The 70167-nt window shown below is 40.7% G+C and overlaps 14 protein-coding genes across 14 annotated transcripts in view; 5 read left to right on the plus strand and 9 right to left on the minus strand.

The window, feature by feature from the left end:
• CMQ_5481 (peptidyl-prolyl cis-trans isomerase-like protein) overlaps positions 1–217 on the plus strand; it is a gene marked incomplete at both ends in the record, with an annotated part of 438 nt that extends 221 nt beyond the window's left edge. Inside the window, one exon of the mRNA XM_014313678.1 lies at positions 1–217. This exon is cut by the window's left edge and continues 221 nt beyond it. Within this exon, the coding sequence (XP_014169153.1) occupies positions 1–217 (217 nt within the window).
• A 25002-nt stretch (positions 218–25219) lies between these two features.
• CMQ_5476 (saga complex component) lies at positions 25220–26497 on the plus strand (the record flags this gene model as incomplete). The annotated part of the gene is made up of 2 exons (XM_014313673.1): positions 25220–25589; positions 25836–26497. The coding sequence occupies 2 exons, from the start codon at positions 25220–25222 to the stop codon at positions 26495–26497; spliced, it is 1032 nt and encodes a 343-aa protein (XP_014169148.1).
• Positions 26498–27143: 646 nt separating this feature from the next.
• On the plus strand, positions 27144–27715 carry CMQ_5470 (37S ribosomal protein s24; the record flags this gene model as incomplete). Its single annotated transcript, XM_014313667.1, has 3 exons — positions 27144–27226; positions 27321–27568; positions 27636–27715. 3 exons carry the CDS (start codon positions 27144–27146, stop codon positions 27713–27715), a joined length of 411 nt encoding a protein of 136 aa, XP_014169142.1.
• Positions 27716–28961: 1246 nt separating this feature from the next.
• On the minus strand, positions 28962–31417 carry CMQ_5473 (uncharacterized protein; the record flags this gene model as incomplete). The annotated part of the gene is made up of 3 exons (XM_014313670.1): positions 28962–29000; positions 29070–31071; positions 31155–31417. The coding sequence occupies 3 exons, from the start codon at positions 31415–31417 to the stop codon at positions 28962–28964; spliced, it is 2304 nt and encodes a 767-aa protein (XP_014169145.1).
• Positions 31418–31698: 281 nt separating this feature from the next.
• Positions 31699–32499, minus strand: CMQ_5475 (GTP cyclohydrolase; the record flags this gene model as incomplete). Its single annotated transcript, XM_014313672.1, has 2 exons — positions 31699–31746; positions 31804–32499. The coding sequence occupies 2 exons, from the start codon at positions 32497–32499 to the stop codon at positions 31699–31701; spliced, it is 744 nt and encodes a 247-aa protein (XP_014169147.1).
• A 955-nt stretch (positions 32500–33454) lies between these two features.
• On the minus strand, positions 33455–34411 carry CMQ_5482 (mannose-6-phosphate isomerase class 1; the record flags this gene model as incomplete). Its single annotated transcript, XM_014313679.1, has 1 exon — positions 33455–34411. The coding sequence occupies one exon, from the start codon at positions 34409–34411 to the stop codon at positions 33455–33457; it is 957 nt and encodes a 318-aa protein (XP_014169154.1).
• Positions 34412–35742: 1331 nt separating this feature from the next.
• Positions 35743–36446, plus strand: CMQ_5478 (ADP-ribosylation factor; the record flags this gene model as incomplete). Its single annotated transcript, XM_014313675.1, has 3 exons — positions 35743–35992; positions 36063–36209; positions 36283–36446. The coding sequence occupies 3 exons, from the start codon at positions 35743–35745 to the stop codon at positions 36444–36446; spliced, it is 561 nt and encodes a 186-aa protein (XP_014169150.1).
• Positions 36447–36866: 420 nt separating this feature from the next.
• On the minus strand, positions 36867–38135 carry CMQ_5480 (cyclin-dependent protein; the record flags this gene model as incomplete). The annotated part of the gene is made up of 1 exon (XM_014313677.1): positions 36867–38135. The coding sequence occupies one exon, from the start codon at positions 38133–38135 to the stop codon at positions 36867–36869; it is 1269 nt and encodes a 422-aa protein (XP_014169152.1).
• Positions 38136–38840: 705 nt separating this feature from the next.
• Positions 38841–40178, minus strand: CMQ_5474 (arp2 3 complex subunit; the record flags this gene model as incomplete). Its single annotated transcript, XM_014313671.1, has 3 exons — positions 38841–39571; positions 39644–40063; positions 40157–40178. The coding sequence occupies 3 exons, from the start codon at positions 40176–40178 to the stop codon at positions 38841–38843; spliced, it is 1173 nt and encodes a 390-aa protein (XP_014169146.1).
• Positions 40179–41447: 1269 nt separating this feature from the next.
• On the minus strand, positions 41448–45506 carry CMQ_5471 (major facilitator superfamily transporter glucose; the record flags this gene model as incomplete). The annotated part of the gene is made up of 6 exons (XM_014313668.1): positions 41448–42899; positions 44138–44217; positions 44288–44530; positions 44601–45164; positions 45231–45291; positions 45372–45506. 6 exons carry the CDS (start codon positions 45504–45506, stop codon positions 41448–41450), a joined length of 2535 nt encoding a protein of 844 aa, XP_014169143.1.
• A 791-nt stretch (positions 45507–46297) lies between these two features.
• On the plus strand, positions 46298–47482 carry CMQ_5469 (RNA polymerase 1 subunit; the record flags this gene model as incomplete). Its single annotated transcript, XM_014313666.1, has 1 exon — positions 46298–47482. One exon carries the CDS (start codon positions 46298–46300, stop codon positions 47480–47482), a length of 1185 nt encoding a protein of 394 aa, XP_014169141.1.
• Positions 47483–49509: 2027 nt separating this feature from the next.
• On the minus strand, positions 49510–51231 carry CMQ_5479 (uncharacterized protein; the record flags this gene model as incomplete). The annotated part of the gene is made up of 1 exon (XM_014313676.1): positions 49510–51231. The coding sequence occupies one exon, from the start codon at positions 51229–51231 to the stop codon at positions 49510–49512; it is 1722 nt and encodes a 573-aa protein (XP_014169151.1).
• Positions 51232–53439: 2208 nt separating this feature from the next.
• Positions 53440–54189, minus strand: CMQ_5468 (uncharacterized protein; the record flags this gene model as incomplete). Its single annotated transcript, XM_014313665.1, has 1 exon — positions 53440–54189. The coding sequence occupies one exon, from the start codon at positions 54187–54189 to the stop codon at positions 53440–53442; it is 750 nt and encodes a 249-aa protein (XP_014169140.1).
• A 1489-nt stretch (positions 54190–55678) lies between these two features.
• On the minus strand, positions 55679–57229 carry CMQ_5472 (uncharacterized protein; the record flags this gene model as incomplete). Its single annotated transcript, XM_014313669.1, has 1 exon — positions 55679–57229. The coding sequence occupies one exon, from the start codon at positions 57227–57229 to the stop codon at positions 55679–55681; it is 1551 nt and encodes a 516-aa protein (XP_014169144.1).
• Positions 57230–70167: the final 12938 nt, after the last annotated feature.

Below are 70167 nucleotides of genomic sequence, written 5' to 3' on the forward strand. Positions count from 1 at the left end.
AACCAAGCCTAGCTACAGGAAAGAGGATGACAGGCGCTGGCGAGGCGACGATGCCAAGGGCGAGAGACGAGATGGCGATAAGAATAGCTCTAGGGCTGTAAGGCGATATGGGGAACGCAGTCGGAGCCCGAAGCGAGACGAGCTGCGTGACTACAGGCGGTACAGGGACGGTAGCAGGCAAGATGCCAAGCACCGAGATCGGCACCGTTCCAGCTGAACCTGTTTGATACCTGCTAAATAAACGCAATTAAATCTTGAGCAGCGTATTTGTTCAACTTGCTTGCAACTGTCATCTGTCACCATCATAAACATCAACAACCTTGTATGTGACAATTGATTTAGTATATGCCCTTATAGCTAATCCAGGCAGACAGAGCACTTTCGGCCCATAAAACTAACGCACGGGAGCAACTAATTTAATGGTTGTGCCTCTCTCAACATATTTTCAAAGGCAAGGCCTGGTGATATAAGTCCATCGTCATATCTGCCGCTCTCGGATGAAGCTTCGCTGAAAAATGAATTCTGTATCTTACGCGCAGCCCGTATCTGACAGGCGGCAAATTTGACGGAGTAATACTCCGTATCACAGACTCTCGTTTGTATCCGATCCTTTAGCGATGTCCTTAGCTGCCGCGGTGTACTCTGTCTTACACGAGAATGTAAGGACAATATGTAGCTAAGTAGCGGTCAAATTTAATATCGTCAATGTTGTACTAACTATCTTTTACACTCTCTTAATATAGAAGTGCATATTTCAATGCATCCTCGCTAGCTTAATAAATAACATAACTGACTCGCCTTTACCCGTCTATAATTAGGTGTTACTAGTCGATACAATCTATCCGTTAAATATTTATATAAAGATACAAAAAAGACTACCTATAGTTCCTATCCAAAAAAAAATTAGCTTTTTTTCTTTATTCGCTCTTAATACGTTCTTAAAGCTATATCTTGTTTTCAGCTAGACAAAATCGGCTAGCCTTTTAAGTAATGTTATTATTATCTTTATATAGTAAATAAGTTATAGGCAAGCAATACAATAAAACTATAGTCTATCAAAGGTATAAGATATAATAACCTAGTTGTATAAAACCAACACACTATACCGCTTATACATTTTGACCTTTTAAAGTGCTTTAGTATATTAGTTGTATACATAGTTTTAGTAAGTTATTAATTAAAACGCGCTTAATTAGCACGATAGAAATTATTAATCCGTTTTTATAATAAACAAGTAAGGTTATAGACTATAAAGTACTAATAAAAACTAGCTATTATTTTAAAGCTTGAATCAAGTAGCTAGGCTTTATAGTCTTTGTTAAGTAAGTATTTATTATTAATCACTTGTTATTTAAATTAACTTTTGGTTTAAGTAATAAATTAATATTATAATTAAGTTATTACTTTTAAACTATTACTAGATGTTAGTCCCTTAAGTGCTAAAACAAGTATTTATTTTATTCATAGTAAGTTATTTAAACCTAATAAATATAATTACTAAGCTAGTAATATAAACTTTAACGACTATATTACTATATTAACCTATATACTAGAAATAATAGTAGTATACTATATTATAGTGTTAGACTAGATTTTTAATAAGCGCACTTAGTTCCGCTTTTTTAATTATTAGCACTATTTTTGCCGTTTATTCTCTAGTTGTTTGGACGTTAGGTAGACAGCTAGAATATTTATTGTTAATACTTACTTTTGTATAAATACTACTCTAGCCATCTAACAACTAAGGCGCGTCCATTCCGGTGTCTAGTACTTTTAATCTAAATATTAATTACGTGAATTAGCCTACTAATTTCAGGTTAAGAAGTGTTAAGCGTTGTACTACGCTTAATAGCCTACTAAGTTCTTAGCATTTCTTGCTAAATCAACAGCAACGCAAAAAACAGCTACACTACGGAGTAGAATTTTCAAACTTACCGTGCGCTAGCTACGGAATAAGCTACACCTAGTAGACCACTAACAGATTATGCTTGTTTGCAAGCTAGGTCCTTAAGACATTCCAGAAACTTTATTCGTAAAAGTTGGAAATTATAACAAATAAGCTCGATGAATCAATATACTATAAAATAAGGAAAACGCCCGCATGTGCAACTATACCTCTTTACGAATAAAACTTCAGCCTAAGTGCAAACAGAAACTTGAAATCTCTAAGACCGAAATCTGTCCGGTAAACGCTCACATGCATGTCGGCATCGTAGCACAAATGGCTTGTAATAATAATAATATTAGAGCCCGCATCTGTTTGTCATTCTTAGGTGTGTTTTTAACTCTTAGTATTGAAGACCGGCTATATCTTACTTCCTTCCTCAACGTCCCTCCTCTGTTATCGCCCTATCGATTCTATTAACTTCAACGTACACAAAAGCGATCATACCGATTTCAACCTCATCCTCAAATTTCATCATAACGACCCCTAAGTTATTGAAAGTGTATGCACCACGCAAATGGCAGAACACACACTATAAAGAGATACTAGTAACGGAACGAATAACTTCAGAAGTGCATTCAATGCAATAACAGCCATAAAACACGCCAATCCATCAATACAACGGCATTATATCGTGTGGATCTGTTGCCTCTGCTGTGGGTTGTCTTTCGCCTCTTGTGCTTTCAAGTTGATTAGATTACAATTAACATATTTCGTCAGACTTTTACGAAGAGCAATGGTGTCTCAGACAAGCTGCAATGGGCAGAACAGCGACAATCGGCGGCCTAATCGTTTCTTTTCACCCTACTTATCTGCAATAGGCCACCAAGACCGTCGTTTCCACGCATTACCTCGCGAAAATCGCCCTGTCGCACTGACAGAACATCAAGCTGAAGTTTCGGATACTCCAGCTAGAAAAAGGATTGCTGTTGCCGTATGTCATAGTCTCGTCTTTACGCCTCTAGTAACCCCCTCCCAGAGGCATTTCCTCCGGTCATATCTTTAGGTAACTGCCAACTGATGGTTTGGATATTTTCTCATCTCTTGATGTTTTTAGTGCGGGCGTTGTCGCCAGAGGAAAATCCGTTGCAGTGGCGATTTGGGTCAGAACATGCCCTGTTCGAATTGCCAAAATGCTGGAATCACCCAATGCCTCTTTCTTAGAGTAAGATAACATTTCAAGACTGTCACAGCCTTTGTTTGCGTTATTGCCTTGATTTCTTATAATCTTCAGGTGTCATCTCGAGAAACACCTATAAAGGGAGAGGCGCACAACAGTGGGAACAACAACGAGTTCGACTACAATACCATGGCGGCTAGAGCTTTGGCGCAGCGGTCTGCCGTTGCGTCCGGGACGAGTTATGTAGGATCGCATGGCTTCAACACAGGCTTTTACAGGGCAGGAGATTTGCTCCCTCATGAAAGCAAGTCTTGCTACGACGGCCCTTCAGCATGGAGCAACAGCTTCAATAGCGACTATAGCAATTACGTGCCAGAAAATTGCGGTAATGGGTTTTATTCAGTCACGAACGAAGAAGAAATATCATTCTCATGGGAGGGCCGAGCCAAGATGCCGCAATCAGGGCCCTTAAAATATGTTACTGTCTATTCGCAAGAAGGCGAGTACTCACAGGAAGGTTCGGTCCCACTGGCAGTTCGTTCGGAAATTGCCGACGACACGGAAGTAGCGGCAACTTCATCTTTTCACCCGAATGCCACCACCACAGAGACGGACCAAATCGAACACTTACAGAAATTTACTACTAAGAGAGCGCTCAGCTCTGTGCACCAGTCGACTACTAGAAACAATGTCCTATTCTTCAAATCGACATGTAGCAGTCCTTCTTTCTTCACAGGCCCTGTTTCTATCTCGGAACCAGAAAACTCGTTAGTCACATACGGCAGTAACCTTGATTCTGCGGACTCGGGAAATTTATCTGCTTCGGTATATACTACCGATAGTGTCACAGGTCGAGACCAAGACGGCAGCCATGAAGCCCGAGTTCCCGAGTCCAGAACATACGATACCGACGGCCTGAATGAATCCATATTCAGTGAGCAAGAGAGAAGAGTAGGATCGCAAGGACCAGCCGTTAGTCTTAGCAGCTATACATATAACTCGACAGCCGGGCGGCCGCTGCGCTCCTCGTCCTATTACAGTTCTAGCAGGTCGGCTCTTGGCCGTCTAGTTCACGAGCCAGGATATACTCCTACTGACGGTCCGGCTCCTAAAGTCCATGAACCCCCGAAACGTGAACCAACATCTCAACTTTTGTCAGAAGGAGAAGCTGAGCGGCAGCATGGGGCAAACAGCCGTAAATAGGCGGGTCTCTGAGTAGATTAATTAGCTCTGTTTAATCCGACCCATTTTTTGCCAAATTGTGGATTTCCCGAGGTCACCTGACCTCGGCCGCCGAAATCACTAGATAAGACGAAGCCCTGACTGAACGCACATCGCGCACAGTCTAGAGCTTTAGTCAACCACCCAACGAAATATCATCACTAGATCTTCTGAAGGCCTTAGAGCTTACTACGATACGTGCAACTGGTCCGGACGAATATTCTATAAGGATTAACGTACGGGTCTTACACTGGTGCTTGCGTAGAACCTGCGCGGCAGACTAGTAGTACACAGAGTAAAAGCCACAAAAATTGATTTTTTATACTAGTATCTACTAGATATAGGATTTACTGCTTTAATTAGCAAGAGACGAATTTGCTGCTTTTTTTCTAGCAAATCCGACATTTATACGATTTTTTCTAAATTTATACAAATTTTCTGCATCCTTATAATTTATTTACCCCCCTTCTCTCTACCGTTATACCGCCTAAGAAAGCTGCTGCCGCCGCTAAGCCTAAGACTCTTAGACCTAGCAACGAAGGCGATAGCGACGTTATAATCGGAGTTATTAGGTTCTTTAGTTCTTAGCTCTTAGGCTAGCTTTCAGAGCACCTTAGCCGACTATTAGATTAGAAGGCTTGTCTTTAGTCCTTAAAAGATAAAATATAGGCATAAAACGCTGCTGCTAACGATTGTTTTATGCATTCAAATACTACTATATAATAGCTTCTAGCCTTAGCAATAGTATAGGCTATACTGGCGCTGCTAGCACTAGCGCTACTAGCACTACCGCTACTTACTTAAGACCTGCTTTTACTAGTACTGCCTTTAGCCTTAGTAATAGTTTAAATAGTATTACTAAGCCTAGCGCTACTACCCTTTACTTAGACATTTTTAATTATACCTTCTTTACTGCCTATAATAAGACTATTTAAAAACTTTGCTATAAGCTGCCTTAAGCATCCTTAGTAATATTACTAGATTTTATATAGTAAGAGGAATAGTAGTATAGGTAGTATAGATAACAACGTTAATAGTAAAGAACCTTACTTTTAAATATTAATACTTTTAAGAGCACTAGTACTAGCCTAGCTATAAACGCGCGCTTAGTAAGTAACTAGTATATACTATCTTCTCTTTACATTAGCACATCTTTTAAGGCAAGCCTTAAGTTACTCTACTAATAATAAATTGAAAAAGCTTACCCTACTCTTCTTTAATTAAATTAACAACTTAAAGTTATACATAAAGCTAAAAAAGATTTAAAGCAAGTTACTTTAATAGCAAATTGCTATTATAAAGTAGTATATATATATAGGCGTTAGCTATATAAGACCTTTTTCTTATTTATATAACTAGCTTTAAAGCGCTAAATAGCATTACTTTAATTACTTTAACTTTACAGTAATATTAAAAAGCAGCCTTAAATAATACGTTTAAGAGTAAAATTATACAATAAACTTAACGCTAGATAAAAAAGGCTTAATTAAATATATTAGCAAATAGTATAATTAGCTTGCTTTTACGCATTTAGTGCTTAAGCTACTATTAGTTTGCCTAGCTAATATAAAAACTGCGTTATTTTAAGAAGATTAAAATACTTTAAAGTACGTACTCTTTTTATAAACTAACCTTTATAGCAAACTAATATACAGCCTTTAAATAAAAAAGTATAAGGGTATTCTACACACGCGTCCCTACGCACCAGTTTAGCAACCCGTCGCTTACTAAGCGGCGGACTGAACAAACTATCTTAACACGTTCCACAGGACCGGCACAGCCACTTAGCTATGCTACGCCTTACTAAGGTTGCGCTACACCGCATCTTCTAGTTACGTATAAATTAGCTAGCAGGCTATTGCCTACTAGTCTACTATAGTTTGTTAAGTTAAAGTCTTAATATATAAGTACAAACACGTTTAAAGCCTTTAAAATTATATATTATATACTAACCCTTATATTCTTTAACTTCTTTTCTATAAGGAGTAATATCCGATTATAAGGCGGCTACTCTGCGATTTGTACGCAAACTGTTAAAAGTAAAAGACGTGTTAATTCTACCCTTTACGCTAATGCACGGTAGCTGTACTTTGCGTATAACGTTTATAAGCACTTTAATGTTATTTATCAAATTAAATATAAGACTAGTATACGTACTACTTAACAATACCTTGCTAGCTAATAAGCAGCTATAAAGCAATAAATATACTTGTATTATGCAAACGCTAAAGGCACTAATTAATGTTATAGCTATAAGGGCTATAAGGCTACTGCTTAGTAATTGCTACTATAATAATAAGCTACTATAATATAGTATTAGAAAGCTAAAAATTAGTGTTACTACTACTAAGATAAAAGAGTAGTTAGTAATAATAAAGAATGCTTATAATACTAACGTATATAATAATGCGTTAAAAGATATAAAGATTATTTAAGTAAGTAGTTAGCTAACTACTAAGCTAGTAGCTAACTAGTAAAAGTACTATAACTACCTTTATACTAGTAAGCCCTTAGTTATATATACTTTATTATATTTATTTGTTAGAAATACTTAAACTTTAAATTTTAAATGCATTATATTAATAAAGAAAGTTAAACGCTTTAGTAAAGTAGTAAGTTATTAATAGTATACTAGTAAAAGTAAGATTACTTATAATAAAAGATTAGTAATGCTTTTAACTAAGTAGGTAAGATTGCTTAAAGGTATTAGTAAGAGCTAGATAACTACTTAGCAAAGTAATACTAAAATAAGACTATTAGCAAATCTTTTAGTATAGTAATAAAGATTATAAATGCTTATAAAGAGTATTAGTCTTAAGGCTAAAAGTAAAAAAAAAGATAAGACAACTAAAAGGAAGCAATAATAGTTAATACTATACTAGCTAGTAAGCTAATAAAGAAATAACTTTATAATAATAATAAGATAGAAAACTATAGTTTTATAAAGGATAATTAAATCTTATAACTAGTTACTAGCTAAAGTTAGTTTACTTCTTAACCTACTAACCTTAGTAGTTTAAATAATATTAATATTATATTAACATACTAGAATTATAGTAAAAGTAAGCATACCTTTTAAGAGTACTTAAAGCTTAAAACTTATATATAGATTAAAAAGCTTTAAGCAAAACTAAAAGATAGTCTTTAAAAGCTTAATAACTAGAAGGCAACCTACTTTAACTAAGAAAACTAGCAAAGTTAATAAAGAAGCTTTAGCTTTTATTAATTCTACTAACGTAGCTAACTAAGAATGTATTTTTTTACTATTATACCCTAGCTAAAGCATAAACGCCTAGTATTTACTAGGCTACTATTATTATAAACCTAGATTTTTATACTAACCTAAATATAGTTAACTTAAAGGTTATTTAATAGCTTAGTTTAAAGCTACTTTAGCAGCACTTAAACTTAAACCTAGTCTTTATTAATAAAAAAGAATTATAGGCTTATAGCTTATATAAGCTAACTAATATACTAATAAAGGATAAAGTCTCTTACGCGTTAATATAAGTCTTTATAGCTATTTACTAAATAAGCGCTAACTATAAAGACATTATCCTAAGTTATAAGAGGCTAAGGTTTTTAAGCGTTATTATTAATACTATTTAATAAGCTTAGTTATTTACTATTATAGTTTTTAAAACCTTTAAGTAAATAAGCTAACGTTTATATAATAGTAAGAAGTTGTTTGCTATCTACTTAACGTAGTTAGATTTAAGCCTTTATAAACTAGACATTCTTACTATAAATAATATTCTAGCTCTACTAAACCTTAGCTAGCAACCGTTATTTTATATATAACTATTTGCTAAAGTGTTTAATACTAATATAGCAAAACAATTGCCTTTATTAGCAGACGCAAAGTACTTAATTAAGCTAGAAGACGGTATAAAAGTACTATATAGCCTGCTATACTTACTATCTCTTTCTTACCTAGTAAGAAAAGCTTTGCTCCTTTATTAATAAGTTATTAGTAAATAAGTAAATTACTTATAGTAATAGTCTAGCTAAAGCCTTAGTAATTTTTATCTTAAAGAAGGATAGTACTTTATGTATATACATTAACTACTAAGGTTTAAATTAAGTAACTAAGAAGGACTACTACTCTCTTCTATTAATTAGTAAGCTATTAAATTACTTAGATAGTATAAAGGTATTCTTTAAAGTAAATATAAAGAAAGCATACTATAGAATCTAAATGAAGGCCTTTAATTAGTAAAAAACTACTTTTAAAACAAAATATAAGCTTTTTAAGTTTTATATTATACTCTTTAGATTAACTAACGCGCTAGCTACGTTTTAAATATATATCTACCACGCATTAGCAAGGCTAGTAGGTATAGTCTATAAAGTATACTTAAATAATATCTTAATCTACTCTTAAACTAAGAAAGAGTATAAAAAGCACCTCTAATTAGTTTTTAAGCGGCTAAAGGCTACGCAGCTATATATAAACCTTAAGAAGTGCAAATTCTTTAAAAAGAAAGTTAATTTCTTAAGGTTTGTTAATACTATAAAAAGGCTAGCTATAAACCTTAAGTAGGTTAAAGCTATTACTAAATAAAAAGCCCTTAAGTGTGTATAGAACGTTTAATCCTTTCTAGGATTTATAAACTTCTATAAACGCTTTATTTCTTACTACTATTATATTATATAAGCTTTAATAAAGTTAACAATGATAAGCCTTAACTTGCTGCGTAAGTATAAAGCTATTACTACGCAACTGTTTGTATTAACTAAAGAGGTAAGGTTGCTTTTAAGTCGCTAAAAACAGCATTTATAATAGCAATAATTCTTTACTACTATAATAATATAAAGCCTATATAGGTAAAAATAAATACGTTAAGCTATGATATCTTTAGCATTATCTCTTAGCTTATAAATAGCAAGTAGTAACTAGTTGCTTACTACTTACGCAAGCTAATAAACTATAAGATATAATAAAGAGTAAGATAGTAAAAGCTTTTAGCTATTATTAAAAGCTTAAAGTATTAGTGTTACTATTTAAAAAGTTTAAAAGATGTATTTATAGTCTTAACCAACTATTAAGCGCTAAAAGGCGTTGTTAAGGCATTAATAAAGAATCTTTAAAACTAAATTACTTAATAAGTGTTCTGCCTCTTAGCGTTTAACTTTAAAATTAAGCACTACTTAAAGTATACTAACTTAGTAAATAGTCTATTTTATTAACTAGACTATATAAAAGGTAATATTATATATAATAACGTACTTTCCTTACTTTTTAGTAAGCTATAGATTATAAACTAGTTGTTAAAGCTTCTTATACTAAAGGCTTTATTGCTATTTATATAAGAAGTATAAGTTACTACTAGCTAAGAATAGCTATTATAACCCTAGTGCTTCTTTAAACTATATAATACTATTTATAATACTTAAGGCTAAGACTAATTACTAGACAACTTATTTATAAAAGCTAGGCAAAGCTAAAAGAATAATACTTATTATCTACTAAAAAAGAATACCTTATTTTATAAAGATTGCATTATTATCTTATTAGCAAATAAGCTATAACTAAGGCTAATTAGTCTAAACTATAACTCTTCTATAGCAAGCTATATAAGAGTTTATAAGACTATAAAACTTCTTATTAAGAAGTACTACTAGCTAGACATAGCTACTAACGTTTATACGTTTATTACTAACTATTTGTTATATATAAGCAATAAGGTCTAAATACCTCTAGTCGCTACTTATGCCTATTTAGTTATTCTAGCACATTAGTATAGATTTTATAACTAGTCTTAGGCTAAGCCTAGGTTTAAATAGCTGTTTATATAATGCTATCTTAGTAGTAGTTGATTGCTATATAAAGTATAGCATGTTTATCCTTACCTAGAAGATAGTTATAGCTACTAAGGTTGCCTAACTTATCTATAACTATATAAAGACTAAGTTTAGTATCATAAAAGTAATTATTAGTAGTAAGGATAGCCTATTTACTAGCTAATTTTAGTAAGAACTAATGCAACTTTAAAAGGTCTAGCTAATAATATTAATAGCGTACTACCTATAGATAGATAATAGCACTAAGATTTTAAACTAGACCTTAAAACAATTCTTATAAATATTCTATAGTCGCTTATAATACTAGTAGATATAGGTATTAAGTACTATAGAATTTATATATAATAACGCTTACTATACTATAATAAAAACTTCTTTATTTTATACATTATACGTATACTACTCTTGTTTTATAGATAACTTTTCTTTTATAAAGGCTATAGTAAAAAGCGTGTAAAAGTATATTAGTTAGCTATAGGCTATTAAGTAAAAGATAGAAATATTATAGAAAAAAGTAATTTACTAATAGAAGAAAGGCTATAATAAGTAACGCTTATATAAGAAATTCGTTAAAGGTAAATTTATAGCTTTATTAACAAAGCACTTAAACTTAGTTAGCTTAAAAAAGCTAAAATTAATCTTCTTATACGTTTATATTATAAAGAAGCTAGGCCTAGTTATATATTAAGTTGCCTCACCTTTATAGTATACTTACTAATATAATATATTTTACATTCCTTACCTTAAACTATAAACTACTTTAGTAAAAGAATAAGAAGAGTTTTTATTCTTAGAAATAGTAAAAGACTAGAAAGAGTATAAAGTTAAAAATATTTTTACTTACCTTAGCAAAGGGTTATAAACCTAGTTCTTAGTAAAAATAAAAAGGCTAGCTAGCTAAGTATAATACTTAAAACTAGAAAAGCACCTAATGTATGCTAGCTATAAGTTATAGTCTTAATAAAAGATTATAAAACGTACTTATAAGAAATAAAAAGCTATAAGGTAATAGCTAGCTATATATAAGCAAATTGTTAATTAACTACTCTTACTATTTCTATATAATTATATACTATAAACTACTTATTCTAGCTTTAAGGGCGCCCTTTTAAGCTATAAACTTGAAATATACTATTCGTAGGCTATTGCTTAGCTACTAGCTACTTATTACTATCCTTCTTTATAAACGTCTCCTTTACTCTTTTATCCCTCTTCTTAATACTATTCTTTTTATCTCTTTCTTTACTACTAAGCAAGCTTTTGCTAGCTAGTATATAGCTACTACTAGCTGCTAACTAGCTGCCTACTAGCGTACTCTTATTAGATGCTGCTATACTATTACTACTAGCTGCTATAACTGCCTTACTACCGCTAGCTATAGCACTAAGAATAGTCTTAGCACTACGCTAGCGCTTAGCTAAGGTTAGTAACTTAGTATAAGACTATTGCTTGCTAGGCGCTGCTAAAGGTAGTAGCTAAGAAAAGACTAATACTTAGTTAGTCTAGGCTAGCTTAACTAGGGCTGCTATAGTCTATAAGATTTGCTTAGGCGGCCTTTATACTTTTATAGTATAGTAAAGCATACTACTATAGCTAGCTTAAATAGCTATAGAGCGCTAAGCTAGGCTAAGTATAATAAAATAAAGATTAGCTTAAGCAATAAGTTAGTAATAACTTAATAATAAAGATTAAAAGACTTACTATTACTTTAAGAGTAGTAGCAACTTAAGTTTATACTTATAATAGTATGCTTACGTCTAAGGACATTAGCAGTAAAAGCTAAGCTACCTTTACTAACTATTATGCAAGCGTTAGAGTAAGCTTTAGCTTTTACTAGTACTAGTAAAGAACACTAAGGCATAATATAGCTTATTATGCCGTCTTAAAACGTTTGCGCTAAGAGCGCTAGTTAGTTGCTAAAGGCTTTAACTTATCTTGTTATAAGGTATAGCTAAGTTCTTTAGTTACTACTATTAAGGCTATTAACCTTTAAGCGATTGCTATATAATTGCTTAGCGTTATAACAATATTATTAACCATTATCTACTAAAGTAATAACTTATTTATACTAGCTAGAAACTTTTAAATATATGAAGCTAAGCTTTTAATCTTATTAAAGAACTATTAGTTAGTAATTAGCTACTAGCGTATATAAGTTAATATACTCACTAGTAAGTATAATATATTATTAGCTATATAGCTAACGTAGCGCGCTAGGTTCTTTAGTAAAGCTATATATAAAAACATATAGTAAATATTTAAGTAAGCTTTAAGAATATAGTTTAAGTATAAAGCTTACCTTAAAGTTAGCTATTACTTAGCAACTACTATACTAGCAAAAACTTATACTCTTAAAAGATAGTGTATATAATTAAAGAAGGCGTTTTATAAGATTTATATTTATAAGAAAGTTTAATTAAAACTTAAAAGTAGCTTTAGTTAAATATTATCTATAAGCAATCGTTAGCTAGCTACTATACAAAGTTATAAATTATTATATTAATCTACTGCGTTAGTAAGATTAAAGAAAAAGGGCTAAAAAAGTAAAAGTAGTTTTATAAGTATAAATAAATTCGTCTTAAAATTATAAGATATACTTACTTTTTTATACTTTAAAAAAATAAAAAAGCTTACTTTGTTAAACATTTAAATGCATTTTAAAAATTTACTTAACCTTACTTTAATAATAAAGTAAAAAACGTTTAAAATTAAATAAAAAGATATCTTACTAATAAACTACCTTTACTATTTAGTTAATAATAGTTTTATAATTAGCAAGCAATAAATAGCTACTAATGCCTTTATCCTACCCTATTAGTAATTAAAACTCTTAAGCCTTACGCCGCCATTTTTAGTTAGCGTATACTATACCTTTATACACCTAGTATCTAAGGCTAGCTCCCTTATAACACCTATTAGCAGCAACCTAAGCATTCCTTAACTAAGATCTAAGCTACACGCCTCTTAAAAAGCTCTTACGCATAAAACAACCCTTGCATTAGGCAGGATCTAGCGTTTACTACTATTATAGACTAAGCAGTATATGTACACTTCTATATACCTAAATATAGTCGCATAAGTAAGCAGTTTACAACTGCTTAGCAACTGCTAATAACTTAAAGCACTTAACTCTTTTTCTTAACTTTATATAAAAAGGGTTTTTAATAAGTAAGTAGCTACTATATATACACCTTTAGGCTAATAAGAGCGTTATCTAAGAAAAAGAGGGATAGTATAAAGGTATTCTATACACGCGTCCTTATATACTAGTTCGGCAACCTATCGCTTACTAAGCAGCAAACTTAATAAACTATCTTAACACGTTATATAAAACTAGCATAGCTACTTAGCTATACTACGCCCTACTAAGGTTACACTATACTATATCTTTTAGTTATATATAAATTAGCTAGTAGGCCGTTACTTACTAGTTTACTATAGTTTGTTAAGTTTAAGTCTTAATATATAAGTATAAACACGTTTAAAGCCTTTAAAATTTATAAGAGTTAGTGTGTAATACGTAGTTATAAAGGCTTAACTAGTTTATACTATTATATTAAGACTTTAACTTAACAAACTATAGGAGACTAGTAGGCGAAGGCCTGCTAGCTAATTTATACATAGCTAGAAGATGCAGTGTAGCGCAATATAAAGGTATTCTACATACGCGTCCCTATATACTAGTTCAGCAACTAGTCGCTTACCAAGCAACAAACTTAACAAACTATCTTAACACGTTGCATAAGACTAGCACAGCCACTTAGCTATGCTACGCCCTACTAAGGTTACGCTACACCGCATCTTCTAGCTACGTATAAATTAGCTAGCAAGCCTTCGCCTACTAGTCTCCCATAGTTCGTTAAGTTAAAGTCTTAATACAATAGTATAAATTAGTTAAGCCTTTGTAACTACGCATTGCACACTAGCCTTTACATTCTTTAACTTTAATTCTATAAGGAGTAATGTCCGATTATAGGGCGGCCACTCCGCGATTAGCACGCGAACTGTTAAAAGCTAAGGACGTGCTAATGCTACCCTCTACGCTAATGCATAGCAGCCACACCTTGCGCGTAGCATTTATAGGCACCCTAACCTTGTCCGTCGAGTTAGAAACAAGACTAGTATATCTGCTGCTTAACGACACTTTGCTAGCTAAAAAGCAGCTGTAAAGCGATGAATATACTTGTATTATGTAGACGCTAAAGGCATTAACTAACATTATAGCTGCAAGGGTTATAGGGCTACCGCCTAGCAGTCGCTACTAAAACGATAAGCTATTATAATATAGTATTAAAAGGCTAGAAATTAATGCCTTTACTATAAAGACAAAAGAGTAGTTAGCGACGATAAAGGATGCTTATAATACTAATGTACGCAGCAATATATTAAAAGATATAAAGATTATTTAGGCAGGTAGTTAGCTAACTACTATATTAGCAGCTAATTAGTAAAAGCACTGCAACTAACTTTGCGCTAGTAAACCTTTAGTTATATGCCTTATATAGACGTACTTTGTTACGTTTATTTATTAAGAACACTTAAACCTTAAATTTTAAATATACTGCATTTATAAGGAAAGCTAGACGCTTTAGCAAGGTAGCAAGTTGCTAATAGCGTACTAGTAAAAATAAGACTACTTATAATAAAAGATTAGTAATACCTTTAACTAGGTAAGTAAGATTGCCTAAAGGTATTAGCAAAAGCTTAACAACTACTTAGTAAAGTAGTATTAAAATAAAACTATTAGTAAGTCTTTTAGTATAATAATAAAGATTGCTAATGCTTATAAAGAGTATTAGTCCTAAGGCTAAGAACGGAAGAAGAGATAAGATAACTAGAAGTAGGCGGTTATAGTTAATAGCATGCTAGCTAGCAAGCTAATAAAGAAATAGCGCTATAATAATAATACAATAAAGAACTATAGTTCTATAAAGAGTAACCTAAGCTTATAACCGGTTGCCAGCTAAGGTTAGTCTACTTTCTAACCTACTAACCTTAGTAGTTTAAACAACATTAACGTTCCGTTAAAGTGCTAAAATTATAGTAAGAGTAGGCATACCTTTTAAGAGTGCTTTAAGCTTAAAACCTACGTATAGGTTAAGAAGCTTTAAGTAAAATTAAAAGATAATCTTTAAAAGCTTAATAACTAAAAGGCAACCTACTTTAACTAGGAAAACTAGCAAGGTTAATAAAGAAGCCTTATCCTTTATTAACCTTACTAGCGTAGCTAAGTAAAAATATAATTCCTTACTACTATACCTTAGCTAAGGCATAAACGCCTAGCATTTGCTAGGCTGCTATTATTATAAACCTAGATTCTTATACTAACTTAAATATAGTTAACTTATAGGTTGTTTAATAGCTTAGTTTAAAGCTACTTTAGTAGTACTTAAACCTAAACCTAGTCTTTATTAATAAGAAAAGCACTATAAGCCTATAGCCTATATAAGCTAACTATTATGCTAATAAAAGATAAAGTCTTTTACGCGTTAATATAAGTCTTTATAGCTATTTACTAAGTAAGCGCTAACTGTAAAGATATTATCCTAAGTTATAAGAGCCTAAGGTTTCTAGGCGTTATTATTAACACTATTTAATAGGCCTAGTTATTCGCTATTATAGTTTTTAAGACCTTTAAGCGAATAAGCTAACGCCTATATAATAGTAAGAAGTTATTTGCTATCTACTTAACATAGTTAAATTTAAGTCTTTATAAACTAAACATCTTTACTATAGATAATAATCTAGCTTTACTAGACCCTAGCTAGTAACTATTATTTTATATATAACCGATTACTAAAGTGTTTAATACTAATAAGGCAAAGGAACTACCCTTATTAGCAAATGCAAAGCACTTAATTAAGCTAAAAGACGGCGTAAAGGTGCTATATAGCCCTTTATACCCGCTATCTTCCGCCTAGTAAGAGAAGCTTTACTACTTTATTAATACGTTGTTAGCAAATAAGCGGATCGCCTATAGTAATAGTCTAGCTAAAGCCCTAGTAATCTTTGTCTTTAAAAAATATAGTACTTTACGTATATACGTTAACTACTAGGGCTTAAATTAAGTAACTAAGAAGGACTACTACTCTTTTTTGTTAATTAGTAAGCTATTAAATTGCTTAGACAGCGTAAAGGTATTTTTTAAAGTAAATATAAAAGAAGTATACTATAAGATTTAAGTTAAAGCCTTTAATTAGTAAAAGACTACTATTTAAATAAAATATAAGCTTTTTTAGTTTTATATTATACTCTTTAGACTAACTAACGTGCTAGTTATATTTTAAGTATATATCTACTACGCACTAGTAAGGCTAGTAAGCATAGTTTATAAAGTATATTTAAATAACATCTTAATCTACTTCTAGACTAAAGAAGAGTATAAGAAGCACCTTTAATTAGTTTTTAAGCAGCTAAAGGCTATATAGCTATATACAAATCTTAAGAAGTGTAAATTCTTTAAAGAGGAAATTAATTTCTTAAGGTTTATTATTATTATAAAAAGGCTAGCTATAAACCTTAAGCAAGTTAAAGCTATTGCTAAATAAAAGGCCCTTAAGTGTGTATAGAACGTGCAATCCTTTTTAAGGTTTGCAAACTTCTATAGACGCTATATTTCTTACTACTCTTATATTATATAGGCTTTAACAAAGTTAATAAAGATAGGCCCTAGCCTACTATATAAGCGTAGAGCTATCGCTATACAACTGTTTATATTAACTAAAAAGGCAAAGGTTGCTTTTAAATTGCTAAAAATAGCATTTATAATAGTACTAATTCTTTACTACTATAATAATATAAAGCCTATATAAGTAAAAGCAAATGCGTTAAGCTACGCTATCTTTAGCATTATCTCTTAGCTTATAAATAATAAGTAGCAACTAGTTGCTTACTACTTGTGTAAGCTAATAGCTTGTAAAATATAGTAAAGAGTAAGATAGTAAGAGCTCCTAGCTATTATTAAGAGCTTAAAGTACTAGCGTTACTATTTAGAAGGTCTAAAGAACTTATTTATAGTCCTAACTAACTACTAGGCGCTAAAAGGCGTTGTTAAGGCATTAGCAAAGGATCTTTAGAACTAAATTACTTAATAGGTATTTTGCCTCTTAGCGTTTAACTTTAAGATTAAGCACTATCTAAGGTCTACTAACCTAGTAGATAGTCTATCTTGCTAACTAAACAAGGTAACATTATATATAATAACGTGCTCCCCTTGCTTCTTAGCAAGCTATAGATTATAGACTAGTTGTTAAGGCTTCTTATACTAAGAGCTTTATTATTATTAGTATAAGAGGCATAGGTTGCTACTAGCTAAGAATAGCCGTTATAACCCTAGTGCTCCTCTAAACTATATAATACTATTTGCAACGCTTAAGGCTAAGACTAATTACTACACAACCTATTTATAAAGGCTAGACAAAGCTAAAAGAATAACACTTATTATTTATAAGAAGAGAATACTTTATTTTATAAGGATTACATTATTATCCTATTAGCAAACAAGCTATAGGTAAGGCTAATTAGTCTATACTATAACTCTTTTATAGCAAGCTATATAAGAGTCTATAAGACTATAAAACTTCTTACTAAGAAGTACTACTAGCTAGATATAGCTACTAACGTTTGCACGTTTATTGCTAACTATTTATTATGCATAAGTAATAAGGTTTTACAGTATAAGCTATATAAATACCTCTAGTCCTTACCTATACCTATTTAGCCATTCTAGCACATTAGTATAGATTTTATAACTAGTCTTAGGTTAAGCCTAAGCTTAAACGGCTATCTATACAACACTATCCTAGTAGTAGTAAATCGCTATATAAAGCATAGCATATTTATCCCTACCTAAAAGATAGTTATAGCTGCTAAGGTTGCCTAACTTATCTATAACCGTATAAAGACTAAGTTTAGTATCCTAGAAGTAATTGTTAGTAATAAAGATAGCCTATTTACTAGCTAATTTTAGCAGCAACTAATGCAACTTTAAAGGGTTTAGCTAATAATATTAATAGCGTACTACCTATAGATAGATAGTAGCACTAAGATCTTAAACTGAACTTTAAAGCGCTTTTTATAAACGTTCTATAGTTGTTTATAACACTAGTAGACGTAAGTATTAAGTACGGCAGAGTTTGCGTATAACAACGCCTACTATATTATAACAAAGACCTTTTTATTTTATACGTTATACGTATACTACCCTTGTTTTATAGATAACTTCCTCTTTACTAAAGCTATAGTAAAGGACGTGTAAAAGCGTGTTAGTTAGCTATAAGCTATATAGTAAAAGCTAAAAGTGTTGTAGGAAAAAGTAATTTGCTAATAAAAGAAGAGCTATAATAAGCAACGCCTATATAAGAACTTTATTAAAGGCGAATTTAAAAGTTTATTAATAAAGCACCTAAACCTAGCTAGCTTAAAGAAGCTAAACTTAACCTTTCTACGCGTTTGCATTATAAAGAAGCTAAGCCTAGTTATATATTAAGTCGCCTTGCTATTATAGTATATACGCTAATATAATATATTTTATATCTCTTACCTTAAGCTATAGACTACTATAGTAAAATATAAGAAAGAGCTTATATTCTTAAAAATAGTAGAAGACTAGAAAGAGTATAAGGTTAAAGATATTATTACTTACCTTAGCAAAGGGTTGCAAACTTAGTTTCTAATAAAATAGAAAAGCTAGCTAGCTAAGTATAATACCTAAGAACTAGAAAAGTACTTAGCGCACGCTAGCTATAAGTTATAGTCTTACTAAAAAACTATAAAACACACTTATAAGAAATAAAAAGACTATAAGGCAATAGCTAGCTATATATAAGCTAATTATTAGTTAACTACTTTTATTATTTCTATACAATTATACACTATAAACTACTTATTCTAGCTTTAAGAGCGCTTTTTAAAGCTATAAACCTAAAACACACAATTAGTAAGCTATTACTTAGCTACTAGCTACTTATTACTATCCTTCTTTATAAACGTCTTTTTTACTCTTTTATCTCTCTTCTTAATACTATTCTTTTTATCTTTTTCCTTACTACTAAGCAAGCTTTTACTAGCTAGTATATAGCTACTATTAGCTACTAACTAGCTGCCTACTAGCGCACTCTTACTAAATACTACTATACTACTACTACTAGCTACTATAACTGCCTTACTATTGCTAGCTATAGTACTAAGAATAGTCTTAGCACTATACTAGCGCTTAGCTAAGGTTAGCAACTTAGCGTAAGACTATTACTTATTAAGCGCTACTAAAGGCAACGGCTAAAGAAAAACTACTACCTAGTTAATTTAAGCTAGTTTAACTAGGGCTGCTATAGTCTATAGAATCTACTTAAGCAGCCCCTTTAGTCTTATAATATAGTAAAGCGTGCTACTATAGCTAGCTTAGATAGCTATAGCGTGCTAGGCTAGGCTAAGTATAATAGAATAAGGATTAGCTTAAGTAATAAGTTAGTAATAACTTAATAATAAAGATTAAAGAACTTACTATTGCTTTAAGAGTAGTAGTAACTTAGGTTTACACTTACAATAATATGCTTATATCTAAAAACGTTAGCGGCAAGAGCTAGGCTACCTTTGCTAACCTCTATATAAGCGTTAAGGTAAGCTTTAGCTCTTACTAGTACTAGTAAAGAATACTAAAGCGTAATGTAGCCTATTATGCTATCTTAAAACGTTTGCGCTAAAAGCGCTAGTTAGTCGCTAAAGGCTTTAACTTATTTTCTTATAAGGCATAGCTAAGTTCCTTAGTTACTACCGTTAAAGCTATTAACCTTTAGGCGATTGCCGCGTAATCGCCTAGCGTTACAATAATATTGTTAACTATTATCTGCTAAAGTAGCAACTTGTTTATGCTAGCTAGAAACTCTTAAATATATTAGGCTAAGCTTTTAATCTCTTTAAAAAGCTATTAGTTAGCAATTAGCTATTAGCGTATACACGTTAACGCACTTACTAGCAAGTATAATATATTATTAGCTATATGACTAACGTAGTACGCTAAGTTCTTTAGCGTAACTATATATAAGAATTTATAGTAAACGTTTAAATAAGCCTTAAAGACGTAGTTTAAATATAAAGCCTACTATAAGGTTAGCTACTACTTAGTAAACGCTATACTAGCAAAGACTTATACTCTTAGAAGATAATATATATACTTAGAAAAGGCGTTTTATAAGGTTTGTATCTATAAAAAATTTTATTAAAACTTAAGTGTAGCTTTAGTTAAATATTATTTATAAGCGATTATTAGCTAGCTACTATATAAAGTTATAAACTATTGCATTAACTTACTATATAAGTAAGATTAAAGAAAAAAAGAGCTAAAGAGGTAAGAGTAGTCTTATAAGTATAGACGAATTTGTCTTAAATTATAAAATATACCTACTCTTTTATACTTTAAGGTAATAAAAAAGCTACGTTATTAAACGTCTAAATACGTCTTAAGAACTTGCTTAACCTTGCTTTAATAGTAAAGTAAGAAACGTTTAAAATTAAATAAAAGAATATCCTAGTAGCAAACCGCCTTTACTATCTAGTAGGCAATAGTTCTACAATTAGCAAGCAATAAACAGCCGCTATTACCTTTATCCTACCCTACTAGTAGTTAAAAGTTATAAGCCCTACGCCGCTATTTTCGGTTAGTATATACTACACCCTTATACACCTAGTGTCTAAGGCTAGCCCCCTTGCAACACCTATTAGCGGCAACTTAAGCGTTCCTTAACTAGGATCTAAGCTGCACGCCTTCTAAGAAGCTTTAACAAATAAGACGACCTATACATTAGGCAGGATCCAGCGTTTACTGCCGCTATAGACTAAGCAGTATGTGTGCGCTTCTACGTTACCTAAATGCAGTCGCATAAGTAAGCGGTCTACAACCGCTCGGCAACAGCTAATAACCTAAAGCGCTTAACTCTTTTTCTTAACTTTATAAAGGGAGGTTTTTTAACAAGTAAGTAGCTGCCGCGTATACACCTCTAGGCTAATAAGGGCGTTACCTAGGGAGAAGGAGGATAGTGTAAGGGTATTCTATACACGCGTCCCTACGCACCGGTTTGGCAACTAGTCGCTTACTAAGCAATAGACTTAACGAACTATCTTGACACGTTGCACGGGACTAGCACAGCTACTTAGCTGTGCTACACCCTACTAGGGTTGCGCTACACCGCATCTTCTAGCTACGTATAAATTAGCTGGCAGGCCTTTGCATACTAGTCTCCTATAGTTTGTTAAGTTAAAGTCTTAATATAATAGTATAAACTAGTTAAGCTTTTGTAACTAAGCATTGCATACTAACCCTTATACGCAACCCTAGTAGGGCGTGGCATAGCTAAGTAGCTGTGCTAGTCTTGTGCAACGTATTAAGATAGTTCGTTAAGTCTGTTGCTTGGTAAGCGACTAGTTGCTAAACTGGTGCGTAGGGACGCGTGTGTAGAATACTCTTATAAAATTATACAGTATACACTAACCCTTATAAAGAGCTTTATATAAGTTTAATAGACTACTATTATAAGATTGCTGTAATATTTAGTCTCTTTAGCTTATAAAGTATACTTTTAATAAATTTAATTAGTATAAAGATACTAGCGCTATTTAGTGCTAAGGAGTTTAATTAGTAAGCTAAAAAAAAGAAAGGTATAATAGTAGTTACGTTATAAAAAGCAGCCTAGTATTACTAGTATAGTTAAACTAGTTACTTTATTACGAACTATCTCTAACGCTATTACTTACTGCGTAGCAAAAGACCTTTTACTAGACGTTAGAGCCTAGGAAAGAAAGTTGCTTTTAATACTAAAGTAACGTTTATACGCAAGCATTTTATAAAGAGTGCTCTATATATACCTTATAACCGCTAGAGAGGTTAGTAGATTATAAACTACTGTATACTATTTAAAAACGCTACCTTATATACTATATAAAAAGGCCTCTTTTAGTATAAGGTAGATAGTATAGTTAAACGTCTTTAATACGTTAATAGTAAAGTAGATTAATAGGAGTAGGAGTAGGCTAACAAAGCTAAAATAAGCAATAGTACTTAGGACCTTAACTTCTTATAAAAACTTGACTATAATACTAACGTTAACTAAGAAAAAAGCTATATATACTAGATAACTTTAATTAGTAAAATCCTACTACTTAAACCTCTTAAAAAGTCTTTTAAAGGTTATAACCTTTACCTTCGGTGCCTTAGTAGTATAGTAAAGTTAACTAAAGTAGTATAAGCGCTAAACGTTAGATTAAAAAAATAAAGAAAGACGTAAAAAAATAAGAACAATAAGAAACAATAGCCGCTAAATGCGAATATTAGCATCTTTTAGGATAATAGAAGTGTAGCCTATTAAGCTACTAAATCCTTAGTGTAGTGCATATAAAATATACGCTTGCTAGCAATACTAATAGTACTTTTAGGCATAGGCTTAAGGCTTACTATAATAAAAGATATTATTATTAACTTTAACCTTTTTTTAATAGTCTTAACGGCTTAATAGTAAGCCTTTTTATTTTATTTTATATAAGTATTATACTAGACAACTAGATACTAGAAGACCTCTTAATAGGCTAGCTAGTGTAAGAAAAACTAGGCTTTTTATATAAGCCTAAAGGTATAATATACCTTACGTTACTAAAGGCTGCTAGAATACAGCCTACCTTACGCATCTCTCTTTACTAGTCTTTATATATAAAAATAGTATATTACATTAATAAACAAACCTTTAACGTTAAGACTAGCCTTTTACTAGCGCTAAAAGCGCTTGCAAACCCCTTTTTACCCTTAAAGATAATTGCTTTTTAAGCAAAATACTTAGAGTTATTTAGCTTAAAGGGTAAAGTAGTAGCCTGCACTAAGCAACTTTGTTACGTTATTAAGGATAAAGACTACTTACTTAAGGTACTAGATTAGGAAGAGCTATTATAGCGCCTTTAGACCTTATATAAGCAGCAAGGTTACTATAGCGCTAGTATACTTCTTAAGATAGCTAATAGCTGCTACTAGCATTTATATCTCTTAGAATTAACTAGTTAAGTAAGTCTAACTTACGTAAGCTATTAGATTAATAAGACCTAGCTAAATTTAAAGGCTACGTTAAAGCTAACACTTCTAGCAGCCTTATTTTCCTAGTAAAGAGTTAGCTTTGCTAGCCCTTTAGCCTAAAAGAAGAAGACTTTAATCTACCTAGCTACCGCTATAGATTATATAACTAGTTATCTAAACGTATAGCTATATACTTTACCCTTTATAGTAAAAGCGTTAGCGCTACTAAAGACAGTAATCTAGCGCTATAAAGCTTTAAAAAAGATTATAGTAATAAGCTTATAACTAATTATAAATAATAGCACTACCTTTTTAAAGACTAGAGTATATAGTGCTTACTATAAGCAGCTAAGTATTACTTTTTTACTAATAGCTTTATACTAGCTATAAAGTAATAAGCAAATTAAACGCTTTTACTAGTCTTTAAAGAGTATACTATACCTACTAATACAGACTTATTTTAGTATTATAATCTTAAACTTAATTAGTATAGCAATTCTAATATACTACTACTATCTTATAAAGTATAGCTATAGCCTATACTTCTTAACTTTTAGCTGCTAGCCTTTTATATATATAATGTATATATAGTATATATAAAAGCTTACTTATATAAAAAAGGTAAAGTAGCTAAAATAGTAAGCTTATAATTCAATAAACCTTAGTAGTATTTAAGATTAGCTAGCTTTAGTAAAGTATATTTAAATAGCTATATAAAGCCTTTTATAAACTAATATAGCTACTTTTTATTACTTTAGCATTAAAGACTAAGTGCTTTAAGCCTAGCCTTAAAAGTATAAGCATAAGCCTTTTTATAAAAAGCTGCTTTAAGTAACTGAAGTACTCTTAAATAGCTACTTTAAGCTTTATATACCTAATAGTACTAGACTTTTAAACCTATATCATCTTAATAACATCTTCTTAGCGTATATTTATGATTATAAGCCTATCTTAAGCCTTTGGAGTATAGCTTAAAAACAATGCTAAAAGCTAACTAAAGATGCTAAAGCTAAAAAGCTAGCTTATAAGTAACAATTTTTTACTTTTTTTATTTTTTTTACTACCTCTATTATTATCTTCTTACTCTCTAGCTAAACATACAAGTAACTTAGTTAGTACCTTAAATTACTAGAAAATTACACTATTTTAAAAGTACCTTTTTATATATAATATAGAGAAATTAAGGACGCTTTCGTTTAAGAAGAGGGCGTGTAGATTTCCTAAGGTCACCTAACCTCGGCCGCCGAAATCACTAGATAAGACGAAGCCCTAACTAAACGCACATCGCGCACAGTCTAGAGCTTTAGTCAACCACCCAACGAAATATCATCACTAGATCTTCTGAAGGCCTTAGAGCTTACTACGATACGTGCAACTGGTCCGGACGAATATCCCACAAGGATTACCGTACGGGTCTTACACTGGTGCTCGCGCAGAACCTGCGCGGCAGACTAGTGGTGCACGGAGTAGAAGCCACAAAATCAAAGGCGATAAGATAAGTTATCTGACCGCTTTTTACTGCCGCTTTTTGCTTGCTTTTGTGAGCGTCCGCAACTTGTTTCTCGCCAATGTAAACATATGTCTTGCCCTCCAGCCATGCTAAATCTAGTCCTCAGGTTTTGCATAGCCAGAGTTAATTGAGGTCCTTATTACTAGGTGAGCGCACACGTTCCACGTACGCGTCCCGTTACGGTGACGCCTGCGGCCTCATTCCCGGGCACGGTAAGGCTCGACCAGCAGCCATTTAGTTTCTGCTATACCTAAAGCCCGCTAAAGCCAGGCAGCCGAACAGAAATCACAGGACTGATGAAATTTGAACAATTCCATTTCAGGGCCCGCGACTTTCCCCCATTACAAACCGCAGAAGAAAGGAGGAGGTAGTTGCAACACTTATCGCCTCATCAAGCAGAAGACTAAGGTTTATCTACGATCAATTTCACTCGGAAGGATATACACCCGGTATGGCACAGACGCAGACTCGAAACAGTGCTGATCGGTCTAAGTTCGTGTTTTGAAGCATCCACAGAAACAATACTATGTTCGGATAGTTCTGATTGGCGCACTTGTACCGAAAAAAATGGCATCTCAACGCAATCGGAATGCCCGCGGCCCCAACAGAAATGGGGGTCAAGGAGAGGAATTTCAACTGTGGCAGAGCATCAAAGAAGAACTACGCACTTTTGTCGAACTACAAAACGCAGATAACGACAACGTGCAGAAGATTATTACTCAAGATACGTTTATGGCACAGAACACAAAAATAATAAATAGCGAAGCTGAAGAGCGCAAGCAAGAAGAATTCTTTCGAAGAGGAGTTCGGTCATCTGAGGCGGTTTCCGAATGCATCAAGACACTCATAGGGAATCTTGAACTGATACGGGCCATTCAGAAAGGGAAGGAGGAAGAGGCAGAGCAGAAACCCGTTTTGCCAACACCGTCCCGGTCTAGTATGCTAGCATCAGGATTTTCCCGCAGCACAGGCAGGGCTGGCACAAGAGAGAGAGAGAAAGAAAGGGAGAAGGAAAAAGAAAGGGAGCGAGAAAGAGAGAAGGAACGAGAGAGGGAAAAGGAGCGAGAGAGAGAGAGAGAAAAAGAGCGAGAGAGAGAGAGAGAGAGAGAGAGCGAGAAGGAGCGTGAACAGGAACGGGAAAGGGAGAAGGAAATTGAGACTAAGGAACTGGAGAAAGAGAAAGAAAGAGACCCTTACGATTTTGATGGCCTTGGCGATGAGCCTGACCAAGACCAGAACAGCAATCACGCCCAAAAGTTTGGGAGTGGTGGAAGTGGAAATGGTGCAATCATCGGAGGTGGAGGCAGTGATCGTCCTGGAAACCGCGATAGTCTCCCTCCTCGCGGCGGAGACCGTGACACTCCAGTCAAAGCTGACAGCGTCGAGCCACAAGGGTCAGGGAGCAGTGTGGCCTCGGCCGTACAGCGATCCAAAGTAATGTTTGTCAAAGGGCAAGACGTCGTGTTCAAACCTTCGAAAGCAGCCAATCCAAACGAAACGACAGAGTGGTTCTTGGGAAAAGTTCAGCAAGTTCTTGGCGAGGGCAAGTCGCGGCGATACAAAGTCAAAGATGAAGACCCAGATGTCGCTCCTGAATTGCGCCAGGAGTATCGCACGAGTGCCAGCAACATGATACCTCTTCCTCCGCCAGGTCAAGAGTTGTTAGAATTAGAGCGAGGGAAGACTGTGTTGGCATTGTATCCTGATAGCACGACCTTCTACAAGGCAGAGGTCATGAACACTGATAAGGAAACTGGAAAGGTAAATTTACGATTCGAAGGCGAAGAGAACTCAGGAACACTTCAAGAGGTAGAAAGACGCTTTGTTGTTGAATACCGCAATTGATATGGGCGGATTTATTTTAGTTTTTCTTAATTTACCTTGACAGCAAAACCAAGCTCCTCTGACTTCAATTTTTTTTCCGTTTCGAAGCTCCCATTACATCGGTTTTACATTGTCCTATGTGAAAACTCATAAAAACAATATCTTTGTTCAAGCCCTACGAAGTGTTAGCCAAGTATAGCATCGAGAGGACAGAACAACACTGGCGAAGAACACTACGCAGGGCTAGAAGCTCCAGTCTGGACTGCTGAGAATTCTCAGTCACATACAGAGTGCACTGCAAGCAGTTATCAGCACGCATTTCGAGGTTCTTCTCCTGTTTTCGATTGTGCAAGCTTTGTCTTGAACATTATTATCGACCAAGCTGCCGGTAAGATAGCCTCCTTTCTCGGGGGACTCTTTTGCCTTTATCAGATCGGTTGTGTGGCGAGATCGAACGAAGTCTGTCACGTGATCATAAGTGAGGCTCGAGTTAGGGCTAGGGCCCATTTGTGACAAGAAAAGCACAAGGACGGAAATTTGTATGACCGCCCCATCGAGGTGAACGCGCAAATTCTAGACACGAGGAAAAAAATCACAAGCTGCTTGTTTAGAAATTCGACCTTGTTCTCTCTTGTAAACACATAACTTCCACGACCAGACAATCAAGATGGCGGACGCAGGCACCCCCGTCACCTTGCGCACCCGCAAGTTTATTCGCAACCCCCTCCTGGGCCGCAAGCAGATGGTTGTGTATGTGCCAACCCATAGCTTTCTTCCGGGAGAGAGCAGCCTCTGCGCCTTCTTTGTATACCAACTATGACTGACCGGGCTTCTCTCCAAACAGTGACATTCTACACCCGGGCCGCGCCAATATCTCCAAGGAGGAGCTTCGCGACAAGCTCGCCACTCTTTACAAGGCGACAAAAGACCAGGTCAACGTTTTCGGCCTGCGGACTCAGTTCGGTGGTGGAAAGACCACCGGGTTTGCCCTTGTTTATGACTCCCCCGAGGCGCTGAAGAAGTTTGAGCCTCACTACCGCCTTGTTCGTGTCGGCTTCGCCTCCAAGATTGAGAAGCCAGGCAGACAGCAGCGTATGTACCGAGGACAGCACAATTCATACATGCATTTCCAAAAGATTCACTAACCAGTGTTTTACAGGCAAGCAACGGAAGAACCGACAGAAGACTCTCCGTGGCACAGCGAAGACCAAGGGTGCGAAGGCAAAGAAGGAGAAATAAATTGTAACTCATTGTTTTGTTCCTGCTGGTGCAAATGGGACGGCGAGGAACCCGGCTTCCTCTGGGTATATGTGCTTCATTGCACAAATGCTACAACGGTGTCACGCTTCGTGGCATACAAAAATCTCGAAACAGGAATTAAAAAAAATTGAAACTAAAAGAGGAACAAAAGGAAATTGCCGATTTGCAACCGCTTCAAACCCGCCACCCCAACTAACCCCATCCCACGTTGATCAAGGTACATAATCTTGCGCGATCTTTTGAAAAATGGATGCTGAGGAAGTCAGGCCAGGCAGGCAACGAGGCAAAGTATCACCCTCCAGATACAACAATGAGACTACGTGCATCACGCTCTGGTCAGAAGATGCACTTCTGTCAATGACGGGTTCGTGAAGTCCGCAGTGCGAATACGTGCCGATAGTAACGCATGACTAACATGGGTCTTACAAATTGCGTATCACCATGGGCAAGATGTGTATTTTCTTCTAGTGCCACTGTAATATCCCCACGACACGTGGGGTGTAGATATTTCGTGATGAGTCTGAAGCAACATTTCGTCCCAGTTAGGGCTGTAAACTCCGAGCGGGATGAAGAAGGGGGAGGGGGGGTTAATGATTTTGAGGAAACCTTCGAATACGGAGTATGTGTTCCTGTCGTGACGATACGATTACAGATGCATTCTTATGGGGCGCGCTGGTGCTGGACTGCCGTTTGCCAAGACGGAGTATTGCCGATATTGGGAAGGGCAAACACGTACGGCAATCTTCGTCACTAGAATAGAAACGGCCCTGTGCCGTCAGTTGAGAACTACTGGGCCGTTTTTATTTTAATGCTCGCCGGGTTGACTGCAAAATAATGACGTCTAGAGAATACTAGCGTCTGGTAGGAAGCAGCCTGGCAATGGACGGTGAGTACGGAGTATAGTGCAGCGTAATAGATCGCAAAAATTAATGCGTATTGAGAGTACGGGTTTGTAGCAACTTAAAGTGGACAGTACATATAAAGCTCAAATGTTCTTTATCAACAGAAGCAACTTCCTATGCCGTTCTTATACATGCTGAACAGCATCACACAGAGTGAACCTGGATTCATGCAAATTAGCAGGTTGGAATACCCCAACCGCTCTCTTTAAGCCAGTCACGGCGTTGCAAACATTATCCTAAGTCATTACCAGCTACAAGTTTTATCTTAAAGTTGTCCTTGGCGATACAAGGGAATATTATTTGATTGTCAACTTTCTGGCTCTCTATGCCTGTGCAATAGTGTGATCATTCCTCATTTGCATCTATTTGCAAGGAAATGATTGTTGCAAAATGCGTGGCTCATTGAGCTCACTAAAGTAAATTTCCCTTACCCCCTCATCAATACTTGCGCGCTCCTCCCCATCATCAGCTTCAGGCACTTCAAACCGATCATACAATCGCTGGCCAGTCTCCTCATCATAAACCTTCTCTTCTTCCTCAAACTTTCGATCCTGTTGTGAGAGAAGAACTTCGAGAATGGTGGCCTCGTTTCTTATGTCTATGACAAGAGCAGTAACATCCACAACTTGTGGCTGCCAATTCGTTTTCTTGGAAAGTGCCCACCGCTTCCAAGTAATGACCATGCCGGTAGATATCTCGCCAGGAGATAGTTGTCGTAGCTTTGATGTATCAGAAGGCAGCCGTGGAAAGTCGATCTTTCTTTCAAGAATATCTTCCTTGGGTGGTGGCTGTATGGCAACCCGGCAAGAGGGATCGACATCATGCAGTCCTGACTTTCCCTGTCCGTTCTCCGCTCCAATCGACTTAAGTTCATCGAAGCCGTCGGGTTCTGCAGGCTCTTTTTCGTTACTGGTCAATTGCATACCGCTGCCTCGTTGCGCTCGAGTCAATTTCCCCCATCGTTGTACAAAAGGGAATGGTGGTTCGCTCAAATCAACACTACGATCGCAGCACTCGACAGCACGATAAGCAATCCGTTCTCTCCAGTGTTTTGGCCGGCTGTCATGTGAGAAAAGCCCTTGGAAATCCCCCATATTGCTCAATTCAGTAATCGACAGATCCAATTCAGGTGTTTTCATGACAAAAGGCCTGATATTGCACAACTCTGTCGAGAATGTCCGTTTATCGGAGCCCTCTTTCACATTTCGAACATCAAGCGCTCCAGACAGCATCCGATGGCTGGCATCGACATCAAGTCGAAGACTACCATGGTCTTGCCGTGGTAAATGTGTGTCGCTGGGGAGTGCTGCCTTCAAAATCGAGTTGTCGACAGACGAGTCTGAGCCAGTAAGATATACCTGAACGGCGTCCGATTCAACTGGTCTTAACATCCGTTCCTGCGTAGTTGTTTCAGCTCTATCCGCCATTGTGACCGCTGTACTCGCTTCTCTAACTCTTTCCATTGCTCGCTTGGCACGCCTCCGAGCATTTCTTCTCTTTGTCCTGGCTTTCCCCTGTATTTCACAGACTGGGCTATCTGCCAAAGCTGAATCATTTTGAGTTCCCAGTCTTTCCACAGTGTGTTTTTGGACACGTTGGTCAGCGATGCCTTGAGCGGCGGGATAACCCATGTAAGCAGGCAGCTGGCCAGCATGCTTTGATGAACAGGCCTCAGAGTATGACCCGACATTCTCGACGGTCATTGGGTTTCCGCCTTTCGGCGTGATGTTCACGGCGTTAGTTTGAGCGCAAATTTGCTTGTCCTCTCTCTCATTGCCTCCACTCTGGTTGTTTTTATTGTCCATGTTGTTGCCGTCGCTGCCGTCGCTGCCGTCACTGACGCTGTCGCTAGAGGCACATAAATTACTTGTGCTACTCTTACTGACAAGACTCTCTGAAGCAGCGTTGGCCCTAGGCCACTGTCTCAGTAGATACTTATCCTTGCCGCAAAAAGAAATAGCGAGTCCCGTTTCTACCATAGCACCAAAGTCGTTGTCAACTACGCCGTTCGAAATTGTCTCAACTTGCTCGCATCGGCTGCCAACGTCGGAAGGGTTTTCTTGAAGCAGCTGTAATTCATCAGGTTCGAGACCGCTATCATCTGCCGAGCTCCCTTCGTCGTCTAGGTCGCTATTCGATACGAAATCTTCATCGTGATCTTCATCGAAATCTTCGTTGTGCAGACCCTGATGTTTGTCTAGTTCATCCAAGCGCAGAGGCGGAGTCTGCTCAGCATCGGACAAATCTTCAAAGGCATGAGTGACTTTTCTTTTCTTGCGTGGCGAAATATGAATCGAGGGTCGGTGACGCGGTCGCTTTAGCAAAGGTCGTCCAAATGGCACGCCGTCCAGAAGATGTCTTCCATCGTTTGAGATCTGGCTTCGACCGCCTAGTCGCCGCTTTTTCACTTCTTCAAGGGATAAAGGTCGGATCCTGGTATATTTAAAAGTTAGCGATTAGTGTTTAACGGCATGCGCATAATCGACGCAGATGCAGCACTATAAAGAAGCACTTACAAAACCTCATCATCCTTCTCCAGAGTGTCGGCGACCGTTTGGAAGTGAAGGCACTCAAAGCTGGTACCCTTTGAAGATTGTAGCTCCACGACGTAGTCTTCCAAGCCCCAGTCGTCTGCCTCGAGCGGTATTATCCCGTTGACTTCTTCTAGGAATTTGGACACGGTCGCATCGTCACCAATATTTAGCACAAAAACAATTCTAGTCTCAGGGAGACCATGTCGCCGTATACGAAGACGCAGTCGCAATACTCCTTCGCCCATACTGAAATGTGCCGATGGGTTGCCGGAATAGTTGGTATGCAGGGAGGCGAACGAGCTTGGATTTTTGCTCGGTGCATGGGAAGCCTTAGTTTTGCGGGATTCCATGGGTTAAATTGGAAGTGGGGCATATTATGTTTGTACTCCGTACGGAGTACTCCGCACGTAAACTTCATTGTCTGCTCCGTACGGAGTACAGAGTAATGGCATCTTTATTGATAATACTACTTCAGGGCTGAGATGATAAACAACAAAAGCACTCTGTAGTCGATATCATATATAGTTCAAGTCATAAGTCCACCGGAGTCGAGCAAGTGGCCCATTTTTCGAATCTGGCAAGAAATTTGATTAGTGCTCGCTCTTCGATAAGACGTGTAGTGGATGAATACCTTTGTGCTAAGATATCCATCAACCTCGCGACTCCGGAAACCGCCCTCTCCCCGCCACGATAACGGTACCATAGGTACCCGTTCCTTTACAACCACCTCTCGGTTGGGACCCTCTACCGCTCTGATTTTTTCCGGGTTGTTTGTGAGAAGGCGAATCTCACTCTGGCCCAAATCAAGGAGCATCGCAGTTGCCAGGCCATAACTTCGTGCGTCGGCCGGATGTCGCAGCAACAGGTTGGCTTCAACCGTATCGGATCCAAGATCTTGTAGATTGTATGCCTTCAATTTCTCTCCCAGACCTATACCACGTCCTTCCTGTCGGAGATAGATAATAATGCCACCAGCCTCACTTGCCGGTAACGACATCAGCCGCGCTGCTTCATCGAGCTGTTCCCCACAGTCGCACCGGGCCGACCACACAGTCTCACCCGTATAGCATTCGCTGTGAACTCTGACCAAAGGAGGCCCAGTGTTCAAATTTGGCGACAGGGCTTGAGAATCGTCGGAATTATCCGCAATTCCACTGGTCGTCCTCCCAGGATAGAGGACTCCCGTATATGCACCACGGGTCATTCGGTCTCTTTCTGTTTCTCCCGTCCGTGGAGCATCGAGGCTACTACTTCTGATGTGGTCCCCGAAAACAATTGCTAAGTGTTCTTTCTTGTCGATGTTATTAGTGTATAAATGAAGAAACATCTGCGTCCCTGTTACTGTGGGGATCCGAGCACGCACGATGCACTCCACACGGGGCAGGGTATCAAGGAGGCGGGGTTTGTTCGTTCCGCAGCCACCAGACGGCAGGCTACTGTCCACAGGAACACCACGCGGCTGAATTGTGTGCTCGTCCGAGATATGCGATATTTCAACTTGCGCATCGAGTGCCGCTGATCCCGGAGTGGTGGGAGGGCTGAAAGTTGGCGATAGTAGCGAAGGTGGGGGTAGGTGTGTATCATTTAGAGAGGGGTGATGTGGTTGTTGATCTTGACTTCGATGTTCGTCGTCGCTTGATATGGCAAAGGGTAGCGAATGGGCTATTTTTTCGTCCTGGCCCTGAGGTGAAAGAAACTGCTCTTCAATCTCATCTGTCGCGCTTGCGTCTGTTGCTGTGGCACGTGGCGAGTAGAACGAAGGCAATGGATTGCTTTTCTGCCATTGCGTCTCTTCGTCTCCTTCTCTCCTTTGCTGGGTTCGGAGCTCAGAGTCTAGCATTTCGGCAGTTTTATCGGAGCACGTTGGGATAGGCGCCGAACGTACGACCGTCAAGAAAGAGAGCCAAGTTGATGAGAGGACTGAAAGGAGTTAGAATCACAAGATCACGACGTATTATGTGGGAATTAGTAATAGCTTTTCTAGCGTTCAATACTCCGTAGTATGGAGCGATCGCAAAATGCAGAAGTGCTTATGTAAGCATATATCGGTAGCCGTTTCCTGCCAGGAGTTCATGTATCTTGCTTGCAGCGATTCGCAGCCGATTGAGCTACCTGTGCACTTGAAAAACTCTTACGGCAACAGAGTATTGGTGCTAGTTCAGATATTCAAGTGTCATATCTCAGGCGCGTATACTCAGTAGCAGGATTACACTCAGGCTCCTTTAGAAAGGTACGAAAGACAGAGTACTATAAGCTGGAAGAAAACGGCCTCGTACGCATCCTTAATTGCCGTTGCTGTGGTCTTCCATCTCACAGAAAGCCAGAAATACAACAAAGGCTTCATCCTCCTCCAAACTACTGGCCTCGAGAATAGCCTCTGCTGTAGCACCAACAAAAAATACGTTCCCTTCGGAAAAAATCGCAACTTTGGATCCCACTGAAATACGGCCTTTACCGCCCGTGCAAATGGCAACAGTAGGACCAGCTAAAGGCTCAAACGTCACCCTCGATCCCTGGCTCTTCAAGGACGTCCGCAATACACTGAACTCTTGTATAGGAGGATCGTAAAGAATGCATTCAGAGCCCGAGCTGTAGGCTGCGCGATTCAATGCGACGTAAGGGTAGTCCACCGGATGCATCTTCTGCTGATCGATCGGGGCGTAGTTGTAAGTCAACATCGAAGTCAACGTAGGTACGTCTTTGAATTTCGGTGTGAAGCCCGCGCGGACAACATTATCAGAAGATGCCATGCACTCCACAATGTCTCCCGATATGTAGGCATGGATATCGTCCGCCTGTAAAAATAGGGCTTCGCCTGGCTCTAGAGTGACATAATTGAGGAAAAATAGATTGAAAATGCCGTAATCTACTCCAAATTCGCCATAAAGACGTTTGATCAGTTCCGAGATGATGTCGCTAGACGTCGCATCTACACCACCGCCGGCAAATCCAGTGGGGTCTGCCGAGACGGAAGCTAGTAGTGAAGCTGTGGCGCTCTCGAGCGCTGGCCGAGATGCTGACATGAGGGACGAGAAGGCGTTTTTCAAAGCAATTTTGTTGCGCTCCACAAATGCAGGGTCATCATCGGTCTCGTGGCCTGAGACAGCTTCAAAAAAAGCTGCTGCCACATCCTCGCCCACTAGGTCACGGAAAGGTTTGACCTCCTTCAAATAATGGGTAACCTCTCCAAGCGGCCTGAAGCCACAAAGACCTTCAAAGGGCGTGATTGCAATAGCCATCTCTGGTTTGTGGTTGTCATCGGGGTAGTTCCTCGGATCTCTAGCATGAAGAGTCTCGGCCAACTTCTTGTTCGGATGTGCTTGAATCGAGAGGGCTTTATTGATTGAGAGAACTTTGAATAAAAAGGGAAGTCTTCGTCCGAATTTTGCGGCAATAGTTGGACCCAACAATGCCTGATTGTCTTGGATCAGGTCCAGAAGGTCACGGCCCGTTTCAACATCTTTTGAGGGGTTGGAAATGTGTGTCCCCATCCATAACTGACGCAGTAAGTTAGAAATCGTTCTTTAAGTACAAACTATAAGCCCTCTAGCCCCGACGCCTAAATGCGAATAAATGGAGGAGCAGTAATGGCTTCAAGAAAGAGGAGGACGTGGCAACAACGCATCATACCTCAGCGTATGGTTTATTTGACTCCAATTTGAAGCCAGTTCCTGGTGTTGAAGCAGCATACTTAGCCGCGACCGAGGCGCTTCCCTTTTTTCCCCAATCGTATGAATTCACGCCGCATTGCAGTTGGAAGAGGGGAACACGCATTTTGAAGCGCAGAAAGGAATTTACTGTGGTCAAGGAGGTGCCGTTAAGACTCAAAAAGATTGAAATTAACAAAGGAGAGAGAGGCTTGATCGGAGGGGTGAAGCCAAATAGAACCGGTGGCTACAGACAGGAATGCGGGGCAAAGTATGAAGTAGGCAGGCGGTTTCACGCCATCGCAAAGGCGCTTTTTACTGTACGACGTAAGTACATTGTATAGAGGTACTCCGTACTCCGTACTCCGTAGGAGATCTCTTAATACCACTTCCTTGACTAGAATCTGCATATGGAGCAAGCTCTTCCTTGTTCAGAAGCTAGCTAATAGTAATTTGCCATTTCTTGAATGGAGTACGAAAATGGGTTCGAATTGCCTGGCAATCCATACGGAGTACTCCGTAATATCAAAGCTACGTACCTTATCTTACGAGTAGTGGGGAAGCTCCAAGATAATATCACCAAAATGGGTCTTGTGATGAGTCACGTGTAGCATCATATTAAAGCGTATCTACCAATTGGCCCCTGACTAGTACAAAACGAGCTGATGGACTACGGAGTACATGATAATATCTCTGCTAACCCGGAGTGGTTTGTCTAGATATAGTTTTCCTTTCTTTGTCCTGTCCCAAACAGCAGTAATACGCATATGCAACTATACACTCTTGCACTTAACCATCCCAATGTGCTAGACCCACTTCTGCCCCTTTCAATTAACTACACCAACAAATCATAACTAAAGTTGCACATGGACAACAATCAAGCTCTTATTTCCTAGCTACGGCATTCGAAACCAGAACGCAAGATGGGTGGCCAAATCTCGAAAATGATGGGCAAGATCTTCGGGTCTAAGGAGATGCGCCTGTTGATGCTCGGACTTGATGCTGCTGGCAAAACCACGATTCTCTACAAACTGAAACTTGGCCAGGATGTGACGACAATTCCCACTGTTGGCTTCAATGTCGAAACTGTCACATACAAGAATGTCAAGTTCAATGTCTGGGATGTGGGTGGGCAAGATAAAATACGGCCGCTGTGGAGGCATTACTTCAGTGGTGAGAACGCGCATCTTCAAGTCGTGATAACTATTGCTATCCTGTATGCTAAATTGTTTTGCTTTTACAGGTACACAAGGTCTGATATTTGTTGTCGACTCCTCCGACCGTGTACGAATGGACGAAGCAAGACAAGAACTGCACCGCATCATCAACGATCGCGAAATGAAGGACAGTTTACTTTTAGTATTCGCGAATAAGCAAGACCTCGAAAATTGTTGTTACTACCCGTTTTCCGCCCAATCATTTATTCTCACTCAAGATCACTGACTCTTAGCCGTCCTCTACAGCAATGAAGCCACAAGACGTGACCGAGGCTCTTCAGCTTTCCAAACTAAAGGACAAAATCTGGTATGTGGTGCCTAGCTGCGCCACGACCGGCGAGGGCCTCCTGGAGGGCTTGGCTTGGTTATCAAACAATGTCAAAGTTCCCCTTCCTCCCGTGAAGAAGTGACACTGCTTCAAGTCAAGTACAACCATTACCCTTCACATATATGCGCTCGTAATCTCTTTCCTTGTGTTGTCTGATTTGTCTTTTTCTTTCTTTCTTTAGGAAACCATGTTATCATTAGTTGTCGTTACAGATTGACGTCAGAGGCTTTTATTCCGCCTGTTTTTTTTCTCCCGCGCCCTCTCCTTTTTACAATACCTCAGATGGAATAGGAATACCCAGAATGCGAGATTTGTCTAATATTAAAGAGACGTCTATTCTACCATTTTAACTGGGATTCGTCTGCATGCCCATTGGTCCTGAAACTAAGCGAGAAGTCCTGATAGGAAAAGCCAATAAGCCAAAAAAAAAAAAATTTGAAATGCGCGAAAAAGCACGCTTGGGCCTGCGCCATCAACAAATTCGGTGTAGACTAGACAAGTCTTATTCCTTTATCCTCTTGCTTGCTCGGACGATGGAATCGTCAGGAAGTCCGCCTCTCTTCGTCCCCGGAAGACTACTGGTTCTTATGTCGTTGTCATCTTGACTAACTCTCCGGTTGGGATATTCCATCCTCAGCCCCTCAAAACAGTTGCTAGTTAGTATATCACCGGTAGAAAAGAATGGGTGCGACAACGCTTGTTCAGCCGTCAAGCGTTTCTCTGGGTCATACTCTAGCAATCCAGAAAGAAGTTTGTAGCCCTCGACACCAAGGCTTGCAGACCCAGTACTTCCTATAGCATTGTGGTGTGCCGGGGATGATGTTTGTCCGTGGCCGATAGTGCTGTAGTACCACTTCTCAAGGTTGCTAGTATTCTGGATCGGCAGTGGGGAAGAAACGTGGTGATGGTGGCTGTGGTGATGCCGGTGTTGGTTGCCGAGAGGCGATTGCAATGTACTAAGTTGCTGGTATTCTGGCATGTTGACAAGCAATGGCCATCTTTCTTTCGTTGGCAGCCCCATGATGTCCACAATTTTTTGCATTTGGTTTCTTTGAAAGGGAACGGTTTTCTTAGAATCCATCTTCGCTTCTTCTCCTTTAAAGATTGGCCGCAGCGAGAGCAACTCTGCAAAAATACAACCAACGGCCCACATGTCGATTGCAGGAGTGTAATGTCGTGAGCCAAGAAGGAGTTCGGGAGCCCGATACCAAATAGTAACGACAACCTTGTCACCCGAAAAAAGGGAATGCAAAGGTTTGTAGAAGAGACGAGCAAGGCCGAGATCACCAATTTTAACCTGCCCGCCGGAAGTGACCATGATGTTGGCTGGTTTCAGATCCCGATGGAGAACCCAATTAGTGTGGAGGTATTGGCAGCCATTCAGTAACTGAAACATGATACTCTTAATCGAAGTAGATGGGATTGGATGTCGAGGTTGCTGGGTGTGGTGGTGGATAATTTGAAGTAAGTCGTGTTCAGCGAACTCAAACACCATGAATATGCACTTGTCCTCCAAAATTATTTCAACAAGGCGAATCACATTTGTGTGAGATAATTCAGTGCAAAGCGCCATTTCACGAACTGCTGATTGGCTGATTCCAGTGTAAGCAATCTGCTCGCCTTCTTTGTCGGGCTTGAATTTCTTTATTGCAAATTCGCCCTGCTGTCCTTGGCGTCCCACAGCCTTGTACACACGTCCATACGTGCCGCTGCTAATAAACCCAATGACACGATACTTATCAGTCACCCGGACTCTGCTCTGATAGCCCATGTGGCCGACGCCACGGTCCGTCAAGTCTTAGAGCAATTAGTTTTAGTTGGAAGATATCTCAGAAGAAGTTCCACAGCGGGCGAAATAATGCTTTAGTTCTACTTAAACATATCCAGAAGTCAGTCAATTTGGCAGCAACTAACCTTCGAAAGAAGCCTGGACGCTTCGTTTAAATCCTTGTGTACGCGCTGTTGAGCTTGATGCAGGCCCAGAAGCTCCAGATGGTGGATTTGTAAGGCTCATCTGTTTCCCTAACAAGTATTTGAGACCCTCAAACCTCGTTTTTAGCGTCTGTAATATACAAAGGTTAAAGTATGTAATAAACGTGAAATAAACAAAATGCACGAACTGTTAGCTTTCGCAACGTCGGGACCGGGGAAACTGAGTCTCCGATAGCGATCGGAGACCCGCAATTAAAACACACAGGTACGGAATACGGAGTGAAATTAAATCCTTGGCAAGTATTCCGTAATCCCCTTCGAGTTGCCATTAACATAGTATTACTCTAACTCATGTATAGAGTACTGTATGTACAACTAATCTCATCAGCATAGACGTGCAAAGCCTTCGCTACTTTCCTAATAATAATAAAATAACGGAGTTTATCAGTTCATTTGTTTACCTAGTTCTCTTTAGGGTGCGCTTAGCCTCCCAGTTGCTACGGGTCCAGGTGTCCGTCCGTCTCTGCTGTATTAAACAAAAGAACTATCTAGGCCCAAGCTTCTCTAGCACATGGGGACCTTGCTCCTCCCATTCCTGCTTCGTCACCCACATCGACTCTTTGTCTGCCATAATGTTTGCCAAGACCGCGCCACCAAGGAAAACCATATGTCTCCGACGAGGGGGATCTTCTATGCGCACTTTGAATTTGCTCAGCCGTTCTGGGTTTCCACCCAAAACCCTCGTCAGCCACAGTTGTTTCAGCTCTTTCTCGAGCCGGGACGGCAAGCCAGGGTACATGCTACTTCCGCCCGACAACACGATTGCCTTGTACAAGGATGAGCGTACATCAACGTCAGCTTGCTGGATCGTGTTAAAAAGAAACTCTGCGATACCAGGCTGTTCACAGTCCACCAGGTGCGGCTGGAAAAGACATTCAGGCGCCTCAAATCTCTCGCTGCCAACGCGGATCACTCGACCGTCCGGTAACGTGTAGCTTTCGACCAACACAGTGGTCTCTTCGCTAAGACGTTTATCTAGCTCGAGATCGTAGGAAACGTAGCACAATTTCTCCTTTATCTGGCGCACGGTTTCAAAATCGGCCGTTCGGTTTAAAGCATATCCACGTCGTAAGAGAAGAGCGATTAGGTTTTGGGTAACGTCTCGACCTGCAACATCAAGACGCCTGGTAAGATGGTTTAGGACAACTGATTCGTACACGGGAACAATATGTGTGACACCATCACCAGAGTCAACCACCACACCCGACGAAAGGCCTAGATTAAGAGTGTCAATTTTCAGGAGAAAAAATTATTATTAGGGGTTTCGGCAGTCTTAACGGTACTCACCCTGCGCATATAAGGCAAGCACAGCTTGAATGGCCACATAGACCCCACCGAACCCGTAACGTTCAAACATTACTTCACACATTTGCTCGCGATTCTTCAGGGGGTTCATCGGTGGCTCGGTCAAGAGAATTTTGCGTCCATTTGTGTCGACCTTCATCTTCTCATAAAACGTATAGTCCCAGAGGTGCTGCATGTCATCCCATTTTTTCACGATGCCGTTCTCCATCGGGTAGCTTATTTGAAGCATGGTACGAGCAGCTGCAGCTTCATCGCCACACATGATATCCTTGATGACAAGATCATTGTCGCCTTTCTCTTCGGTTCGTAAGATCGGTCGGCCAACGATAGAGGGATACTGAAATTCAGGGAAGTTCTGTGCAGCGTAACCGACTTTCAAAAAGCCGGTGCCGCCATCGAGAACTAAGGGGTTCCGAGAATATCAGCAGCTAGAGAGATAAACAAGGAGAGAATTCAAGGCCATGCATGATGTGCAGTTCCTTTGTTGTACCGTACCAATAGGTGGTGGTGCCGCCATAATTCAAGATGCTCGAATTTTGATGGTAGATATTACCCGTTGGTGCAAATGATGGATGCATGCAGAATGCTAACGTTGAAATCCATCGGTGGAATTGTACGGAGTATATTCGCAGTAACGTATCGTATCGTAATATAGAGCACGTGACATTAAACCCCCACTATGGTCTAGTGAAACAGCAAAGTCAAACTACGCGTAGGTCGTCGCAATCCCCCCCAACTTCAAAAGTTTTTAGAAAACCAATTATGGCTATGCGTATATTGGTTCTAAACCCGAACTCGTCTCACGAGATGACACGCGGGATTACGGAAACCCTAAAGAACCTCAGCTTACCTAGTGTGAGTCTTCCTGGTTCTTGTATGGAAGAGAGTGAGATGGAGTTTGCAACACATATGCTGAAAGTGTAGTCTCTTGAATATAATTTATACACTGCGTCGGCCGATAGCCCCGCAAGTATCGATGATGCTGACGGCCTAACTAAAAGCACCACTGCTGTCCTGTCAGAAGTTGGCAACCGCCTGGATACCACGGACTACGATGGTGTTCTTGTGGCATGCTACAGCGTCCACCCATTGGTGACGAAGCTTCGTGAGCACATCAGTGAAAATATCATTGTGCTTGGGATATTTGAATCGAGCATCTTGACTTCTCTTGCTCTCCTACCTCCATATGCTATTCGACACACCTCCTTGCAACCTAAGTGGGGCATAATCACCACAGGCCAGTTTTGGGAAACGCATCTTCACAAGGGTGTTCAAAGCTTTTTAGGACAAGTTTCAGGTTCAGGAAATTCAAAGTTCGCCGGCGTCTATTCTACTGGCCTCGTAGCTAGCGATTTTCACTGCGATATATCTCAGAACGTGATTCATCAAAAACTAAAGGACGCCACCAGACGGCTTCTTGCAAATTCGAATGTCGGCTGTGTTGTAATGGGATGTGCAGGTATGGCCGGTCTAGATTGCATTATCAGAGAAACCGCTATAGAAGAGTACGGTTTCAAGGCTGGGAGCAGTGTTTGCATTGTCGATGGGATCAAAGCCGGCATTGGACTCCTGGAACAAACTATCAAGGCTAGGCGTATTTTCCAGTGTTGACGATATCAGACGTCCAGAATTTCACGAATTTTATAGAGAAAATGTGCTAATCATTAAAATAAACCTTTAAGCCAGGGATAAAGGATCCAGCAATGTCCGTAATCACTGCCACCCATTAAGGTGACATAATAGGGCGAGAAGCACGCTAATTTAGAGGGAAAGGGAAATGTCCGACTTAGTCAATATGCCTCCCTCTCCCCCATACTTCATCAGCGTCCTTCTTACCGTTCGTCTCGGGAACATAGAAGAAGACAAATAGTGCTGACATGACGGCAAAAGTGGAAAACAGAAAATATACCCAGCCGGCACCACCAAAGTAAGTATTCAACGCCGTGTTGACGAGTGGAAAGAACTGAGCGACGAGGAAAGTAGCCACGTAGTTCGCACCCAATGCCCAAGATTGGGTGGCACCAACAGCTTCAGGACCGACCAATTCCGATGCCAAGATGAAGGGCACCGGTCCCAGACCAACAGCGAAGAAGGCAACAAAAGCAAGGACAGAAATGGCAGACAAAAGCTTAACTTCAAACACGATGGATAGCGCTAGAGCAAGTGCGCTCGTGCCCTGGCCAACGATAGACATGAGGATGCAAGTTTTACGACCATATCGGTCGGGAAGCGGGGCACATGATACAGTCGTAATGAGGTTGACAGCAGAGATGATAACAGTGAGGAGAGCGGAGCTCAGAGGGAGTATACCCCTTAAAAGTGAAACGGAATACATTATGACAGAGTTGATGCCGCAGGTCTGTTGAGCAAACATAACTCCTATGACAGAAACGATGGCAGGGCGGTAAATCGGATCTCGAAGAACCTGTATAAATCCCACTGTGGCTCGAGATTTGCTGCTGCTTCCTGCCGTCTTTGGAGCCGCGGCAACGATTTCGGTGGCATCGTGGTCTAGTAAGCCCTGCTCCTCTGCAGGCTGGGAGTCTATCGTCCCATTACTCACTTGCCAACTGGCCACTTCGTCGTCCAAATTTGCGTCATTGCCACGTATCCGTTGAAGAATTCTCCTAGCTCGGGTAAAATCGCCCCGATGGGACGCGATCCAGGCAGGACTTTCCGGCAAAAGTAGGAGGCCAATATTGTGAATAAAGGCAACAAGAATTCCCGTTCCAAGAATCCATCTCCAAGCGATTCCGTGGCTGAAAAAATATCCCAGCACTTGAGTGAATAAAATGCCGATGTTGACTGTTATTTGTGTAAATGCTCCAAAAAAACCGCGCGACTTAATGGGTGCCATCTCGCTGATGTATAGAGGTACAATGACCGTTGAAGCTCCTGCACCGATTCCGTTAAAGACTCGACCAACAGCCAAAGTCGGGGCTGATATAGCTAATGTTTCCAATATCGAACCAAGAAGGAAAACAATGGCTGTCATTCGCATGGGAAGAAGTCGGCCGTAATGGCTACTGAGAGGTCCTGCTGCTAGGGCACCAACCAATCCACCGATGGTGAACACAGACGACACAGTCGCAAATGTAGCCTCGCTCATGGGAATACATTGAGTAAGGCCCGAGGTCGCGTGATACTGGTGTGAAGATCGTATGGAAAAGGATCGTAAGGGCGGTCGTGTATCATCGTCGCGGCAGGTGATAACATCTTGTGGTGCATTGAGCTCCGCCTGGTATTACTCGGTCAGCTCGGTCAGCTTCCGTCACGGAGCAGTTCGATAGCAAAATCGAGCTCGCTCGATTTCCCAACATCGGACGAGATCAACGTAAGTTTGGACTTGATACACAGCGGAAGAAAGAAGTGTTCTCACAAGATGATAGCCAAATTGATGTGGTCCTAATGTAGCCACAGTAATCAGGAGCCAGAAGTAGGGTGTCGTCACAGAGACCGACCGCAGAAGTCCGTCCGAGGCCATATCGAAGTGGTCTTGACAACGACAAAGCAGAGGCTAAAAATGGCAATCTGATAAAAATCGGGTAGATGTAAAGCAGTTCAGGCTTTAAACTCCGTAGGCAGGCGGTTATGGCAAGTTAATAAGGTCGCTCGAGCATAAGTGGGGCATAGCCAAGTACGGAGTACAGAATACTTCGTATCTTACTCCGTACATACATATCACATATCAGAATAATTATGTCTCAATACGGAGTACACTTGTTACTACGGTGTAAACGGGTTTGACAAATGACATTCCATGCGCAGTATCGACATCGAACCCTACAAAGAATGAAGAAAACTGAAATGGCTATGAAACCGAGGTCCAATATACCGTCTAACTGTTTTGAGGGCTCCAGTAATCACTGGCTACCACTTTCTTTACCACCGGACTCGACAGCGGCTTGGATAGCTTCTGCTTCTTTCTGCTCCAACGCACCGGGCTCACTTACGTCGACGCCGATTCTCATTGCCTCTGAGGCCTCTGGCAGAGGTCCCACGAACCACCGGTGTGCCCACAAAATCCAACTTCCAATCGCAAATATACCAATAATGCCCACAGCTACGACCGTGTAGTTTAGGGTTTGGCTTGTTACAGGATTTGAAGTGGGCAAGCAGAAGATCACCGTGATGAATGCAATCCATCCACACGCAACGAAAGCCACTGGACGGCTGAAGATCCCAAGGTTAAACGGGCCCTTCATAGCGACGAAAGAACTGTGCCAAATCAGACCGATCATGATCGGTAAACCATAGCTGATGTACAGTCCAATGGTGGCAATGGATGTAGCAGCAGAGAAGGCAACAGACGATCCCAGAGAAGGGAGGGCCAGAATAAACGAGAGTGTCGCAGCCAGCCAGACTGCCCTGACTGGTGACCGGAATCGGGCATCCACTTGGTGAAAAAAGGTATGCTAAGTCGCTGATTAGAAACCGGGCAGGGCCGCGTAAGGCTAAACGAGGCCAGTAACTCACAATACCACCGTCACGGGCAAAGGAAAACATCATGCGGCTATTGCTCGTCATGCTAAAGAGGCCACAGTGCCAGACACAAACTATAGACAAATATTAGCATATTGCTTGACGAGGAAGCACGGAACCAATTCCACCAGATGAGCAACTTACTCATGATGAGGCAGAACAGCACAAGAGCTCCCGACTCGCCAAAAATATCGACGAGAATCTGAAGAATAGGCTGGTCATAGGTACTAGACACTGTGCTCTCAAAGTCTTGGATTGAGAAGAGGAAAGACATAAGCACAAAGAAACCGAAAACAGCGCTGAATCCAACACTGGAGACAACCCCAATAGGAGCACTCCAGGAAGCATTTCTGGTCTCTTCACTGAGATGTGCCGATGCATCAAAACCTGCATACGCATATACTTGTATTAGCTGCAGGTGTACTCTGAAGCCACCATCATTTTGACGGGAACTGACCTGTAAGAGTATATTGAGAGAGCAAGGCCCCGCACATAGCAACGTAAGCTGGGCTGGCTCGGATGCTCCAACCGATGCCGTCAAGACCTGTTCCGTCACTAAATGTCTGGAAGACAAATTTTCCCGTTTGGTGTATCGGGGCCTTCGCAAGGACGGCAATGCAAAGGGCAGTGACGCCTACAGAATGCAGAATGATTGAGACATTGTTGAGATATTTGAGCACGTGCACTCCAAACGTATTCACCAGGCCATGAGAGACGAGTATGGCGGCGTAGATTCCGATAGTATGTGACGCCTTCGGGGTGTAATCGGTGTTTTTGACGGTCACTGCTGTGGCAATAAGGCCAGCCAGACCGAAAGAGATTCCCGTGGTCACCGCTACCTGGCCCAGTAGGTTGAACCAGCCCGTAAGCCAGGCAGCAAAGGCAGACCACCGAGGCGGCGCCAATATTGCAGCCCAAAAGTAAGGTCCGCCACTTGTTGGAATAGCAGAGACAACTTCAGCCATAGCAGTGGCAACCGCCATTGTGAAAAACGACACAACGATCCAACCAACAGACATTACTGCGATCGATATGTTAGCATGGTAAGTGCCAGAAACAAGGGGTTGGGGAGGTCAATAAAGCGCACCTCCTGGCCCTCCCACAGTCAAGCCATAAGAAAACAGAGTCGTGATACCAGTAATCACACTCTAGAGTATATATGTTAGAAGCAAGCCAGGCCCATAATCCAATACGAATTTGAAACGCATAAAAAGCAGAGCGGACATACAATAATGGAGAAGGAAACGCCGAAGTTGTGGAGAAGTCCCCAATCACGACGAAGTTCTTGCTTGAAACCAAAACTGGCCAATCGGTCCTCATCTTGTCCATCGACCGCATTGGGAGCTTGGCGCTCCACTTCCATGTTGCTCGCGGAGACAGACTGCGATGGCAATGCTTGTTACAGAAGGAAATGAGCGAAAGACAACCAATGTCCGCCTTCGCGATATGTCGTGGAAGTCCGGCTACCGGGGTGATAGATTGTATGGGAGGAAGCAAGTCAGGGCGAGACAAGACAACAAATGGACATAGGGGGGTACACTCCCTTTTACATGCAAAATATCGAGCAGTGTTGGCAAGGGTGGGTGGATATCGCACGATAAGGTTCAACCTCTATTGCCTTTGCATCTGTTAGATAACAGGTATCACGCGAGAGGGAATTTAAAGGAGAGTCTCTTCTGAATAGGCAATGGTGCATTAGAGATCGCAATGCGCATCTTACGTCGTTAAGTTCTACTCATTTGTAGTTTGGGGTAATAAGCGGCAAATTGCCTGCCGATAATGATGATCAATCTCGTACATATTTTGGCACAGTGTCAGATACCGAGTATGTTAAACCTAATGTCATTCAATTAACGTGGCAAGCAATGTCTTATCATCGCATCGATATGCCCAAAAAGGAAGGTCAGAACAGCTTTACAACGCAATTCAGATTGTAGGAGTGCAAACTGTACGTAATCTCATGGCTTTCAAAAGATAAGATTCGACTTCTCCGTAGAACAGTATAAACGTATCACGTGCGTGCCGATCGTAGATTTATACCGCCTTTTACTGCCGTCGGTTTTCGAGAAAAATTTTGGCGGTCATTTTGCTCAACATTGATGACACGAACTACGGAGCAAATCGTGAAATGTTGATCGATGAAACAACCTCCCGATGCCCTCAGTCATATCCTACGAGCGCACTATGGACGCCAGAAGCCCGGCGATGCTGAAAAAGCGCCCACATGATGGAAACTCAAACTCGCCCAAAGAGCGGAAGAAGGCAAAACACCCGAAAACAGACCAGACCGGATCTGGAGAGGGAAAGAAGAAGAGCAAAAAGATGCGGTTCAGCACAGAAGCGCTGAGGGTCGTGACAGAGGAAACCGGGGTAAACAACACCAGGACTGGATTTACGGAAAAGGTTACAAAAGAGCAAGTACAGACTGGCAGCAAAATCGCCGAAGTACCCAAATTCAGGTTTCCCTTTTTTACGCAGACCATATCTCTATGGGTACCACTATACCCAGTTGGCTTTGACCGGCCAATCTCAAGTGTGGCTGATCAACATCTTTCTGGCCTGCTCAACCATTACTCCCCTATGCTTGGTGGCTATTTATTAGCATACAACAACGTTAACCTTTCGGAGTCATCTGTGTGTGTCGACCCAAACAACCCCCCGACCGACCAGTCACCTGCCGTCTTGACATCTATCGACGAGTATGCAGTTGGCTATGGTTGGATGACTGTGGACGTCGATCTCTTTGTACCGAGCCGAGGTGCGTGGCTTGAAGGCACTGTGATCTTGCAGAACGAGGGCTCGATAGGTGTAAATTGCTGGGAAAAGTTCAATGCCAGCATCGAAGCGTCAAGACTTCCACGTGGGTGGAAGTATGTGGACTGCAACGGTTCTTTGGACAATGGCCACGTGGACAAGGCAGACAACGGGAACAGAGGAGAGGGCGACGAAGAAAAACAAGAAGACGAAAACAAGAACGGGGAGTTGGAAAAAGATAAAGAAGGTCAACAGCCTCTCGCAGCACATATCCAAACGACCGGGCACTGGACAGACGAAACTGGAATGCCGGTGAAGGGAAGCATATCTTTCCGTATAAAAGACTTTGATGTTGGATTGGCCGGTGATAACGGTTATCTGGCTATCGAGGGAACCATGTTGAGGCCGGAGGATGAGTGCCGCTTAATGATGAGCGAGAGGGACAAAAACCGGACGGCCAAGTCAAAGAGAAAGACAAGGCGACTACCGGAGTTTAGCATAACGCAATTCGGGAAGGACGACGAGGAGGAAGATGAGACGAGGAGCTTGGAAATTCTCAAAGAAAATCTCGCAGGAAACAGCTAAGGGCTGAAAGAAGGCGTCTCCTTGTTTTCCAATCGTCGAGTTAGCATGGCTTTTCCAGCTTTGTCCGTCGATATCGGGTTGGCTGCGGAGCACTTGGTTCAGAGCGCGTGACCCAATGAACCCGCATATCTGCGTGTCAAGTAGATGTTGAGCTTTACATTGTAACAATCAGCATCTAGCTGTAGCAAGTCAAAGTATATGGAGCCCAAACCCTCATTATCGGCGCCTTGTGACCAATGGCTGGTTGCCATCATGGCCCCCGTTGCCTCGTCACAAATCCTCAACATCGGTGCGCCTGGTGCCATATTCAGAAATGCCACCGATGCCATCGTCTCTGCCAGCCCGCCTTCAGGCTTGTGGCCTTCTCAATCCTGAACTACTCTGTAATCCAGACCGAGATGTCACGGAGTAAATGTAGAGTAGTGTTTCTGTACTAGTCGGTAATATTGCAAGCCACGCCGATGTGATAGGGTTTTATACGCGCGAGAAACCAGACACCGTTACCTCTTGCCTTGGACGCGGTACTTTTTAGTAGCAGATCAAGCTGATCCGGCTGACCAACGAATCTGGCACCGTGTAGCGACTGTTCCCATCCATGTATGCCACCAACAGTGAGCACAATCCCAAAAGCGCCACGGAAAGAACTCATCAGGATTAATTTGCCCTCTCGAATTTCATTGGGATGCAAGTCAACCCCTTTGAAGTCGCATCTCGTCATCACAGCCCTTTGTAATGAAATCTGGGTCAGCACCCAGTCAAAAAGATGCCTTTAATATGGTGAAGAAACAACTATCCTTCGTCGGTGAGAGAAACAAAAAACTAGACTTGCACAATGCTGGAGCGATCGCAAAAAATTACGGTCCCTTGCTTGTTTTGAGCTCGATTCCGGAACGTGTGTGCTTTATATTTCTTTCGGCTTTGCAGTGTTGGCAAACTCCTTGTTGTCTCACTTCGGCGGTTTGCAGAACCATCTGATGCCGCACTCAAGATTGAGTCATTTGTGGCAACTTAAAGTGCAATTCCGGCAGATTATGATAGGCAGGCAAGAGAAGGCTGGGAATTTTCAAACGCTACTGGGCCTAGAAGATAATATGGACTTGAAATTGTTGTCCGAGGGAAATGCAAAGGCTACGGGCGCAACACTTTACTGGGCTGAAGGAGGAACACTCTGCAAACTGAGGATGGCAACGATTTGCTAGGGCTTTAAGCGAAACAATCAGATAGTCTGAAAAGCAACAAACAGTGAGTCTGGTTCTTTCGAGAGCATGAGCTTAAGCCTAGAGTGAGCGTGTCTCCCAAGGATTCTTTATGCGTCACTACGAGAGCCTTGGCCCGGACATAACAACCGAGAGCAGACATAACTGCAATTTTGGGCAGCGAAAAGCTCCTATCCCGAAACTCCCAAGCAAATCGACATACGATTCTCGGAGGACACCAATGTTGGGCTAAAGAAGTTGGGCGGTCACAAGTAAGTATGCCCAGGAGCATTGTCCGCTATGCGTATGCATATAATATATATAAACCAGCTTGAATTACTATGTTATGCAGTCCGAGCCTTCTGCGCCAATGTTAAACAAAGAAACCCAAGCAGCGACGGCTTGGGCCTGGGCTAAATATATAGGCATGTATTTGTCTCCCCTTTCAGACAGCACCAAGGTGCTTAGCTGTTAACTCACAAGCAATTTGAATCGGAGCATTGCTCCATGCTAAAACAGACTTGCAAAAACAAAATGAAACACAGCTGACTCAATACAGCTCCACAAACCACAGCATTGCGAAGGTAACAAAAACACATGGGGAAAGACAACAATGGAAGTGACAGAATCTCCAAGCCTCAGGGCACTCAAACCCATCCGCTCAACGCGAACGTTGACTTCGTACCTGAAGATCTGTGAAGAAGATCGGGTCTACCTTTCTTCTCCAAATCCCAAGCTAGCGTGATGAGAGATCACAGCCATGAGTCGCATAATCGTAAAGACGTTAAACTGAAGAGTAGACTTGATGATTGAAGTTGTGGGGAGATGCACCTAAGCAGCAGCACATCTCCGTTTCTCTGCGTTTGAGAGAACAAGCCTTGAGGGCTTCCGCTGGCTATCAGACTCCGACGCAGGAGCTGCTGATTTGAATACCGAAGCAAAGCTGCCACTTGGAGGCTCGCTAGGGCTGTTCGGCGAGTCAGCGCTGTTCCGAAATTTTTCTCTGGAGCCTGGGCGCTCAGAGCCAATGGCGCCCCAACTGCCAGTTGAAGTTCTGGAGCTAGGCAGTGAGCACTCGACATCATCTCCGTTGAGGCTGCCAGAGCCACTGCGACCGGAAACGGATTCGTCATCTGTCAATACAATAGCAAGCTCCTCTGCGCTTTCTGAGATAGGACTGATGCTGCCAGAGCTTCCACTGACAGTCACCTGTCGACGCGTTATACCAGCACGCATGAGGTTGCGTACAGCAGAACGCCGCGTGCGTGCAGCGAAGTTTTTGCTTCCTTCATCCTTCGCTGTGGGCTTCCTGGCCAGCTCATCGAAGTTTGGAGGGCCCCTTGGCTGCCGAATCGGGTGTTCTCCAGCACGGCCCTGGCCCGGCCCATAGGTACCGGTTTGCACACTCGTCGGGAAACTTGTGCTTTTTGGTCCCGCAGACTTTGGCGCTTCGTGGTTTAAGGTCACAGACCCTGTGTTGATGCTTGCCAGATTGCTTCCAACAAGGGAGACGGCTTTCTTATGGCCGCGGCGAAAGGCATTTGCACTTGGAGGAGGGAGCGGCGCGTGTTGCTCCGGTGTCGAGGCATGTTGCCGAGGTGGGGATTGGTTGCGAAAATTGCCGTTATGCGTCTCAGAAGGCGGTGGTGAGACATGTACACGAGGCGCAGCAGCAGGTGATGCTTGGCGATGCTGGGTAGTTTGTTGCTGTTGCAGCTGCTGCTGGATGAGCTGAAGTTGTTGAAGCTGTTGCAAATTGGTGTTGTATTGGTCAACGAAATGGTTGTTCAGCTGGGAAGCCCCTTGACCAACATAGAGCGTTTGTTGACCTGTCAGTGGATCAACAACAGCATAGACATTGTTCACAGTCGACAGGCCAGATGCTAGCATCTGTTGTTGCTGCTGCTGCTGATATAGTAAGTGCTGGTATCCAGAGGGCTGCATCGCCTGATGTGTGTTGCCAATGCTCATGTTCTGAAACTGTTGCTGCGCTGCTTGTACCGACATCAGTTGCTGCTGCAGCCGCTGCTTTTGCGCAGCGAGATACATGTTGGTCGCGACAAGCTCTGCATATTCAACTCCTAGGGTCGACGCATCTTGCTCATCAAGCTGAATCTCTGGAGGAGCTAGGATTTGTTCAGCGGTATATTGTTGTCCGTATGTGCTGTGTTGGTTGTACGTTTGTCCTTGAGGAAATCTAGGAAGGGAGGTTTTCGGGCCATTCGACACCCCGTCATGGCTGTAGGAACTAGAGGTCGTAGGAATCCGAGAAAATCGGGTCGTAGGGGCAGCAGCCGTCGGTGACGAAGGAAATGTACCTGCAGTAGCTGACTTCGGAGCAGTTCTAAGACCGGCCAAAAGATGAGACCGACTTGTTCGAGGAGTTGCGGCTCCTGCCTCCTTTTCGCTGCCCGGTGCAAGAATTTCAAAGGAAAGTGGCTTTATGTTTTGGCCACCTCGGCGCGAAGCAAGGCCGCCCAAATTAGGGATGGTTGGACCGTCGGACCCACTGAATGTTGACGATTGCATTTGAGCGAGACTGCCTGCGTCCATTGCTCGGGATGGGTAACCGGATGGTGATAAAAGTGGGAATTGACGAAGCCTGTCGAAAACGAAGGTGCGAATCCTAAGACAAAAGCTAGGATCGAGCGGGTGAAGTAAAGAAAACGTAAGAAGCAGACAAAACAATGACAACTTTGCAATGGCCGATGTTGAAATTAAAGGGCCTTTTGGGGGGAAAGGGGTATCCGGGAATTAACGGTGCCTGCGTTTTGCTTGGAGGGAAGTCTTTAAAACGTTCTGGATGACGATTTCGATGTGAAAGAAGCAGGCCAAGGTTTTGAAAAGTATAAAATAAATAGAATGAAAGCCACTGGCCGTGTACAAAATATGTTTTGAGGACACGAGACACACGAACAAAAAATTCTCGTTGAGAGCTTATGATAATGCTCCGTGTGAGGACTCGGAGGGACTCGATGAGGCCAGGATAGTTGTAGGTATCGGAGTTTGCTCGTGGAGCGAGGCGTGAAGTCCTGGAAATGTCGCTCGAGTTTCTAATATTCGAGGTGTGGTTCACCGTAAGGTGCAATGGTGTCGACGGAATGAACCAGCGAGAAAAGAATGGACGATGCGCTGGATATGGATGATGCGCCGCAAATCTGCTACGTGTTTCAAAGGTGATGAGAGCCTCCCAGAACGGTCTCAGTGAGGGTAATAAAAATTAAAGGAGATGCCTTGGTGAAATGAATTGGTGAATTTGGGTAGAGCCGGTTCGAGAGAGAAAACACGAAATTCTTTGCGATTCGATGTAGGTCCAGTGTAATTAGAAGCTGTGCTGCCGTTTCTTCAAGTGAAGGAGAAGAGGGACCGTCAAAAATAGGACGAGCGAAACGGAAATGAAGGAGGAGAGGGGAGGGGAGAGTTAGGAACAAACTGTCAATGTTGAAGAGCGAGGAAGAAAAGAAATCGCGAAGAAAAGGAGAAGCGAAACGGAAACAGAAGAAAGAAGGGGCAAAAATGGGCAGGAGACATGAAGTGGGGAACCATGATTGGGCGGTTGCAAATGGCGCGGTGGCTTGAGTGGAGCAAACATGTTGGGTGTTTTTATAACGAGAACGCGAGGCGTCTCGAGTATACCGTCAGTACTATTTACAAAAAAGGTACATAATTTGCCATACAATACGACAATAGAGGTAGCGATGCGAATAGGAGGGCGTTTTACTCGAGGCAGGTAGTGGTATTGTACTCCGTGCTCGTACTGTACATGTAGCTCGTTCATTGGGTGGTCAGACTTGCCGCTATATTGTATCAACCAATGGTAGAAGAAAAAACCAGGGGGTAGTGGATGCGGAGAATAGGGGCGCTGTGGCAGATGAAACGCGATACGCCAACCCAGAGTAGTTCTGTATCCTTACCAGCTCGTACCTCGGGGCGCTGGCAGTCACGGGAACAGAACGATGACAGTTTTGTGTATGAGTACTCCGTACGGAGTACTCCGTACGAAGTATCGTACAATGTAAGATACGGAGTATTTGTAGGGTAAGATACAACTCAGCACATAACGGAAGTATTCTACGCTCTTTGTAAGCGCTGTGAGACATCTTGGGCCAAGCTAGGCCAATCAGCTCGGGCATTCAGTATCTTACAATTTCTTTGAAGCTGGCAAAATTGGTCGCAAGATTGCTTAGTATCGAGAAGTACTGAGTATGCTGCAGAAACTCGTATATTACATCTCTACATCACCCTTTCCCTCTATGGGGCAGTGCGACAGGACAAGCCCGGACGAATTGCTAGATTGGGTACGGCCATGGTCGCGTAGTAAAAGATTGACGGTCCAGATTCACGGATTGGGAAGCAGTATAAATATGTGTTGATGCCAAAGCCACGGGCACCGCACTATGCGAAGCCAGACGTTATGCTTTGAAGTCACGCTTTGAAGTCACGCTACAAAGGGAGACCAGCTCTCAGGAAGCAGGGAGGCTTGAGGAATCCCCGTGGCGCCAATTCAATACCCTCATTTCATTTTCCCTAGGCTCACTGTAGCCTTGTGCTGTTACGGAGCTATGGTGAGCTAGACAGGTGCGCGTAATCAATCCGCATTCGACTTCGTTCGAGTTTGATTTGGGAAATGCTAATAATATAGTCCGTCGTGAGCTTAAAATATCAGATCTCGCCAATGCGCCTTGCCTACCATACCGTATCCTGCCTTTCGCATTAAGGCACCCGAACCGCAGTCCACGCTTTTGCCCCCTATCATACTTTCTACTGCAAATCTTTTGGCGCTCCCGTTCCTGCAAAATAGCGACTACCACCCTCAGCAGCTAGACATGCCAAACATACACCACCGCCGTATACCCGTGTGTGTCGTTTCCAGCCAGCTCCCTGGTCATCCAGCGTCGAGATGATTTCACCTTGAAGCCCTATTTCTCTGCCCATGTCTTCATTCGGCGATGCGGGCGTACTCCGTTGCCGTGACTTAGCCGGAGGCTGGTGTAGAGTAGAAGCGTACACGTCTGCTAAATCGTCGTGTTCACGTTCTACCAGCATCGGCTGATTTTGAGAAGGCACTGCTGAAGCAGGCGCCGCGGAGATTCCGACAACTACAAGTTTTGTGTAATTTCGCCTGCGAGGGGGGAGGGGTATCAAGGCAGAAGTTGTGGCATCGAGACCTTCGAGTTCTGCTGTGTAGTCGGGGTTTGGCTGGTGGATGAAAGAGACGTCTGATGAACTATCCAACTTGCCTACCCGAAAAGCATCATGATCAAACTGGACTTCCTCGAGCGGATATGACGCTGCCAGAGAAGGTGGCGTTAAAGGTGGCGGGGGTGGCAGATACCGACCGAGCCGCCGCCCAGCACCACCTGATCGACAATCTAGTTCCGAGTGAGGTGAAGTAGGTAGGGGAGGCAACGATGCGCTGCGACTGCCTGTGAGGCTTGTGGACGGAGCGCCTACGCGAATAAGCGGCTTCTCGAAGGCAGACGTCTCGATATCGATAATGATATCATCCATTGCCACGCCTGTCGGTTCCAATTTTGGAACTTGCCGTTGGTGTTGTAGGACCGAGAAACTTGTTCCAGCTGCGTGTGCGGCAAGTTTTTCTGAAGGGTGGCTGTTCCAACGTAGGCTATGCCTTTGAAGGTGAGAGACACAAAACCGAGAGGCGAGTGCAATTTGTACTGCTATGAAGACAGCTGATATAGCCAATAATAAAAGGCAATAGCCATGCGTCGTGAATCTTTTTTCGAAAAGGCTGGGGGTGGTTGCGGTATTGCTGTCCGTTGGCAGTGGCGGCGGCTGTGGCGGGATGGTGAGAAACATTGCTGCTACTTATGGTAGGATGCTCAGAAGCAAGCGCTTACTGCCTCCTCATATGGCAGGGGTAGGACGGGTAGGACTGGTTAGGAGTTGCTCAAGGGTAGGAGGCTGGATTCATAGGCGTGGATAGCGACTGGTCGTGAATAGGAAGTCGGGTGCAGCCAGTGCAGGTCAATGGCAAGCAGTTGGATGGGGGGGGGGGGGTATGTGTGGATGTGATGAAGGCGTCGTGGAGACGTTGATCAGCTGTCAGCAGGATAGGCAAACTTATATGGTGACGAAAACGAAGGCCGGAGATAGAGCCTTCGCATGCTCGTGGTAAAGAACTGTTCAGCTGAGTTGGTTCAGGAGGGCATGGAAATTAGGCAAGACACGAAGACTTATGCTAACTACATAAAGCGATCGCGTTTGATGAAATATACACTGTGGTTTCCTGTCTTTTGAGCTCGCTAATAATGAGCGGCCCTTTGTTTTGTGACGATGCTAAGCTTGCGCCGTACTTCAGAAAACGCAGATCAGCGAACCAATATTGATCTGGCCATTCTCCGCAAAAGTTGGCTCTTCGTATGAGAGGCGGTAGCAATCAAAACGATCTGGGTGGAGCAATGCGCCATTCAGCTGAGTATTCGTTAACGGCATCGTGGCGACGTTTCGGGTTCGAATGATATTTGCTCATCTTTCTTTCTTCCTTCGGCTTACTTTTCCCGGGATAGACAGCTGAATGTGCGCTCAACGGTGCTGAATGATATAAATGGACCACTCACAGTGGCAAACTATGTTTTTTAGCGTGAAGCAAAGTTCAGCTGAGATTTTTTTAGGGTGGGACGATGCTCGCCGATCCCGTGGCCAGCAAACATTCCAAAATCACCGAAAATGAGCATTTTTACACGGCAAATAAAGAATCGCTGGCTGAGTAGACGAAGGGCACCGGATTCGCATTGCTTCGGTGAAACTGCATAAATATGGTGGGCAGCTTGGGTGCCTCACGCGGGTTGGTCGGTGACTCCGCCACGCCTCTTTGCCGCCCCTTGTATGCCGAGGTTACGCTAAATTCATGCGACAGCATACTCCGTACTCCGTACTCGTGGACCATTTTGCACACAACATCATCGTATTCGTCACTGTACAAATAGTTCGACCGAATTGCAGCACTGACTCAAACATCCGCTCCAGCCCCCTGTCTTTATATAGCGACGATTTCCATCGGCTCTCTACTGGCGTGTCTGATGCCGTCCGACACCTCCTCCTCCATCATTGCTATCATACCCTCTAGATTCTCTTCGAGACTATCGGCCTCAGGCCCCAAGCAACTCCTGAGTAGCCGGCGGTATTTTTCGATATTGTCGCTTGTGCCGACGGCAGCAAGAGCATCGACGTAGTCACCTTCAGCTTGATGCTGCTCTATAATATGTTGTCGCAGCTCTATTGCGAGCTGTTGGTGTTCATCAACAACGTCACCTGCTCCTGTAATCCCCTGGCCGTCACCCACAAGCCCTGCCAATTCACTGTCCACATCTGACTGCGCCAGAATACGATTGCGTTGACCGACAAGAGATATCAGCTGTTTTTGGGAGAGCTTGGCGTCCTCAGCAAAATCAGCCGCGATCTCATCGGGCTCCATGCGTATTTCGAGATCGGCCATCTCTGCACGCATAGCCAGCAGCTCGCCTTGTGTGCTACCCAGAATGCGCTCTGCCTCCCTCTCAGCTTCCGCTTTGTCCCTGAACTCTTCCTCGTAGCTCTGTGACAGGTCTTTGAATTTCTCAAACACAAGAGGTGTAATTCGTGACTGCACTGTATTGGCTGCCTCTGACTGGTAAGGCGCGCCAGTTTTCCTTTGTAGATCAGCAACCGTGTCGCGAAATGCAAATCGTCGCTGTGAGTCGGGCGCAAAAGGCGACGATGACCGTTGTGGTGGGGCTCTCGATTTCTTGTTGGCGTTGAGTTCCTTGATCATATCTTCTGCCCGCAGCCCACTGTGGTTGGGAATGTCTGTCGATGCTCCGCGGCCGAGAAGGGCACGTATGCACTTGGTTGCATGTTTCATTGCAGCCAGATGCACAGCCGTATTTCCTTCGTTATCCTGTGCATCAATAAGCTGCTGCACAAAGTTTGGGTCATGCGTATCCTGGAGACGGTTTAGAATATTGTCCAGATAGTATCGAGCACAGGATTGGCTGGTGACACGCCCGCTTTTCATTATGGCGGCATGGTGAATAATCGTGCAGCCTGCCTTATCGCGTGCGTCAACGGTCTCGAAGAGTTCCTTGATGATAGCCGGAAACGTCTGTTTCTCAAAACAATTCGTGAAGCTGACAGCACGCATGAACGGCGTTTCACCTCGCTCGTTTTGAACACCCAGACTCGCACCGAAACGCTTCAGTTGTTTGATAACTTCGACATCGCCCATAGCGCACGCCCAGTGCAAGGCTGTGTGGCGCTCTGTATCAATAACCCAATTGGGTTGAAAATTGGTAGGCGGGTCTGGCCGAATGGCAGGCTGCTCATTGCGCGAAAGAAGAAAATAGTCAAGCAATTCATCGCCGTAAACTGAGTGTTGTTGCTCCGTCATGTCTTGGATCATATCTTCTCTTTTTCGCTTCCGTTGTGGTGCCGAAAAGTTGGACATGTCGTAGTCATCTTCAGCGGCATAAGAAACGGACGCAACTGTCAAATTATCCGGAGTATCGTCTTCGTTCATAGCGACATCTGCGCGGTCGAAATCATCTTGCATGGGCGTGGCTGCAGCAGCAGCGGCAGCAGCAGCAGCAGCAGCAGCAGCAGCAGTGGCGGCAGCGGCGGCAGCAGCAGCTAACACAATTAGAATGTAAAACTGTACACAGCCAAAGGTGACATACAGCATACCGTTCCATTTCGGCACAGCAGGACGTGCCCGGGGAGCTTTTGGCTTGCTCGCATGTCGAGGTGCAGGTGGCGGGCTGACGTCGCCCGACACATACTCGAAAATAGGGCGTAGGCGGTCATATACATTGTTCCTATGGGCGAGGGCCTCGCCATGTTCCAGTGGAATCCAGGTACCTATTTTCCTCGGTACCTTTGTCAGCCGTGATGTTTTGAACACTATCCGTGGACTGAGCACACCTTGATATTTTCCATAGCCTCCCTGGATTTTTTCATGAACGTCTTTTTGCACCTCTCGCTCAAGTATTCGCGTTCGTGCAGGCTTATCGAAGCCAGCGGCTTTAAGAATATGTGTGGCATTTATCCAGTCATCATGTCGTCTTCGCATGACATGTTCCTTCAGGTCGGCTCCGAATTGAAATTCGAAAACTGGAATCTATTCGGTTTACATGTCAGCGCCTAGAATTGTCCTCACGAAGCTGCAATCTAAACCGGGTAGCCCATGGCTTTCCGAATATACCTAGGCCACTTACTCCGCTGTACGTGGCACTGTAAATACCCGAGCCATCGGCATCTTTCCCCATTGTGACAACAGAGCTTGTGGTTGGAACCTGTAAGCAGTTTGGAACGATATAACTCGGGGGGTTCGAAGGTCGATGGTTGTTAATTGCCCCTAATCAAACTGCTACTAGGTGTCGGTATATCTCAGTTGAAATCGCATAGCGGGGAAGAATAAAGCCCAATGAGTTCGCGTGCAGTCTTCGATTCAAGTTGAAAGACGTCAGTAGGGTAGATTTACAAGAAAGCGGTGGTCTCTAAGACGTAACGCGTGCAAAATGTCCGCGTCGCGCGAAGATCAATTAAAGTACTTATGGCCTCAGGCAGACTATCCGAAAATCGCGTCGCGCTTATATTAGTCATCAAGCTCTAATGCCGCTGTAAAGTGTGCAATCACATGACCAAAGCGTCACCATGATTGTCTGCCAAAACGGCACCTTATAGCAATATTCTGTCAGTGACATTAAACCTGTATAAAAAGCTAGTACAAGTAAGTATCTAACATTAGGTAAATTAACAAAATATCCCACCTACTTAACCTTATCGGTACCAGCCTGCCAGTACGGGCGCCTCAGCCCCTGCCTATGCCGCCTCTATCTGCGCCGCGATACTGAAACTACCCGGGTCTCCTCCGCTCTCTCCCAGTCCAACAAAGCTATTTTACCTGCTCCTTTGTCTACGCCTTCTGGCCCGCTGGCGGCAGGCCTATAACCTTCCGGTCTCCGCAATCGCCGTAGTCTGACGTGCTGTATTATTACCGAGAGGGGCAGGCCGGCGGCAGCCGCGCTATTCGGCCTAGGCGTAAAAGACTAAATTAGGGGTTTGCGGGAGTCCTATACAGCTTTAGGAGCGAGGGTGGAGGGATGAGGCCGTCGAGCGAAGCCATTTCGTGTTATTTTAGGGACATTCGCGATGCCAGCGCAGCTGCGCACGGCCATGTGAACTGTCCTGATTTTAGTAGTTGCTGTCCTTTGACTGCTGAAGGGTTACGCGACGTGTGTACTTAGAATTTGGACGTGTTTCTGCCAATCACTTATTACCCTTTTTCCGTATTATGCGAAGTAACGACCCTGGTCTAACTACTTGTACAGGATGCAGTTTCCTTTGCCCAACCGTCGTACTGTACGGAGTACGAAGTACTTGCAACAGAAACAGGGTATAACAGCAGTGGGCTACTTTATTGCTACCGTGGACACTTGGCATCAATGAAAATTTGTCCATTCGCAACTTGCATTCTGCAATATTCGACCTTATACAGAAATTTAGGCAGCAGCGGCATTATACCCGGCCGTATAATTTGATGGGCAACTGTGCAAGCGTACAGCTAATGCTCAGAATTCATGAAGATGATATTGCACTGTGAGGAGCAGGAGGCTGAGTTGGGTAAGGTGTGAGCAAATTTATGTATGTACTGTGGATTTCCCCGAGGTCACCTGACTTGACTTCGGCCGCCGAAATTACTAGATAAGACGAAGCCCTGATCTGCGCGCATACTGCTGTGGCTTCTACTCCGTGCACCACTAGTCTGTCACGCACGTTCTGCGTGATCACCAGTGTAAGACCCGTACGGTAATCCTTGTGGGATATTCGTCCGGACCAGTTGCACGTATCGTAGTAAGCTCTAAGGCCTTTAGAAGATCTAGTGATGATATTTCGTTCGGTGGTTGACTGATTGAAGACTAGACTGTGCGCAGTATGCGCGCAGATTAGGGCTTCGTCTTATCTAGTAATTTTGGCGGCCGAGGTTAAGTTAGGTAACCTTAGGGAAATCTACACGCCCTCTTCTTAAACGAAATTGTCTTTGATTTCTCTATATTATATATAAAAAGGTACTTCTAAAACAGTGTAATTTGCTAGCAATTTAGAGTACCAGCTAAGTTACTTGCGTGTTTAGCTAGGAGGGGCAGGAAGATAATAATAAGGGTAGTAAAAAATAAAATAAGGAAAAGTATAAAAAATTGTTACTTATAAGCTAGCTTTCTAGCTTTAGCGTCTTTAGTTAGCTTCTAGCATTGTTTTTAAGCTGTACTAGAGGCTTAGGATAGGTTTATAATCCTAGATATACGCTAGGAAGACGTTATTAGGATGCTATAGATTTAAGAGTCTAGTGCTATTAAGTGTATAAAGCTTAAGGCGGCTGTTTAAAAGCACCTAGGTTACTTAGAGCGGTTCTTTGTAAAAAGGCTTATACTTATACTTTTAAAGTTAGGCCTAAAGCACCTAGTCTTTAATACTAAAGTAATAAGAGGCAGCTTTATTAGCTTATAAAAGGCCTTATATATCTATATAAACGTGCTTTATAAAGGCTAGCTAATCTTAAATACTACTAAGGTCTATTAGATTATAGGCCTGCTGTTTAGCTACTTCCGCCTCTTTTATATAAGTAAGCTCCTATATATACTACGCGTGCATTGCGTGCATAAAAGGCTAGCAGCTAAAGGTTAGGAAGTATAGGCTATAGCCGTACTCTATAAAGCGGTAGCGGTATATTAGAATTACTATACTAACTAGGTTTAAGATTATAACGCTTAGGTAGTTTACATTAGCAAGTATAGTATGCCTTTTAAGGATTAGTAAAAGCGTTTAATCCGCTTATTACTTTGCAGCTAGTATAGGGCTATTAGCAAAAGAGCAATACTTAGCTGCTTATAGCAAGCACTATATGCTCTAGTCTTTAAAAAGGTAGTGCTGTTATATATAGTTAGCTATAAGCCTATTACTATAATCTTTTTTAAGGCTTTATAACGCTAGATTATTATCTTTAATAGCGCTAGAGCCTTTATTATAAAAGGTAATATATATAGCCGTACCTTTAGCTAACCAGTTGCATAATTAATAGTAGTAGCTAGGTAGATTAAGGTCTTTCTCTCCTAGGCTAAAGGGCTAGTAAAGTTGACTCTTTACTAGGAAAATAAGGCTGCTAAAGGCGTTAGCTTTAACGTAGCTTTTAGATTTAGCTAGGTCTTATTAATCTAATAGCTTACGCATATTAAACTTACTTAACTAGTTAATACTAAGAGATATAGATGCTAGTAGCAGCTATTAGCTATTTTAAGAAGCATACTAGCGCTATAGTAACCTTATTGCTTATATAAAGTCTAAAGGCGCTATAGTAGCTTCTCTTAATCTAATACTTTAAGTAGGCAGTCTTTGTCTTTAATAACATAAAGGGCGCTATATAACGCCGCCTTAGGAAGGGGACCGACGCAGGCTACGCGCAAGCCGTACGCAGTATGCGCACAGCGTATTAGATGCACATTATAAACTAGAAGCGGTGCTTATAGCGCAGGCTGCGTGGCGCAGTCTGCGCATAGGCCATAGCACGTGCTAGCGCACAGGCCAAGTAGAAACGGGGTTACGCCTGTCCTGCGCACTTGGTGCGCCAGAGGTGCGCCTACGATAAAGAGCGCCTTCCGCACTCCCTTAGAGTGTAAAAGGCAAGAATTAGCTATTGAATATACGGCTGCTTCCTTCTGTTAAGAAGATACCTCCTTGCCTGCCTAACTTACCTAGCCTACTTAAGTACACCTTTAACAATCCTTAATTCTTCTACTATTAGGCTACCCGAGTTAGGAGGCAGAAGGAGCAATAGCACCTTGAAAGACTACAAAGCAAACGTTGCACGCACGTAGTGCGTAGGAAGAGAGCAGCTCTAGGGCGATAGTTAAGAACCCCCTTAACTTTATTGTTAAAGAAGTAGAGAACGAAAACTCTAATCTTTTAAAGGAGGATTATAAGCAACTAGATAACGACGATGCAGGCGAAGGCCTCTTAGGGCAGACTATTAGGCCTACTATAGACTAGATAGTAGTAGACCTTATTGCTAAAAATAATCGACTGTATAAAGCGGAGCGCTTAAAGCAACGAATAGTAAACCTATAGTAACAGCTTTTAAATATAAAAGCAACCTAAGCAAAGGGTAAGCGCACTTATAACAAAAACTCCAATAAAGACAGCCCTTATAGTTAAGATATTATTTTAAAAAGTAGCATTAAACTATCCTTTAAGATACCTAGCAGCTTCTAAGAGCGCGCTATCTAGCTATAGGCTAGAAAGCAACACTTTTATTTAGCCCTTAATAAGTTTAGAAGCGCTAGCTATTAAATTAATTATATGCTTAAATATATAAAGCAGTTATGCTATACTATATAAGAAACGCGCTTATAGAGCATAATAGACGTAGTAGTAGCAAAGGCCTAAAGTAACTAGGATGTATTTAAGGCTTAGACCTTAACCCTTATAGCTAATCCTTATAACATAGCTTTTATTATTACTAATAAAATTAGTAAGGCTTACTAAAGACTAGGGTAAACCCTTTAAGACTTTAATAACTACCTTACCTCTCTTAAAAACTAACTGCCTATTAAATTAAAAGAGGAATAAGCGTAGTTGCTATTCTTTAAGCTACTTTTAGAATTAAAGAAAGATCTCTTAAAATTAAATAAGATACTACAGACTAGAGTAGAACTAGTAGCTAGAGCAATAATGTTTTAAAGCTTAAAAAAGCTAAAAGCTTAGTTAAAATAAGATAATAATAACATGCATAGTAAAAGGGCGTAGAAGAGTTAAAAGGGCTATAAGGGCAGCTATAAAAATAACACTAATTAAGAAAACAATTGTAGCAACTACTATAGTAGTGCTAAAGATAAAGGCTAAGGTAAAGAGAAAGGCAAACTAGCCGCTATAGCTACTAAAGGCTACTAAAAGAACCTTACTTATACAAATAGTAAGTATATAAAGTGCTTATTAGTAAATTTAGTTTAGCTAACTAAAAAGAATGCTAAAAAGGTAAAAAACTAAAGATGCTTAAGATAAACTAAGACCTTTAAGCGTTACTAGAGATAATTAAGATTAGTAATCTTTTTTTTATTTAAGCTTCTCTTCTTAAACTAATAACTATAGAAGTATTTACTACGTAAGATACTTGCGCAAGTCTTAATACTATTAACTATAAATTTACAAGACTATAAAGACTAAAATCTATAAAGATGTTAGTACTAACCCTTAAAGCGTATAACAAAAGCATTATAAGCGTAGTAAGAGCATAAAAGGTGCCCTTATATATAAAGGACTCTTATAGGTATACCTATAAGATTACACAGGTTTATGCAAAAGTTACTAAACTTGCTAGGTATTAAGGCCTAATAATATTACTATTAATAACAACCCTCTAAAGTAAGGAAGTTTACCTAGAGCTAGTAAACCGCCGCTAGTAGTTTAAAGCACGCATAAAGACTATACAACTTATACTATAAGAAATCTTCCTTGCTATAGCGTGTAAAGAGCGCGTATAGGTATATATAATCTTGCCGGGCAACTTAGAAGTAAAAGGTTATTTAAGAGGTATAGGCGCACTGCCTACGCATTTAGCGCGCAAGTATAGCAATGCGCTAAATTTATTTAACGCTAAGGTCTTACCGCTATATAAGGCTACTAACTATGCAATTAATCTTTTACTTAGCGGTTAACTACTATACAAGATAATATATCCTTTGTTATAAAAAGAATTAGAAGAGCTACGCTAGTACTTAAACGATAACCTAGTAATAGGATAAATTCGCTTATTAAAAAGCTTTATAGGCGCACCTATCTTTTTTATACCTAAGAAGGACAAAAGCTTACGCTTATACATTAACTATAAAGGGTTTAAATAAGGTTATAGTAAAGAATAATACCCGCTACCTTTAATCTTTAAGATTATAGACTGCGGTAGTAGGAATAAAGGTAATGTTAAAAATTAACATTAAGGAGGCGTAATACCGCTTAAAGATTAAAGAAGGAGATAAATAGAAGACAGCTTTTTAAACTAGATATAGTCTCTTTAAATGCCTAGTCTTACCTTTTAGGCTAACTAACGCCCTAGCAACCTTTTAGTACTATATTAGCTAAGCGCTATATAGTCTAGTAGATATAATCTATATTGTCTACTTAAACAATATCCTTATGTTCTTACGCAACAAAGAGGAGTATACAAAGCACTTAAACTAGGTCTTTAAGCGTCTTTAGCAAGCCTAGTTATTTATTAATAGCAATAAATGCTTGTTTTACTAATAAGAAGTTAAATTCTTAAGGTTTATTATTAAAAGCAAAGGGTTTGCAATAAACCTACGTAAAGTATGCGCAATTATAAAATAGCTAACGCTACAAACATTTAAGGAGGTATAGGTCTTCCTTAGATTCTACAACTTCTATCGTTGCTTTATTAAAGCTTACTTAAACATCTTGTCTTCTTTATTAAGGCTGCTATAAGGCAGTAAAAATGGTAAAAAGCTAGAACTAGTGCAGCTAAGAAGTAAAGAGCGCGCAGCCTTTGCAATACTAAGGGAGGCATTTATAAAAGCACCTTTGCTACGCCATTTTAACCTAGAACGGGCAATACGCGTAAAGACTAATGCCTTAAAGGTAGCTATTAGTAAGAGTATCTTTTAATAAGATAAAGAGAGAGCCTAGCACCTAATTGCCTTCTAGTTAAGAAAACTATAAGGACTAGAGCTAAATTATAGCACCTTAGATTAAGAGCTACTAGCAATTATAGACTTCTTTAAGCAATAGCAACACTACCTTAATAGTAGCAAAGAGACAATTAAAGTCTTATTAGACTATAACAACTTATACACCTTTATAACCTAGCTAAAGTATAACGGACGTAGGGCTTGCTAGGCTATATACCTATCCCCCTTTAACTTTATAATTAAGCATAGACTAAGCATAACAAACCTAGCTAATACGCTGTTAAAACGGCTAGATTACTTTAATAAACCTAGACAAGTTAGAATAACTATTACTTAGGTATAAAAAAAAGACGCATAGTTAGCAGGCACCGCAGCTATAGCGCAAGAAACGCGTAAGATGCACGCACCTATTATAAAAGACAATAGCGCTAAGCTAGTTACTAACGCAGCTTATGCGAATAAAACGCGCAAGATGCGCGCACCCGCAAAAGGACCTAGCAAGAAAGAGGAGCTAAGCGCTACCTTTAGAATCTTAGTAGCCCTAGATCTTACGCGGCGAGCTACTGTAGCGCAAAACAGCGCACCGCCTAAGCAGGCAAAGCGTAGTAAACTAAGAAGGCTAGACAACTATAAAAAACCTTAGGAGACCTTAAGGATATTACCGCTATAGCGCTAATTAAAAGTCTAACGCCCTTAATAGGCGCAAATAAGACCTAGTATACTCTAGCCTACTATAGCAACTAGCTATTGTTACTGCCTTATATCTACACCTTTAAGAAAATAAAGTCTTTAAAGCTATTTGTAAAGTAATAATAAGAATCTAAGATGTAGACCTAAAGGTATAAGTTGTTAAGGCGCGCGTAGAGCGTACTATAAGCGTAGAAGGTGCAATAAAGCTATAAAGCCTTGCACTAGATAGTATATTACTATAGGAAAACTGCCTGCATATAGGCAGCGCGTATATTTTTTATTAAGAGCTACTATAGCTTTATTATAACAACTAGATCTTTAGGTACTTTATAGTTACTAGGACCTTAAAACTACTTTGTTGCTACTTTTACTAGAAAGAAATAAAGAAGGATATAAAGGCTTATATTGCCTTATGCCTAGTCTACTAAAGATAGACGATTAAACGGCACGTATAATATAGTAAGCTAAACTTACTACTACTACTATAGGGTTTTTAGTAAGAAATCTTTATAGACTTAATTACTAGACTACTAGTAGCTAAAGTAAGTATAAGCAGTAAAGTAAATATAATTTTAGTAATTGTTAATTACTTTATAAAGATAAACCTTTTCTTTACTATATAGACTACTTTAACGGCTAAAGGCCTAGCGTACCTTATACACTAATATATAGAACTAGTATATAGTATAACACTAAAGGGTATAATCTCTAACTAGGAAAGCATATTTACTAGCGAATTCTAGAGTAAATATTACTATTAAACTAAAATCTATAAGTAGCTGTTAACTATATTTTACCCTTAAATAAATAAGCAAACAAAGAGATCTAACTAAACGTTAGAGCAGTACTTACGCTACTTTATAATAAAAGAGCAATTAAATTAGCCCTTTTTGTTATCTTTAGCGTAGTATGCTTATAATAACGCTATTAAAGCAACAACTAAAAGTAGCCTATTTAAAGCGCTATATAGTTAGAAACCAAAATTGCAAACTTGCCCTAAGGGTAGCGCGACTATAAGAAAGAAGTAGGATACGCGTAATATAGTCCTAGCAGTGCATAACCGCTTAGAAAAACTAGAAGCTATATAGAAAAGGTTAGTAGTAAACTAGGAGCATGCGATAAAGCGCTAGAAGCGGTACTATAATACGCGCTACTAGCTTATAAGCTTTATAGTAAGAGAGCTAGTAAGCCTTTTTATAAAAAACCTTTGCCTAAAAAATAAGAAGTTAGCACTAAGATATATTAAGCTCTTTAAAATCCTTAAAACTATAGGTAGATAGGTATATTAACTAGCACTACTAAAATAATATAGCTAACTGCATAACGTTTTCTTAGTCTTGCTATTAAAGCACTAAGAGAGCAAGGTAGGCGTAGAATAAGCGCCTTTAATAATGCTAGCGTTAAAAGACTTAAACAACAAATAAAAAGTAAAAGTAGTCTTTTATAAAAGACGTAAGGCTAGCTAGACTAAATACTTAGTATGTTAAATAAGCTAGCTAACTAAATATAACTAGTAAGTGCTAGAAGAAGATATAGAAAATGCGCACGTAGTAATTAAGCGGTATACGCGTAGCAAGCGCGCAAAGATAAAAATATATAAGTAAAAGCTTAAATTAATTTAACCGGCTAAAAAGCCTTATAAAAGACTACGCAAAACTATCCAAGGAGCCTTTAGAGCGACGCTATACTAGCTACTACCCTAGTATAAGCCTTATCTATAATATACGCCCTTACTACTACCTTAAAAAAAGCATTAAAGGCTGCGGTAAGGGCAGTATAACTAGTGTTACTAGGCATTAAGCGCGGCAGCTAAGAGAGCTACTAAAGGGTTAAAGCAGTAGGCCTAAGCGGCAAAGACAAAGGGGGCGTGTATAGCGATAGCAAGTGTATTTAAGCTAATAAAGCCCGCTAAGCCTCTACCTAGCAAGCTACCTCTTAAGTCTCCTCTTAGGCCTTAATGCCTTAGCAGAGATTAAGCTTTGCCTATATAACTTTAGCGGCTAATAACACCCTTAGCAACGTAGGCTGCTACTACTTATTTACCTATAACAAGGTAGCGATGAAAGTACCTATAGCACGCGCAAGTACCGCGCGCACTACAGGCGAACCCTAGCTATAAAGCTTCTTATTAAGGCTGTGTAGCACTATCTTAAAGTTAGCCTAGTTGCTAACTATTAGCAGGAAAACCTGCATCCTGTTAGCCACTAAAGCTGCCTATAGCTACTAAAGAGGACTTACCCTATAACACTCGTGCTTGCTAGCACGGCAGCCGTCGTAGCGCCTAGCGCTAGCAACGTTGTAAATACACGGCACGGCTGCGAACCTAGGCAACTCTATAGAGAGAGTTGTTAGAAAGCGGTGCAGGCACCGCACGCATAATAAGCCGTCTAAGGCAACCTAGGGGTAAGCTAGTAGCGCAGCCGCTACTAACCTTAGGAGCGCTAGACTAGCAAGGGTAGCTCCCGCACCTTAATAGGCTACTAGAGGCCTAACTAAGAGCACGGCGCGCGCTATAGTCTGCGCAGAACGACGAACTAGGCTAGCGTAAGCTCTGCGCGCACGTTGCGCGCGGCCGGAACTAGCACCTTAGCTAGAGGGCAGAGGGTGTTAGGGAGTAGGGGCCGGGGCCGCAGCAAGTACTAGAGCGCTAAAGGCGCTTACCGCAGGCATAAAAGCGTTAGAATTAGAAGTAGCTATGTTGCTGCTAAAAGATAAATTTGTTGTTTCTAGGAAAAGTAACTAAATGCTAAACCCTATAATAATCTAATTTAACTATAGAACTAACCTTTAAATAAAGAGAACTAAAGGCGCCTTAAGTTGCCTTTAATAGTAATCTTAGCAAGCATAAAGGGGCCGCCGCAAACAGACAAGCACCACCATTACTAGGAACAAAGGCTGTAAGCCTTTTGTTAAGACTTACCTTAAGGGAATTAGGCATAGGAGAGGAGCAATTATAACGCCGCCCTAAGAAAGAGACCGACGCAGGCTACGCGCAAGCTGTACGCAGTATGCGCACAGCGTATTAGATGCACATTGTAAACTAGAAGCGGTGCTTATAGCGTAGGCTGCATGGCGTAGTCTGCGCATAGGCTATAGTACGTGCTAGCGTATAGGCTAAGTAGAAACGAGGTTACGCCTGTCTTGCGCACTTAGTGCGCTAGAGGTGCTCCTATAATAAAGAGCGCCTTCTGCACTCCCTTAGAGTGTAAAAGGCAAGAATTAGCTATTAAATATATAGCTACTTCCTTTTATTAAGAAAATACCTTCTTACCTACCTAACTTACCTAGCCTACCTATGTATACCTTTAACACGCTATTAATAATCTTAGAGTAAGCCTTAATCTAAGCTAGTAGCAGTTATAAGTTAAGCTTAATATTACGTAGTAAAACGTCTATAATCTTCTAGATATCTTATAACGTTAATGTCTTTAGACTTAGCCTTAGCAGGCTAGGTTTAAGAGCTAGCATAGGCTTCTTTAGTGCTAGCAATGCTAAGGTCTTATTAACTAGCCGCTAAAGAGTCTCTAGCAAGGGCTTTATTAGTTGCTACTATAAAGAGTAGGTCCTAGTAAGGTTAATTAGGTTGCCTTTATAGCTTCTTACATAGGTTAAATCTATTAGCTTATTATAGTCTTTAATTAAAGTTACTACTTCTACTTATAAAAAGCGTAATAGCTAATTAGTAACAACGTTTTTACAGCCTAGGCGCTACTTAATAATAAGGCTAAAGTGCTTTATTTTGTTTAGAAACTTTATTAGCCTTAAGGTTAGTTTAGCCTTTGTCTTTATACCGGCTAAGCTTTTATAGTCTATTAAGATAGTAATATTAAGGCCTTTAATCTAACTACGCTACTTGCGTAAGGCTATAATAATTGCAAGTCCTTCCCTCTTCTATATTAAATAGCGTTGCTGCGTTAAATTTAGCGCGTAGCTTATAAAAGCTATAAAGTAAAGTATAGTACGCCTTAAGTAGCTAGCTTTTAGGTGCGGTTAGTATAGGGCAGCGCTAATATATTTAATTAATAAATTAACTTTAATAATAATAAGCCGCTAGTAGCTAAATAGCTTTAGCAAAGAAGCTATTGTTAAAGCCTTTTTTAAAGCTTTAATAGCCTTCTTTGCTATAAGGCTAAATACTATTATTATACTAAGTCAAAGGTTGCCTATAAGAAGGGCATTAAGAAGGAGTATAATCTAAGTAAAAAGCTTTATAAATGCGCGGTAGTAACCTATAGCGCCTAGAAAACCTTACAAATTAGTAATTATATACATTACTAGCTAGTTAATAATCGTTTTTTAAGATTAGTTCGCAGACCCTAAGAGTTGACTATTATGCTTAAAAGCTTAACGCTATTTATAAACTAGTAGCATTTGCATAGTTAAAGGATTAAATAAGCCTTATCTAGCGTTTATAGCACTGCGTCTATATACTTTTAAAGCTTCTCTTAAGAGTTTATAAATATACATAGGTTGTCGATTAAACTTGCGTAGTATGCGCAATGCTTCTTTATTAGCTTATTAATTAGCTACTAGAAGGTAGTAAGGGCGTTAGTTAAGCTAAAAGGTATAACATTAAATTTGTATAAGCTCTAAGGGGTAATAAAAGCAGTCTTTTTAGCTAAAGCAAAGTTTATAAGAATCTACTAAAAGCTATCCTAGAAGTTTAAGAGCGTATACTACTAGTGCCTAGCAGCGTGCTAGAGCTTGCTGTTAACGTTTAGAAGCAAGTAAGCGTAACGCTTTATGCAGCAGTTTAGTAGCTAGTAGTTAATACAAATCTAGATAATAATACTAAAGGGTAGCTAGTCTATAATTAGTAGCTATTAGATCTACTTTAAAGAAAGGTAAGGAAACTTAGCCTAGCCCTTAGGTATAGCTAAGGCCTATAATAACTATAAGGACTTACTCTTATATATAACGCTATTAGCAACGCTATCCTAAACAAATAGCTGTATTGCTAGCTACTAAAGCAAACTATATTCCTATAATTCTATACGTATTAAGAGAGAGTCTTTTATATTAATAACGTAACAAGTCTGCCTAGTGCAGGCTACCGCTTTACCTTTTAGGTTAAATAACTTTAGGTTTTTTGCTTAAAAGGCAATTACCT

This window comes from Grosmannia clavigera, assembly GCF_000143105.1.
Source record: "Grosmannia clavigera kw1407 unplaced genomic scaffold GCSC_67, whole genome shotgun sequence".
Classification (NCBI taxonomy): domain Eukaryota; kingdom Fungi; phylum Ascomycota; class Sordariomycetes; order Ophiostomatales; family Ophiostomataceae; genus Leptographium; species Leptographium clavigerum.